We start from the raw sequence: 72089 nt of genomic DNA on the forward strand, positions 1-72089 counted from the left end.
ATAGCGAAATGCGGATTTTCAGGCCGCCAAATGCGCCAGTTTTGCTTATTGGCGAACCCATCCAAATGAAAATGGGCTTCGTCACTAAACCAAACCATACACCGCATACTAATTTTCATCATGTCCCGCGGCCGACCGTGCAGTTTGAACGTCCTAACGCAAGGCGTTCAGATGTTATGACGATTTAGTTTCGTATAGTTCAATAATTGTCGCCCTGTAGATTTTCAGTACCTACTGTATGCAACCGCCGGCCGGTGTGGCCGAGCGTTTCTAGGCGCTTTAGTCTGGAACCGCGCGACCGCTACGGTCGCAGGTTCGAATCCTGCCTCGGGAATGGATGTGTGTGATGTCCTTAGGTTAGTTAGGTTTAAGTAGTTCTAAGTTCTAGAGAAGTGATGACCTTAGAAGTTAAGTCCTGTAGTGCTCAGAGCCATTTGAACCATTTTTTTTTCTTTTAACAAAGAAAAATATTTCAGCCTCATTAATTTGGGGTTAAACGTTTTTCACGACATACAGAGAAATCATTCACTGAGAGGAGGTAACAGCAGGTCTACAGTGGTAAAACCCGGTACACAGTGCGGGAGGTACAAGGTGACAGTTATTGAACTATGTGAAATAAAATCGAAATAAATTCTGAACAGTTTGCATTAGGACGTTCAAACTGCACGGTTGAACGCGAGGAATGATTGGAATTAGTACGCGCATGCGCATGCGCATGCGCATTAGCGAGGAAGCCGACTTCAATCTGGATGGGTTCGTCAATAAGCAAATTTGTCTCTTCACCCTCGACGGGTGACTGCGTGGTGTTCATTGTCCAGTCACGATATAATCGGTGCGATATTCCCTAATGGCACGGTGGCTACCGAACGGTACGTCAAGGTTTCGGAAGATGATTTCATCTTCATTGTCTGAAGTGAGCCGTGGTGGACCTTTTCTGGCACACCAGTTCTTTGGCACCACTATCGATTACCCGGCTGTACTACGATCTTTGCCCCTGTTGTGATCTGGCGGCGGGTATTTGCGATCGGGGAGTTGGTCGTGGGACTCGCTACGAGGCGCTAGGACGTGCTTGAGGGGACGAAGGAGCAAAACGCGCGGGCTCGGCCAGCAGCGGCGCGGCCGGTCTGCCTTGCAGGACAGCCGCGAGTTTGTGATACACCTGCCTAATGTCAACTCCGGGCGATGCTCGTCGTCTTGCTTTGGTACCTGTTTTCTCGGACAAGACCATTTCCTCGAGACCATCTCCAACAACGCTCTCCATCAGACGTGAAGGTGGTTTTGGTGCCTTCGTTTCGTGGAACCATTTGCGTTATACCTACTGTCACTTGTTGATTGGTTGCCCTAATGTATGTGGTGTTGAAGTAAGAGCAGCCGGCAAGGTGTGTGATCGCAAGACCAGCAGTCACTACTTCCTTTAAGGAAATCAGCGTCCCTAAAAGATGTAGTAACTGTAAGCTATTGAAGATATTAGGTCATAGGTTAGTTCTAATTTTCTGCATACCAAGTTTACACTATTGGCAGTTACATTGCAGACCTACGCAAGGACATTAAAGTGCACAAAACCTGGTTTGTGCTGAAGTTGTGCATTTGAAAAACATAATATTATCTTGAAAATATTTCCATTTCATCTTTGTACACATTGTCGGCCTTAATGATATGTGCAAATATTCTTTGCCTAACTATGAGAGTGAAAAAGTATGATATTTTAGTCGTTTTATTGAAAGTACTTGTTTTTTTTAAAATAATATTGTTATTTATTGGTTCTTAACTTATATTAATTGATGCTTGGTTGGTATCTGCCGTGTTTTCTGCGGTCTGTTTGTGCTGCAGTTTTCCTGTGAGTTGGGGTGTGTGGGAGCGGCGCCACCTCCTGCTTCGCTGCACAGAAGCTGTGACGTGTCGTCTAAAGGGAAGTGACTCTCGGTTGGGCCCCGGCGTTTAGGTGTTGTTTTGGACGGCTGGTCTGCTGGTTCCGGCAGTTTAAGTTTAGTCACATTTTGCCCAGGGCATACTGGCGTCACTGCTCATTTGGTAGTTATTGAACCTATTTTATACATATGTAAAAAAAGGTGTTTTTAATTTGTTGGCAATAAATTGCATTAATTAACTTGATGTGCTCCTTGTGTTATTTGGGTTCGTAACGAACTGGTCTGCTTTGTAAATCATTTTCATATTATTGATTATTGACTTAAAAAAAGGGGGGGGGGGGGGGTAGGGAACATATGTGCTACCTTGTAAGATCACCTTCAGATTGTAATTTGTTTCGTAAGTATCGAAATCTCCTGTAATTTGTTGTAACTGTACATTCGATATAGTCTTAAGAACGGCCACGTGTTGATTGGCTCTAATTTGATTTGTAAAAGCTTGTTTGAATAAATTGTTATTAATTGATGCGTTAGTTGTTGTTTAAGGAGTGACTTTGTAGGGGCCTTGACCTTCCATGCTAAGTGTTCCCCTTATCCCGACTTCCTAAGTTACACAAAGTGACCCCGATTTCGACAAGATGTGGTTCATGCAAGACGGAGCACGACCCCACTGAAACAGGAGGGCATTTGATGTCCTGGAAGAGCACTTTGGGGACCGCATTCTGACTCTGGGGTACCCAGAGGCTATTGGCATGGACCTCGATTGGTCATATTCTCCAGATCTGAACACATGCGACTCCTGTTTGTGGAGCTATATTAAAGGATAGGTGTACAGCAATAACCCCAAAACCATTGCTGAGCTGAAAACAGCCATTCAGGAGGTCATCGACAGCATCGATGTTCCGACACTTCAGCGAGTCATGCAGAATTTCGCTATTCGTCTGCGCCACATCATCGCCAATGATGTCAGGCATATCGAACATGTCATAAACTAAATCCGAATATCTGTAGTGACGTTTACATGATCAATAAAGTATGTGCACGCCGTAATTTGTAACTAATTTAAGTTTCTTTCATATAGTTCAATAATTGTCACCCTCTATATTTGATAGGCGGCCCATCCCACCGCATGCATTGGGCTGAGGCGGGCTGAGCAGTCCAGTGCTGCCGGCCAGCTGCCCGTCAGCTGAGGAGCTCGGGCCGCAGACTGGACCAACAGGGCAAGCCACTTTGCGGGCAATGCTGCGTGACGCGCCGCAGTGTATCATTCTACGCTCTGTTACCCGCTGCTGTCGGCATGGTCCACAGGGCCCTTGCAGAACGGGACCAACCAGTTGTCGAATGGCGCTCGTTGCGAGCGAGTCAGCTACTGTCTAGTGAACATGAATAGCAGCTCTGTTGACGATGAACTGTAGCCTCCAATTGTACTCACGTCGAGGAAACGAAGAAAGAGGAAATACGAAATTAACACTAAACGACCCGATGACGGGGACTTCCACCGTCTTTGCAGGGAACTGTCGTCTTGTGAAGACCGTTTCCTTAGTTACACTAATGGCCATTAAAATTGCTACACCACGAAGATGACGTGCTACAGACGCGAAATTTAACCGACTGGAAGAAGATGCTGTGATATGCAAATGATTAGCTTTTCAGAGCGTTCACACAAGGTTGGCGCTAGTGGAGACACCCACAACGTGCTGACATGAGGAAAGTTTCCAACCGATTTCTCATACGCAAACAGCAGTTCACCGGCGTTGCCTGGTGAAACGTTGTTGTGATGCCTCGTGTAAGGAGGAGAAATGCGTACCATCACGTTTCCGACTTTGATAAAGGTCGGATTGTAACCCATCGCAATTGCGGTTTATCGTATCGTGACATTGCTGCAGGCGTGGGTGAGATCCAATGACTGTCAGCAGAATATGGAATCGGTGGGCTCAGGAGGGTAATACGGAACGCCGTGCTGGATCCCAACGGCCTCGTATCACTAGCAGTCGAGATGGCAGGCATCTTATCCGCATGGCTGTAACGGATCGTGCAGCCACGTCTCGATCCCTGAGTCAACAGATGGGGACGTTTGCAAGACAACAACCATCTGCACGAACAGTTCGACGACGTTTGCAGCAGCATGGACTATCAGCTCCGAGACCATGGCTGCGGTTACCCTTGACGCTGCATCACAGACAGGAGCGCCTGCGATGGTGTACTCGACGACGAACCTGGGTGCACGAATGGCAAAACGTCATTTTTTCGGATGAATCTAGGTTCTGTTTACAGCATCATGATGGTCGCATCCGTGTTTGGCGACATCGCGGTGAACGTACATTGGAAACGTGTATTCGTCAATCAGCGACATACTGGCGTATCACCCAGCGTGATGGTATGGGGTGCCATTGGTTACGCGTCTCGGTCACCTCTTGTTCGCATTGACGGCACTTTGAACAGTGGACGTTACATTTCAGATGTGTTACGACCCGTCGCTCTACCCTTCATTCGATCCCTGCGAAACCCTACATTTCAGCAGGATAATGCACGACCGCATGCTGCAGGTCCTGTACGGGCCTTTCTGGACACAGTAAATGTTCGACTGCTGCCCTGGCCAGCACATTCTCCAGATCTCTCACCAACTGAAAACGTCTGGTCAATGGTGGCCGAGCAACTGGCTCGTCACAATACGCCAGTCACTACTCTTGATGAACTGTGGTATCGTGTTGAAGCTGCATGAGCAGCTGTACCTGTACACGCCATATAAGCTCTGTTTGACTCAATGCCCAGGCGTATCACGGCCGTTATTACGGCCAGGGGTGGTTGTTCTGGGTGCTGATTTCTCCGGATCTATGCACCCAAATTGCGTGAAAATGTAATCACATGTCAGTTCTAGTGTAATATTTTTGTCCAATGAATACCTGTTTATCATCTTCATTTCTTCTTGGTGTAGCAATTTTAATGGCCAGTAGTGTATTTTCGAATGACTTACGAACAACTAAGAAACTTAAACCAATTCATTTAAGCGATGATCTCAAAAACTGAAGCGAACTAGAGGAAACCCACAGAGTCAGAGGACAGACTTGTCAATTTGTTTGAGGGAAGCACATTAATTATGTTCAAAAACGTTCAGATGTGTGTGAATTCCTAAGGGACCATACTGCTGAGGTGATCGGTCCCTAGACTTACACACAACATAGTCTAACCTAAACTAACTCATGTTAAGAACATCACACACACCCTTGCCCGAGGGAAGACTTGAACCTCCGGCGAGAGGGGCCGCGCAATCCATGGCATGGCTCCTCAAACCGGCCGTTATTTATGATGTTAATTTGATTCTTCTGCCACTGCTTGCTTGGCCATTATTTATGATAGAACACTATTTGTAGTAGAAAACATTTATTTTATTATTTGGTGTAACTATATACGAGGGCGGTTCAGAAAGTAACCTCCGATTGGTCACAGTGCGGGTTGTGGGGGGAGTAGCGACGCCATCTGTGCGTTCACGCACTCAACAGATCAGTCGGCATCAAGCCGTGGTCGAGTGAACGTCGTACCTGCGCTAGTTTAGTTTTTGTGGCAGTTTGAAATGTGTGCTGCAATAGAAAACCCCGCCAAATGTGAAGTGCGCGCTGTCATAAGGTTTTTTACAGCCAAAGGATATTCTGCAGCAGCTATTCTTCGTGAGCTTTGTGCCGTGTACGGACCAAGAGTTATGAGTGAAGGAGTTGTCCGTGAATGGGTACGTTTATTTAAAAGTGGACGAGAAAACGTTCATGATGAAGAGAGGAGTGGTAGACCATCATTGGTGACTGACGAACTCGTTCAGACAGTTGATGCAAAAGTTCGTGAAAATCGACGTTTCTCAATGTCGGAGTTGTCTACTGGTTTTCCACAGATTTCTAAGACTCTCTTGTACGAGATAGTGACAGCAAGATTGGGTTACCGTAAGTTCTGTGCACGATGGGTGCCCAAAATTCTTACCGACCACCACAAAACTCAAAGAAAGGCCTCTGCATTAGACTTTCTGTCACGTTATGAGGACGAAGGAGAACCATCGTTAAACAGAATCGTGACCGGTGACGAAACCTGGATTAAGTACGTGAACCCTGAGACAAAAGAACAATCAAAGATGTGGGCACATTCAAATTCGCCTACCAAACCAAGAAAAGCCTCGCAAGATTTTTCTGCCAGAAAACTGATGGCAACGGTGTTTTGGGATGCCAAAGGGGTGTTGTTGGTTGAATTCATGGAACGTGGTACGACCATTAATAAAGACGTGTACTGTGAAACAACAAAAAAGTTACGACGGGCTATACAGAACAAACGCCGTGGTATGCTGACTTCCGGTATCGTTTATTTGCACGATAACGCCCGTCCTCACTCTGCTCGCAGAACAACGGCCCTTCTTGAGTCCTTCAAGTGGGACGTTATCAACCATCCAACTTACAGCCCAGACCTGGCGCCAAGTGATTATCACCTCTTCATGCATTTGAAGAAATGGCTCGGGTCACAGCGGTTTGATGACGACGAAGAGCTCAAAGATGCGGTCACAGGCTGGCTCCAGGCACAAGCGGGTGATTTTTATGCAGAAGGAATTTCAAAGCTTGTGAAGAGATACGATAAGTGCCTCAATCGCTATAGAGACTATGTAGAAAAATAGTGCAAAGATGTAGTTGTAAGATGTATATATTAAAATATTTTTATTTAACTTGGTGTATTTTTTTAAATCAACCGGAGGTTACTTTCTGAACGGGACTATACACGGGACTATATAAATAAAATACAAACTGAAAAATATTGTCAACACTGTGTACAAACAAGTCTATCGTCAATCGTCTACACTGAAATAAACTCTTGCCTTCTCATGCATTTCTCTAGTGCTAAAAAAGTCATTGGAAGATTCCCCTGGTTCGAAAATTGCTATGGTGACTTCATTTTATAAAATGTATATTGGACACCACTGAGCTGGGCGATGCACGGAGTGTGGGTAATGGATGTGGTGGTGATTCGTCGTTAAATATTGCAAGTTCAGTCTCTCCAAATACTGTGCCAGCTGCATTTTGAAATGAGTTTTTGTTCGGGCTGGGAATGTCTTGAACGAGTGTGTATAACTTAAAAATGTGTTGCCAGGTGGTTGAGCTCACGTGTCTCTCTCCTGCTGCTGTCGTCGGTGTGTTGATAATTAGTGACTGCAGCTACACCTTTATTTATTTCCTTTCGTTTTGGCGTTTTCGCCGGATGACCAGACATTACGGACTCCACTATGCTTCTTCCTCTTGATCCTCAACGTCAAGAAATATTTCCTCTAACTATTCAACATTTGATGATGTATGATGTGGCGACAGTGTCCAGGAAGAAATTCCAAATGACCAGCTCATGGCCAGTTCTAATACTTCTTGGCTGAAGCTGTGCCTCCCTTTATGAATTTTAGGTATTTGCTGTAGGAGTTTAGTAAAGTCTTCCATTTTGCTCGAACAGCCTCACCTGTCAGTCAAACCATATGTAAATTATTTTATTCCATATGATGCATTTATTACTAATAAATAGTAAATGTTGTTCCACATATTTCGCCACTGGTGATTTACACCACGACATCGCTTTTGAATTCCGCATGGGAAGGCCAATTGTCTTCAACTTAGTGAAATATGTATGTCAAGAACTGTACAACGTTTCACAATCACTGTATTTACCTCAACCATCAGAGGAAATCTGGAAAAAAATTGAGACGGGATTGATGGAACTGTGGCAATTCCCTAGCTGCACTGGCAGCGTAGATGGGAAGCATATTAGAATGAATTGTCCTAAAAACAGTGGCTGGAATTATTTTCGTTACAAAAACTTGTTTTAAATTGACCTGCTTGCAGGTATTGGATCTCGATTACATCGCCGTGGTTATCGACGTGTACAGCTATGGCAAACTCTATGGCAGCGCAAGTTTTGAAAACTCTTCATTTTTCCGCAAATTCATACGAGGAATAAACCATTGCCAGGCACAAATATGCCGGTCCCTCGTGAGCTGACAGGGCTTAAATTTCCTAATCTATCTGATGACCCCTTACCTCAAATCAGCGGCCTTGGAAGATTCTTCAAAAGCAATTTTCAATAAAGAAATACGTGTATGCAGAGGCCGTCGTGGAGGAAAATGACTTCGGTATACTCGCTCGAGAGTGATGAGTATTTTTAAGGTTTATAGACTTATAATCGGCACTGTAGAAGCTACTGTCAAAGCGGCATATTTGAAGCTTAAATTGTACTACAATGGCACCACTAGTTTATGCAAGCACATTAATATTTCAAATGAACTGTATTGTACACTACAATATTCATCTACTAGTGTATCATACAACTGCATATTTATTTAAAAACAAAGAAAGCACGTGTTTGATATATACTTGCGTAAATTTTCTTTCTTGTTACCACCTTTTTCATCACATTGTTATAATCACAGTGTCATATATCGTACTAAAATACATTTGCACGCACCAACTCAATCAATATTTCTGTTTCTGCCGCCACCTTGTGCACACATATAACAACGCCAAATACGCGTAATTGAAGATCTCTTTGAGTCGTTTCAGACACTTTGGTAACTCGAGGTTGCTGTCGGGATTGTCCGCCACTTGATACTGTCGTCATCTCAGTCGTGGTGCGATACAATCCACAACTTGCATGCTACAGTTTCGTCAAAAAGCTCAGCAATGATATTGTTTTAGGATGAGAGAATAAAAAAGTACACAGATCACAGGAAACGTCTGTTTCCACGGAATCAGTACTGTTTAATCGTACTTTTACAAGCCTTGTTACATCATAGAAGTCCTGATGGATTCAAGACATGGTGATTAATTTCGATAATGTATTAGTTCCACAAGAGCGACATTTGGAGCCTGTAGGGATTGTCCAAGCTACGTTTCTGTTCTGGAAATACTGCAACAACTCCATCTTCCCTGCACAGGCATGGAGTTACATCAGCAGCTTTCCTGCAACTGTGGCCTGTGGCGGTAAATTCCTGTGGGACCAAACTGCCGAAGTCATAGGTCCCTAGGCTTACACACTACTTAATCTAACTTAAACTAACTTACGCTAACGACAACACATACTACTTAATCTAACTTAAACTAACTTACACTAACGACAACACACACACCCATGCCCTAGGGAGGACTCGAACCTCCGACAGGGGTAGCCAGCGAACCATGGCAAGACGCCTAGACCGCGCGGCTACCGCGTGAGCCTTTCCTGCAACTGTGTCTCACAAGTATGCGGCTATGGACACGTATCTTGTCTTAGGTTCCAACGCTCAATAGTTCCCGAAAAAATGACACTAAAAATTTGATGCTATTGCGTCCGTTTCCACACATGGTCTTATACCAACCGAGTTGGTAGCGTAGTGGCTAATAGCACAGGTAAAAATTTCTGGACTCCGTGTTCACATCGAATCTTATGTTGTTTCTTTCTCCTTTGTTGTCACGGATGTTCGTGACATCAATGACATGAATATTTTGTGACATCAAGAAATAAAAAGGAATTATTTACAAAGCAAATAAGCATTTCGAATATTATTAAAACTAGATTTCATCGTCACACATCTTGTACAGTACAACTTTATTATATAACTAACAGTAATTGATAGTGAAAAACACATAAATTGTTGCATATCAACTTTTGATTTGAATTTTTTACTTTTATACTTCAAGAGGACAAGTGTCTTCCAGAGAGTGATGTTCCACATATGCCACCACAGTCATATTCTTCAATGTGAATATCACCAGGAAAAGCAAATTCATTAACCTTCTAAATACCTATCAATCTAACTATAATTACGCTGCAAACAAAGCATATCAAAACATTTTCTAGAAAGCTGGAGCCTGTAATTGATTATGGGTCCAAGATATATTTTATTAATTTCATCGCTTCTGCTTGTGATTTCTGTTTGCCGTGCAGTGAGAACAGGGCACTACTATAAAGGGTCAATGTAATTCTTCACCTGTCAATAAATGTGTAAGAGTTAAGGATGACAAAATGGCATGCACTTTGGCATAATTACTTTTAATAGACAGATCGGTATTCCGATGTCATCGGCAACCAGACCGTTGTATAGGGAGGGAGAAGCTTTACTCATCCCATGAGTCAATAACGTACAGAAACGGCTCAATTTTTATGTAAGGTCACAAATTTTTGTCCAAAAACTAATGGTAATCATTCTTTGTGTCATTTCCAGATTTTGTGGCTGTTGCGTACACATTATGATGCAATTCCACTGAATAGTTTACGTCTTCTTCGACTCGAGGACCAAATCTGCCACCGAATTCTTGGAGACAAACGAAAAGTCTTCAGGAAGTTTTAGTCCATACTAGGCTGTGTGCGAATGCGCAAGCTTACAATTACAAAACAGCTATTGTGATGGAGGACCCAAGCGACAAGTGGATGATCAACTTGAGATAAATATAAAATGATTGACTCGTGGGTGTTTCATCATCTTACAAAGACTAGAAACAACGGACATGTGGTTACTACACGAGCAGCATGGCATTGGGCCATGGCTGCAGACTCATCATTACTGTCATATTTTTTTGAATTAAAAGCCTCATGCTCTTGCTGCTAGTCATTCTAGGGGAAAAACAGAACTTGGGAGCGTCATGCTGCCAAATACATCAGCACCACTGACAAGTTTACATTTGATGAATTGTTAGAAATAGCAACATTCTTTCAACTTCAAACCTCCACTATAATTTATGAATTTAACTTTGATTTAGTTATAGGTACAAATCAAACTGATTGAATCACATCTCTATTAAGATAATGTTATCGTTTTGAGGTGAGAAAGTTACAGAAATAGCTATCCACCAACTGAAACAAAAAGATCTGTTATCAGCTTTTGCCGGCCGAAGTGGCCGTGCGGTTCTCGGCGCTGCAGTCTGGAACCGCGAGACCGCTACGGTCGCAGGCTAGAATGCTGCCTCGGGCATGGATGTGTGTGATGTCCTTAGATTAGTTAGGTTTAACTAGTTCTAAGTTCTAGGGGACTGATGACCTCAGAAGTTGAGTCCCATAGTGCTCAGAGCCATTTGATTTATCAGCTTTTGGGCAATGTTCGCAAGCTTACATAAATAACCGGACAAATGCGGGTAGAGCTTATGCTCTGAGGGGGCCGTACAAACTTAATTGTGAATATAGATAATAATAATAATAAGAGGAAGAATTTCGTGTGGCACAGTGACCTGGCGCTATCCCTTCTATTGGATGCCACTTCGGCAAACTGCGTGTCCCCAACCAACACCAGTTATCCAACTGAGGAAAGAGAACGAACTGTTTGGCAGAAGCCGGGTGTGCTGTGATCACGACCTCTTGCTCATCAGATGCTCTACAGGTATGCAGATTAGACTGATGTTGAATCTGTCACCCCAGATCATATGAAATTATAGATTACCCCCAAGAAGCTAATAGGCTACCTGAAAAATTAACTGCCACGCATATCGGAAAACGTTATTTCTTAAGTTCCCTAATTCGTCAGGGGCCTTGCCTATTACTTATGGTTGAAGGTCCTGGGCATTTCAGTTGGATAATTTACTTTGATGGTTGCTGAATGATAGAGTTTGATCGGGCAGAATAATGTTTATTCAAACAATGTGTAAAATTGCTCAGGACACATAAACGATGGGATTATGAAACAATTTGAGAATGAATTTACGTAATTAAAATAGAACACTGATAAGAAAATGACTGGTTGTTAGGGTCGCCACCAGCATGATACTCGACAATTGCGACTGAGATGGTGCCCAAACACATGAAGGACACAAATTACGAGGGTTGACTGAAAATTAATGCCCTCCTTCTTCGTAACTCTTCAACAGTTGGCAGCATTGGTATACGGCAGGTACTGGCTTGTTCTGTAGCCTCTCCTCTACGGCTCCAGTTGGCGGGAAACCTTAGCACTGAACGGTTGTGTTGTTATAGTACAGAATATGGAACCCCGCACAGATGGTCGGTCAATGCGATTTAAACAACGTGCAGTCATTGAATTCTTGACAGCAGAAGGTGTCACCCCAAAGGAGATTCATCAGAGAATGAAAGCAGTTTGTGGTGATTGTGTTGATGTGAGTACTGTGCGTCGTTGAAAGAGTAAGTCTGAAGATACTGAGGCGGGAACATTTGACCTGCGTGACTAACAAAGAGTTGGACGTCCTGTGACAGCAACCACCGAGTTTCACAAGCAGAATTTTGACAGATTGACTCAGGACGATCGTCGCATCACTCAGAGAGGAATTGCAAGCACAATTGGCGTTTCACAAGAACGTGTGGGTCACATTAGTGCTTTGCTTGGCTATCGGAAGATCTGTGCGCGATGGGTACCGCGGATACTGATTCCTGAAATGAAAGCGCACAGACTTGAAATTTGCCAGGAACTCCTCTCGCGTTACGTGAATGAAGGTGACAAGAGATGAAACGTGGGTACACCATTACGACCCGGAGACGAGACGCCAGACTATGGAATATCGACACAAAGACCCGCCCCAGAAAAAGAAATTCAAGACGCAGCCCTCAGCTGGGAAAACCATGGCCACAGTGTTCTCGGTCGCAGATGGTGTTATCCATGTTCATTTCCTTGATCGTGCGTTACATCACAACGCTGCGAACTCTGAAACGACGGCTAACAAGGGTCCGAAAGGAAAAGGGAAATGTTTCCCTGTAGCATGACAATGCCAAACCACACACTTCATGTGCCACCACAGCAGAACTTCAGAGACTTAATCTCACCACCGTACGGCATCCTCCATACGGTCCAGATTTACCACCGTCTGACTTCCATCTGTTCCCGATAGTGAAAGAAGATCTGCGGGGACATCATCATGCTTGTGATGAAGACGTTGAGAGAACTGTGAGACTGTGGTTGTGGAAACAAAGTGTCGACTTCTTCAGTGACTTGTTCATCGTTGGCAGAAATGTATCCAATTGGCTGATGATTATGTGAAAAAGTGAATATTGGCAATTAAAGATCACATTTTAAGGATTATTTCTGCGTTTGATTTATTAATATATTCCCATCCAAACTCAATTAACGAAAGTGGAGGCATTACTTTTCATTCAACCCTAGTACATTTTGAACCGCGATTGTAAAACTATATAATTACACAAAAAAGGAGTACGAACCTGAATGGAACACACAACAGATCAATGAATAAAGGAAGAATCGGAAAGAAACATCACCAGGCAGGTGAGTTCCAATGAGCTAACTCGATAGCGAAACAAATGTGTTTACGAGAAAAATTCCCTTTGAAGTAAGAATTAGAGAGCAGAAAAACTTCCATATCAGTGCATGAAGTGCGTTGTTCAAGTTCAGAAGACCAACACCAGGAACCAGGAATGAATTTTTCTTTCCTCAACATATCGCGATTTGTGAAGTCGGGAGTGGACACTACAAATGCCGTCTGTGACTGCCGTCGGGGAGATTGCGGACAAGCCGCGGTGAGCTAAACTGCGACCGCTGCTAACTGTTGCTGCGCTAAGCCAAAGTGATGTCACTGCGAATCACAGATGTCATCGTCCTTCTAAATCCTCATCGCGGGAATTCAGAGTGAAGCTTCGAAGGCTTGGCAGAAGGCCGAAGTCAATGAAAAGAAGGTAAGAGCGCGTTGTTCAGAGCAGAATTACCAAGTAAAATTTCGAACCGAATTGGAATGCCTCTCCAAATTTTGATAACCTACCTTCAGACCTCAAAAAATCACCTGGCACAATATCTCTATCCAGTCCCAGAAAGGGCGTAAGTGCTCTTCCAATGAAGAATCTGGAAGTCCATTCATTAGCTCCCACCATAGAAGTTAAGGATGTATCTGCCGATGAGATATGTGCATATGGATACAGGAAAGAAGTGTCACTCCGTTCCCACGCCCAGACTTGTTTGTGGGAAATTCTGGAAATTTTGATGGGCTTCACACAGCATTCCCTCAGAAAGGGCAAAGTTTGGAAATTTGCAGACGCACAAGTGGTTATATATTTTGCTTGAGGACATGTGGAGATCAAACACAGTAGCCTAACGGCAAGTGGATAGCTGAGGACTCCACCCGAAGTTTACTAACAAGGCAGAGTTCTCACACCTTCCACCAGTGGTTTGCCATTCTACTGTAGCGGACACCAGTCTTCCGTCCCGCCGCTCATTGTATACAAAGCTTAACTGGGAGATTAATAAGCTGCCACTCTAATTCAAAAATCTTAGCAGTAATCCACGCGCTTTCAAATCTAAACTGAAGAGTTTCCTCATGGGTCACTCCTTCTATTCTGTCGAGGAGTTCCTTGAAAAATTAAGCTGATTCTTATTGTATTGCTGATAGCGTTTACTTAAACTTATGGACAGACTTTTTTTTAGATTCATGAACATTTATTTTTATGTGTTATTACTTTTATGTTGTAAGTTCATGTACTGACACGTTCCGTGACCTTGGAGATTTGCTCCTCAATTTGGTCCTTGACGTGTAAATAAAATAAATAAAATAATAAAAATGGTCCGGCCATCCAGATTTAGGTTTTCCGTGATTTCCCTAAATCGCTTCAGGCAAATGCCGTGGTGGTTCCTTTGCAGTGGTATGGCCGACTTCCTTCCACGTCCTTCCTTAATCCAATGGGACCGATGACCTCGCTGTTCGGTCCCCTAACCCAAATCAACCAACCAATAAATGGTCTCTAGCATGGAAACCATGCATTTCCAGACATAATCTCATTAGACCTGTTTTTCGTATCCTCTCATCGATCAATCCGGAGAGTTTGTACACCATGTATACAGGGTGATTCCGTGACGATGTTAAAGACTTTCTAGGGTGATGGAGAAGGGTAAATCTATCAATTTGAAGTAAGGGTCCCTGTATCGGAAACGAACGACTCGAAAGTTATAATCGAAAACGTTCTGATACCACAGAGAATGGAATACATATACTCATACTATTGTTGCTAAGATGGAAGGATAGGCACCTCTTAGGGGTGGTAGTATGGCCCAAAACAAAGAAAAATGTCCTGTAAACATGGTTTCTAAAATGCATACCTGACGAGCTACGAGCATTTGTTCATCTTCGCTACTGTCAAACACATCTCATCTAATGAACAAGTGCTCATATCTCTTAAGCTATGCATTTTAGAGCCAATGTTTACATGATTTTTTTCTTGTTTTGGTCCATACCACGACCTCTGAAACTTGCCCACCCTACCATCTTAGCAACAACAGTACATGTATTCCAATGCCAGAGGTATGAGAACGTTTTCGCTTATAACTTTCGACTGGTTCATTTGCGGCACAGGGACCGTTACCTCAAATTGAGACGTTTATCCTTCTCCATTATCCTAGGTCTGTAACATCATCACGGTAACATATACATTTACAGGCTCCAGCGACTATAACATTGACGCTCTGTAATGTCACTACATGACGTTTCCGGACGTGGTTTCCTATATAAAACTTGATCTACTAAGTCCCCTCTACAACCTCTGAAGTGCGTAATATGAATTCTGAAACAATCTTCATGATGGTATGGTGTCAATGATATCGGAATATCGATGTGTTCATTAAAGCCGCGTGGGATTAGCCGAGCGGTCTAAGGCGCTGCAGTCATGGACTGTGCGGTTGATCGCGGCGGAGGTTCGAGCCCTCCCTCGGGCATGGGTGTGTGTGTTTGTCCTTAGGATAATTTAGGTTAAGCAGTGTGTAAGCTTAGGGACTGATGACCTTAGCAGTTAAGTCCCATAAGATTTCACACACTCTTTTTTTCCATTAAAAGTGATTCTGTCAGGACGCATGTTGTTCTGTGAACATTACAGCGTATACTTTTATTGACAAGTTAAGAATTCGCTCGTTACAAAAGTGCCCTATTCTCATCGCACTCCAAGCAGAAATTGGAAGTCGAGGCGATGAAGTTATTAAATTATATATCTAGATCCGTAATCAGTTGCAGGGTCCAGCTTTCGAGAAAATGCTTTGATATGCTTGGCTTGCCATGAAATTATGGCCAGGTCGTGAGGTATTCCGAACGTAGACGAAGCTGCTTTTCCTAATGATAATCACATGAAAGAATATGAATGTGGCATATGTGCCTTCCCACGTTGCTGGTAGTGCTTCTACTATTTATGCTTTGAACGTTGTATGGTTGATATCACCCTGGCGAATACACTGGTCCTGTTGTACTATAATAGTGAAAATCAAATCAAAAATTGATATACTAGAATTTATATGTTTTTCATTTGCAGTTACTGTTAGTTACAAATGATTCAAATGGCTCTGAGCACTATGGGACTCAACATCTTAGGTCATAAGTCCCCTAGAACTTAGAACTACTTAAACCTAACTAACCTAAGGACATCACACACACCCATGCTCGAGGCAGGATTCGAACCTGCAACCGTAGCAGTCCCGCGGTTCCAGACTGCAGCGCCAGAACCGCACGGCCACCGCGGCCGGATGTTAGTTACACAATAGGGTTATATTGCATAAGATTTTTTATGATAAAATCTAATTTTATTAATATTTGAAATGTTTATTAACTTCGTAAATAACTCTATTGTATATCTCGATGTCACAAAAATATAGATGTCACCGATGTCACATACTTACGTGACAACATAAAGAAAAAAATAACAATATAAGATTGGATTTGAAAATGAAGCACAAAAATTCGAATCTCTTCTGTTATCCGTTCCCTCCAACTGGCTTGGTATAACTCCACTGCAAACTGATGCAGTATTTTCAAAACTTTTAGTGTCATTTTCTCGGTAACTATTGCGTGTTGGCACCTTAAACAAAATAGGTGTTCGTTTCTTTCCGTCCTTCTTTCGCCAAGCGAAGTTTTCACTGTGTCAGAGAGCGATGTATTGCCGCTGCTCCTTGTAAGATATAGTTTCAGTAAACTGCTGATGTAACTGCACGCACACACATTGAAGATGGAGTTCGTCCAGGATTTCCTATAACAGAAACCCAGATCAGCCAATCCCTACGGGCCCCAAACGTTGGTATTGAGGAACTAATATACTATCGAAATTAATCACCACGTCCTGCAGCCTATAATGTACCTACGCCCATTAAAATAAGATCAAACCGTATTGATTCCGTGGAAATTGACATATTTCATTTTCTGTGATTTCAGGACTTTTTATTCTCTCATTTTGTCATTCTTCCTGAAACTGTATCATTGCTGAGCTTTTCGGCGAATCTGTAGGATGCTAGCTGGCGACTGCATCGCACCAGGACTAGGATGACGACAGTATCGGGTGGCAAACACTCCCCACTGCAGCCTCGAGTTACCACAGAGTTTAAAAAGACTCGAAAAGATCTTAAATTACTCGTATTCGGCGTTTGGTAGCTGTGCAGGGGCGATTTCAAAACGAAAACACTCACAGAGGAAATGATTTAGTTTTCATCTCATAATGGTTAATTTATTTCACGAACTTCATTTCATATAAATCTTTGTCTTACCAGTGCTTATCTTTTTCAGTTCATTCCGTAGTAATGTAAGGAGTGAAGTGTCTAGGCTCCATGCATATTTTTACTGTTGATTTTACGCTATGTTTGTGACCTTCGACATTTTAGTGAAGCAAGAGCCGAAGAGCAAGTGTGTCAGGAGACAAGTTAGGTCCAATGACTATCTTGAAAGCATTATTAAGCATTTCCAGTAGTCCTCAAGATTAACTGAAATCACAGTTAGCAGTATTCCTTTCGTCAGTTCCAGCCACAAATGCTATTACATTTAGAATAGCAGTCTCTTCCAACAAACACAAGTCGATAATTCACACATAAATGGTTTAGTAGCCTAGAGAGGTCGTCAGTGTGAAACAGCCAAGAAATACGAGCAAAGTGTGGCGACAGCGAGATACTGCATAGAAATTCTGTACCATGTTCTTCTAGGGTAACCTCTTCTTTTTACTTTGGTTCCTCTCTGTCTAAAGCTGTCTGAAAATTAAGAAGCTCATTTATCAGGCATTTTTGGGTGCTATTGACAAGGCATTACTAGTAGCTGCATTGCAATCATTATGATTACATAATATTTTTCGTCTCTTTGGTTTTTATAAATTGAACGACAATTTTACTTAAGAATGACATATTCGACACATTAATATTGGCGCTTTTTGTACATTGTTTCATATTCTCGTCACAACTGCTTCTCCTTACATGTTATCAAAATCTGTAATCGAACTTGCACTGCAATGGTACACTTGTTTAATTATCTTCACAGCTTTTGGTTTTTTTTTATTTTTGTCTTTGCAAGAAATTCGCTAGTGCAGTTTGCTTTTCTGATTTAACGTTATATGTTACTCGCGGCATATGAAATTTCATTACCTAATGCGAACATCCACAAATAGTGTTACGCTGTCTTTTCACTTGTGTTATTATGAATTTGAGGTGGTGACAATTCAGGAGGAAAACTATTTTCAAGTATATAATATTAAAATGAATTTTCTTCACTCAATACGTTAAAAGTGGCTAGAGACGCTAAAAAAGAATTATTTCTTGTGAATAAGTTTCTAGTTCGTTTAAGGCAGAAAAACAAAATATAGCCAATACAGCTACAGAATATTTTTCCCTGCTCTTTATTTATGATGTTCGAGTTGCAGTCGATGCATCTGGAAATTATTCCTAACTACGCTTTAGGCCAAACTCATAGTTATAGATATGCGAATAAAACTCTTTGAACTATAATACGTTTCTGCTTTGCGTCAATGCAGTGACAGCAAGCAGCACCGCATTTTCGAATGGCGATCTTCGGCGGTGCCAACCAGCTAAAAAGTCACATCGGCTCAGCAAACTTAATCTACCTGTGGCTATGGTAACAGAGAATTGGCAACATTGTGGAAGAAGTTTAACAGCTATTTGACAGTCAGTTTACTTCCTGGCTTGATTCGGACTGGTAATTTCACTTGATATTTTCTTGTCTTTTAGATTAAATATTCTCAATTATTCTCGCTTAAGGGATGATGAAGAGGCAGCAAATTTATGGTTTTGATACCAGGAAGTTCGTTTCAATAGACACTGCAGCTTACTTCACCATTTACGTCACGAAATCTCTCACTGGGACAACAAGGGAACGCTGTTTGGCGTATTTGTATGCTAGTTTATCGGTAAAGTGTTGATGCATTAAGCGGAAAAGTGCGTTAGTTTTCAGTTCAAATCTCGGTAGAGACAAGCTCGAAAATCAGTAAAGAAACCGTAACATAAGTTTTCCCCCATACGTTTTGTCGCTTCCGTAATTCTGTCAACTGTATTGACTTAACTGTGGCACTAAGAGATTTGTTAACTGGATTTTCTTATGTCTCCATTCTTTCTGCTATATTTGCATGCTCTCATGTTAGCCCTTTAACGGTGCTTCACTATGACTGTGGACTGAACGAAGACACAGACGATTTCAAGCAGGAAGTGCATATTATCCCGTTAATTCGTGACAATTGAGGATACTTTGTTTTATTAAAAACGACATTTTTCGTAACATTATCGTGGGAAGTTGTGGTTCATTCGTATTAATACAGTGAATACGATATAGTGTTGTTTCGTTAGTTTATTGAACACGGCAGCAGATAAATATAAGAGATACATAAATCTGCAGCAATACAGTCTGCCGCATCATCTATAGTATTTCAACTTCGTACTTGTATACAATACACTATGTGATCAAAAGTATCCGGACACCTGGCTGAAAATTATTCACAAGTTCGTGGCGCCTTCCATCGGTAATGCTAAAATTCAAAATGTGTTGGCCCACCCTTGTCCTTGATGACAGCTTCCACTCTCGCAGCCGGCCGGAGTAGCCGAGCGATTCTAGGCTACATCTACATCTACATCTACATCCATACTCCGCAAGCCACCTGACGGTGTGTGGCGGAGGGTACCTTGAGTACCTCTATCGGTTCTCCCTTCTATTCCAGTCTCGTAGGAGGGAGCAATATACTGCTTTAATCTTCGGTGAAGGTATGTTCTCGAAACTTCAACAAAAGCCCGTACCGAGCTACTGAGAGTCTCTCCTGCAGAGTCTTCCACTGGATTTTATCTATCATCTCCGTAACGCTTTCGCGATTACTAAATGATCCTGTAACGAAGCACGCTGCTCTCCGTTGGATCTTCTCTATCTCTTCTATCAACCCTATCTGGTACGGATGTCACACTGCTGAGCAGTATTCAAGCAGTGGGCGAACAAGCGTACTGTAACCTACTTCCTCTGTTTTCGGATTGCATTTCCTTAGGATTCTTCCAATGAATCTCAGTCTGGCCTCTGATTTACCAACGATCACCTTTATATGATCATTCCATTTTAAATCACTCCTGATGCGTACTCCCAGATAATTTGTGGTATTAACTGCTTCCAGTTGCTGACCTGCTATTTTGTAGCTAAATGATAAGGGATCTATCTTTCTATGTATTCGCAGCACATTACACTCGTCTACATTGAGATTCAATTGCCATTCTCTGCACCATGCGTCAATTCGCTGCAGATCCTCCTGCATTTCAGTACAATTTTCCGTTGTTACAACCTCTCGATATACCACAGCACCATCCGCAAAAAGCCTCAATGAACTTCCGATGTCATCCACAAGGTCATTTATGTATATCGTGAATAGCAACGGTCCTACGACACTCCCCTACGGCACACCTGAAATCACTTTTACTTCGGAAAACTTCTCTCCATTGAGTATGAGATGCTGCGTTCTGTTATCTAGGAACTCTTCAGTCCAATCACACAATTGGTCGGATAGTCCATATGCTCTTACTTTGTTCATTAAACGACTGTGGGGAACTGTATCGAACGCCTTGCGGAAGTCAAGAAACACGGCATCTACCTGTGAACCTGTGTCTATGGCCCTCTGAGTCTCGTGGACGAATAGCGCGAGCTGGGTTTCACACGACCGTCTTTTTCGAAACCCATGCTGATTCCTACCGAGTAGATTTCTAGTCTCCAGAAAAGTCATTATACTCGAACATAATACGTGTTCCAAAATTCTACAACTGATCGACGTTAGAGATATAGGTCTATAGTTCTGCACATCTATTCGACGTCCCTTCTTGAAAACGGGGATGACCTGTGCCCTTTCCAAACCTTTGGAACGCTACGCTCTTCTAGAGACCTACGGTACACCACTGCAAGAAGGGGGGCAAGTTCCTTCACGTACTCTGTGTAAAATCGAACTGGTATCCCATCAGGTCCAGCAGCCTTTCCTCTGTCGTCTATTTCGATATCTACAATTCTGTCATCTGTGCGACAATCTAGAGAAGGAACTACAGTGCAGTCTTCCTCTGTGAAACAGCTTTGGAAAAATACATTTAGAATTTCGGCCTTTAGTTTGTCATCCTCTGTTTCAGTACCATTTTGGGCACAGAGTGTCTGGACATTTTGTTTTGATCCACCTACCGCTTTGACATAAGACCAAAATTTCTTAGGATTTTCTGCCAAGTCAGTACATAGGTTCGAATCCTGCCTCGGGCATGAGTGTGTGTGATGTCCCTAGGTTAGTTAGGTTTAAGTAGTTTTAAGTTCTAGGAGACTGATGGCCTGAGAAGTTAAGTCCCATAGTGCTCAGAGACATTTTTTTCCACTCTCGCAGGCATACGTTCAATCAGGTGCTGGAAGGTTTCTTGAGGCATGGCAGTCCATTCTTCACAGAGTGCTGCTTTGAGGAGAGGTATCGATGTCGGTCGGTGAGGCCTGGCACGAAGTCGGAGTTCAGAAACATCCCTAAGGTGTGCTATAGGATTCACAACAGGACTCTGTGCAGGCCAGTCCATTACAAGGATGTTATTGTCGTCTAACCGCCACAAGCCGTGCATTATGAGCAGGTGCTCGATCGTGTTGAAAGATGCAATCGCCATTCCAGGACTGCTCTTCAACAATGGGAAGCAAGAAGGTGCTTAAAACATCAGTGTAGGCCTGTGCTGTGATAGTGCCACGCAAAACAAGAAGCGGTGCAAGCCTCCTCCATGAAAAACACGACCACGCTATAACACCACTGCCTCCGAATTTTACTGTCGGCAGTACACGGGCTGACAGATGACGTTCACCGGACATTCGCCATACCCACACCCTGCCATCGGATCGCCAAATTGTGTACCGTGATTCTTCACTTCACATAATGATTTTCCACTGTTCAATCGTCCAATGTTTACGAAGCGTGGCGTCGTTTGGCATTTACCGGTGTGATGTTTGGCTTATGAGCAGCCGCTCGACCATAAAATCCAAGTTTTCACACCTCCTGCCGACCTGTCATAGTCCTTGCAAGTGGATCCTGATGCAGTTTGAGATTCCTGTGTGATGGTCTGGATAGATGTCTGCCTATTACACATTACGACCCTCTTCAACTGTCGGCGGTCTCCGTCAGTCAACAGACGAGGTCGGCCTGTACGCTTTTGTGCTGTATGCGTCTCTTCACGTTTCCACTTCACTATCACATCGGAAACAGTGGACGTAGTGATGTTTAGGAGTATGGAAATCTCGCGTGCGGACGTATGACACAAGTGACACCCAATCACCTGAACACATTCGAAGTCCGTGAGTTCCGCGGATAGCCCCATTCTGCTCTCTCACGATGGCTAATGACTACTGAGGCCGCTGATATGGAGTACCTGGTAGTAGGTAGCAGCACAAGGCACCTAATATGAAAAATGTATGTTTTGGGGGGTGTCCGAATAATTTTGATCTCACAGTGTATGTTGGTAGCAGTGTGTCTCCTTGCAGGTTATGCTGTGTTAACAGACAGTAAAGCTGTGCAGTTCAGTATAACAATGAAGTGATGGGTGTTGCGAATTCTGTCACCGGTTCTATGTCGTACACATAATTACGCTACAATTCACATCCAAATGCTTGTCAGAGGGTTCACAGAACCATTTTCAGACGGTATACACTCGAACAGCACGTGGGGAAAATGGCCGCCTAAATCTTTCAAAAATGGCTCTGAGCACTATGGGACTTAACTTCTGAGGTCATCAGTCGCCTAGAACTTAGAACTAATTAAACCTAACTAACCTACGGGCATCACACACATCCATGCCCGAGGCAGGATTCGAACCTGCGACCGTAGCGGCGCTCGGCTCTAGACTGTAGCGCCTAGAACCGCACGGCCACTCCGGCCGGCGCCTAAATCTTTCCTTGCAGGCTCTGATTTCTCTTATTTTATTACGATGGTCTTTTCTCCTGATGTAGGTGGGAGTCAAAAAGTATTTTCGCTTTCGGAGGAAATGTCGGCGATCGAAATTTGTGAACAGATTTCGCTGCAACGATGAAGTCTTTGCTTTAATGATTGCCACCCCAGCTTAAGTATTCTGTCCGTGATACTGTCTTCTTTATTTCGCGATAATACAGAACCTGCTACCCTTACTGAGCAGCAGCTGGACATAGGTTTTTTGTATCTATTAAGTGTTCCGCAAATAAAGCGGAGTCTTTGGTTCACCTTCCCCACAGCCTTTTGCTATATGACCGCTCCAGTTTAAGTTGGTCGTAATTGTTATTCCTAGCTATTTAGTTGAATCGACAACCTTGAAATATGTATTATCTATAAATTCAACGAATTGTTTTTAGTACTTATGTGCAGAACCTCACGTGTTTTATTGTTCAGAGCTAAAGGCAGTTTTCGCACCATACTGGTATCTTGTCTAAGTCATTTTTCCGATTTGTATTACTCTTCTGATGGCTTTCCTAGACGATAAACCACAGCATCATCTGCAAACAGTCTGAGAAGGCTACCTAGATCGTCTCATGAATCGTTTATGCATATTAGAGGCAGCAAACTGCCTATAACACTTTCTTGGTGAACGCCGGACACCACTTCTGTTTCACTCGATGACTTCCAGTCAGTTACAAAGCACTCTGTCCTGTATCCTTTTTAATCTGCGCTGACTATGTGTTAATAGATCGTTTTCTTTGAAGTATATCATAATGTTCCAACAAAGTATATGTTCCATTATCTTACTTCAAATTGAGGTCTATAATTCGGTGGATTACATTTATTTCCTTTCCTCTGTTGTGGTGTGACCTGTGCAGCTTTTCAGTCCTCAAGGACAGATCTTTCGCTGAACAAGAGTTTGCATGTGATTGTCAAATACGGAGCTGTCACATCAGCATACTCCGAAAGAAACCTATTTCGTATACACTCTGGACCAGAAGACTTACCTTTATTAATGGACTGAGTTGCTTCGCTACACCAAGGTTCTCTACTTCTAAGTTAGTTAAGTTGGTAGCTGTCCTTGATTTGAATTCTGGAATATTTAGTGCATCTTTTTTGGTGAAGGAATTTCGGAAAATCATGTTAAGTAACCCCGCTTTAATGGCGCTGTCATCGGTAACAGTAGAGTTGCTATCGCGCAGTGAAGGTGTTGATTGTGTCTTGCCACTTGTATACTTTACATACGATCAGATTCTCTTTGGATTTTCCGCCAAATTTCGAGACAGAGTATTATTGTAATAACTATGAAAAGCATCTCGCATTGAAGTCCGAGCTAAATTTCGAGCTTCTGTAAAACATCGCCAATCTTGGAGATATTGTGTTCTTTTAAATCTACCATGCTTTTTTTTCTTTTTTGTTGCTCTGCAACAGTTTCCTGGCCAGTTTTGTGTACCATGTATGGATTTTTTCCCTCGCTTATCAACTTACTTGGTATGAATTTCTCAACTGCCGTCAATACTATTTCTTTGAATTTAAGCCACATCTGGTCCACGCTTACTTATTCTGGACGGAGTGGAGACTTTCTCTTAGGAAACCGTAAAATGAATTTTATCTATTTTTTTAATATGTGTATTTTGCGTTTATTTTTGGTTTATATGGATGTTACGGTATTGTTTCGCTACAACGACCTTGTGATCTATAGTCCCTGTATCCTTCAAGACGCTCTCTATTTGCTCAGGATTGTTTATTGCTAAGAGGTCTATGATGTTATCCCGAACATTTACACTTCGTGTGGGCTCCTGAAATGGTTACACAAAATAATTTTCTGAGAACGCATTTAGTACAATTTCGGACAATGTTTTATACCTACAACCAACTTTAAACATATATTTTCGCCAACATGTCGAGGATAGATTGAAGTCACCTGCAGTTATAACTGGATGAGTCTGTTTCCTATTCTAAGTGAGAGACATATTTTCCTTGAACCCTTCAGCAACTATATTATCTGAATTTTGGGTACGGTAAAAGTATCAGTTATTAACAGATCGGGTACCGACCCCGAATCACCGTAGGTTACGTACAAGACCTAGGCCTCTTTCAGGTGTGTATACTTGTTAGATACATAGCCTGTGAAGTTAATTTCTTCTATATTATTCCTGCCAGGCCAAGTGTATGGGAACTATACACAGCATTTAATAACAATCAAGCCCAGCATTTCAGGCAAATGACATTTATTTTTTGGAAGAAGGGAGCAAAAATAATATAACTGCTGAATGTTTAATACCTCTACAGGTTGGTTTACAAATTCATAGCAGACGTCACAACATATTTGAAATAATTAATAGGTTGTATGCTTCACTGTGCAAGTGTGAATAACGGAAAAACATTCCAAGTACGAGAACATTTCATTCGACAACTCTTACAGTTTGTAACGATTTGCTTTAATTTCCTTTGTAGTAGTACATGATATTTAATATAGCAACGTGTGTCGCTGTGGAGAAACATGATTTCAAACAGCAGTATAAAAAGGTCCGCCGCTCGTTGTCTCGCGGCAGCGTTCTCGCTTCCCCAGCAGGGGGTTCTATTCCTGACGGGGTCAGAGATTTTCACCTACCTCGAGATGACTGGGTGTTGTTGTGTCGTCTTCATCATCATCATTCATCCCCATTACGGTCGAGGGAGGCAACGGCAGACCACCTCCATTAGGACCTTGCCTAGTATGGTGGTGCGCGTCTCCCGTATCGTTCCCCTACGCTCTGTCAAGAAGCATGAGATTTCATTTCCATAGAGTAAAGAGGATTGCCCACTGTGGGCTCACTGTTTTGTTTTATGTGCAGATATGAAGGGAGAAATGTAAGCACAGTACATCAACAAGACGCGACGCTTAGCGAGTGTCTTTATTTGCGATGGAGTGGTCGTGTACAATTTGGAGCTGCGCTTTGGGGATGCTGTGGACTCCAGAAGACAAGGGGTCTATATTACGTACTTTCTTTCGATGAGTTATCATGTCCAGAGCGGCTACGAGCATGTTGTACATGAGCGATCAGTTCACTCGATGTTATAATAGTTAATGAGAAATATTTGATGCAGATAAGTGCTTTACAGTGGTTACTCGATTTCGTAGCAAGCTGCTAGAGGATACGAGCTCTCTTACGCACTGCAGGCCCCTGCAGACAGAGACGAAGTTCCATGTTACAATCAGTGTCATTCCGTAGCAGTACCACTGCCTCAAGAATCGACGAAAAGGAGACAGTAAGAAGATATTCAAGGTAACCAGTATTACGAACAGCATCAAGGTGACAGATCACTTCGCGACTTCACTTAGCAACGCAAACGAAAACCTGAGCCACCGAACCATTGCACTTTATGGCTTCAGCTCGACAAATGTTTGAGAGGATCTTTGGTAACATGATAGGCACCTTCCCCTTGTACCGGTTTGTGCCAAAAGATAGTTTCGTGAATTTGATGTTCCTGGTATCCCTGGTGATCCAGGTACATCTTTCGCGTTGCCAACGTTTATCAACGCAAGTGCAACTTACTCTCGACAGTTACGTGCACATTTATTTATCGGTTAGGGTAACGTGCCCAATTTTCGAATAGCAAAGAAAGTCTAAGGATATGGTAGGTCAAAAACCAGTTGAAAACTGCCGAAAATGACTGATACATCTAAAACATAACAGATTTTGGTTATATATAATCTTTTATAGCGAAAGTCAAGAGATTACATTTCATAATTTATGTTAAAGAAACTTGTGCCTTTTGGAGAGTGTACTAAAAGGGTGCGCAATTTCAGATAGTTTGGTTCTTAATTTCGTGTAGGGTTTTTTCATAAGGAAAATTCAAGGCTGCATACCTATAGGAATATTGTTTTATTACAAAAAATACAAAATTAATATTGATATATTCCAGTTCGATTACGGTAACGGTACACTTACAGGGTGTTTCAAAAATGACCGGTATATTTGAAACGGCAATAAAAACTAAACGAGCAGCGATAGAAATACACCGTTTGTTGCAATATGCTTGGGACAACAGTACATTTTCAGGCAGACAAACTTTCGAAATTACAGTAGTTACAGTTTTCAACAACAGATGGCGCTGCGGTCTGGGAAACTCTATAGTACGATATTTTCCACATATCCACCATGCGTAGCAATAATATGGCGTAGTCTCTGAATGAAATTACCCGAAACCTTTGACAACGTGTCTGGCGGAATGGCTTCACATACAGATGAGATGTACTGCTTCAGCTGTTCAATTGTTTCTGGATTCTGGCGGTACACCTGGTCTTTCAAGTGTCCCCACAGAAAGAAGTCACAGGGGTTCATGTCTGGCGAATAGGGAGGCCAATCCACGCCGCCTCCTGTATGTTTCGGATAGCCCAAAGCAATCACACGATCATCGAAATATTCATTCAGGAAATTAAAGACGTCGGCCGTGCGATGTGGCCGGGCACCATCTTGCATAAACCACGAGGTGTTCGCAGTGTCGTCTAAGGCAGTTTGTACCGCCACAAATTCACGAATAATGTCCAGATAGCGTGATGCAGTAATCGTTTCGGATCTGAAAAATGGGCCAATGATTCCTTTGGAAGAAATGGCGGCCCAGACCAGTACTTTTTGAGGATGCAGGGACGATGGGACTGCAACATGGGGCTTTTCGGTTCCCCATATGCGCCAGTTCTGTTTATTGACGAAGCCGTACAGGTAAAAATAAGCTTCGTCAGTAAACCAAATGCTGCCCACATGCATATCGCCGTCATCAATCCTGTGCACTATATCGTTAGCGAATGTCTCTCGTGCAGCAATGGTAGCGGCGCTGAGGGGTTGCCGCGTTTGAATTTTGTATGGATAGAGGTGTAAACTCTGGCGCATGAGACGATACGTGGACGTTGGCGTCATTTGGACCGCAGCTGCAACACGGCGAACGGAAACCCGAGGCCGCTGTTGGATCACCTGCTGCACTAGCTGCGCGTTGCCCTCTGTGGTTGCCGTACGCGGTCGCCCTACCTTTCCAGCACGTTCATCCGTCACGTTCCCAGTCCGTTGAAATTTTTCAAACAGATCCTTTATTGTATCACTTTTCGGTCCTTTGGTTACATTAACCCTCCGTTGAAAACTTCGTCTTGTTGCAACAACACTGTGTTCTAGGCGGTGGAATTCCAACACCAGAAAAATCCTCTGTTCTAAGGAATAAACCATGTTGTCTACAGCACACTTGCACGTTGTGAACAGCATACGCTTACAGCAGAAAGACGACGTACAGAATGGCGCACCCACAGACTGCGTTGTCTTCTATATCTTTCACATCACTTGCAGCGCCATCTTTTAATGAAAATTGTAACTACTGTAATTTCGAAAGTTTGTCCGCCTGAAAATGTACTGTTGTTCCAAGCATATTGCAACAAACGGTGTATTTCTATCGCTGCTCGTTTAGTTTTTATTGCCGTTTCAAATATACCGGTCATTTTTGAAACACCCTGTATAATTACATTGAGACTATCGTTTGCGGTTTTCACGTTGTACGTTTTCCAGTCGTGTTCCTCAGTACAAGCACACAGGTCCTGTATCCAACGAAAACATTCTAAACACCTAATATAGTCTTCTCCAGATTTGTCTTCCCAGTATGGGACAGAATAATAGAGGCATTCCTCATCTGCGCTGTCTTCATAACCTGTCGAGACAAAGGACTTTCGGAATCCTCAGCAGATTCTCACACGTCGATTTTCTTTGTCGCCTACTTATTTTAGCCACATTTGCGTTCTTCCGATTGACCTTTTGGTCACTTTGATGTTTTCCCCTTTTTGAATTCTAAAATTGCTCTGTTATATTTTGACATGTCTTGAGCTGAAGGCTCTTCGTGAAGCACATTTTTTGCCAATCCAAGAACCCAGTTAACTCCCAAGTTTCCTGCCTTTGCATAATCTAAAAGTGGCAGTTGAAACATTTAGGATGCTTTTAAAAATTAATGGCCAGCCGGTGTGGCCGTGCGGTTAAAGGCGCTTCAGTCTGGAACCGCGTGACCGCTACGGTCGCAGGTTCGAATCCTGCCTCGGGCATGGATGTGTGTGATGTCCTTAGGTTAGTTAGGTTTAATTAGTTCTAAGTTCTAGGCGACTGATGACCTCAGAAGTTAAGTCGCATAGTGCTCAGAGCCATTTGAACCATTTAAAAATTAATGGATTCCATTGCTTTGCTTATACTGTATTTTTCTCTGCCCAACACTTTCTTTTTTTCCCAGTCTTCTCCTGAAAAGAAATAAAATACGAAATCTAGAACGAGGATTATTTTTCAGATGGCCAAAATTAGGCAGCCAATGGCTATCTGAAATTAGACACTTGTACCACTTAACGAACATGGCTGAACTACCGAAACATGTAATGAATTATCGCGTTTAAAAACTACTCACAACTTTCATTAAATTTGATACATCACTAACGAATAAAACTAAAATATCAAACTACTTACCATGCATCTGTGATGCTTAGGTTGTGTCTACAAAATATTACAGTCAAATCTAATACACGCATCAAAAAATGTTTTGCATCACCGCTGTTCTCAGAACTCCTGAAGATAGACGTTAACTGTGGATATTGTATCACATACACAGTCCCTTTGACTGTTCAGAGATGTCACTAAAGCCGCCCATAGATGTAAACAACCATGCATGAGCAGCGCCTATTAGACGGAGGGGGTCCGACAGCCGATCAGATCCAGTCATTCCACCAGGAAGGAGGTACACGGCTCGTGTTGTCTGTACTTCAGCCATGCCTAGACAGTCAATACTGCGGTTCGTTTGCGTCTGCCTTGTTACTTTGTACCAGGATGGGCTCTCAACAAGGCAAGTGTCCAGGCGTCTCGGAGTGAACCAAAGCGGTGTTGTTCGGACATGGAGGAGATACAAAGAGAGAGGAACTGTCGAAGACATGCGTCGCTCACACCGCCCAAGGGCTACTACTGCAGTGGATAACCGCTACCGGCCGGCCGAAGTGGCCGCGCGGTTCTGGCGCTGCAGTCTGGAACCGCGAGACCGCTACGGTCGCAGGTTCGAATCCTGCCTCGGGCATGGATGTGTGTGATGTCCTTAAGTTAGTTAGGTTTAACTAGTTCTAAGTTCTAGGGGACTAATGACCTCAGCAGTTGAGCAGTGCTCAGAGCCATTTGATAACCGCTACCTAGGGATTATGGCTCGGAGGAACCCTGACAGCAACGCCACCATGTTGAATAATGCTTTTCATGCAGCCACAGGACGCCGCGTTACGGCTCAAACTGTGCTCAATAGGCTGCATGATGCGCAAGTTCACTCCCGACGTCCATGGCAAGGTCCATCTTTGCAACCACGACACCATGCAGCGCGGTGCAGATGGCCCAACAAAATACCGAATGGAACGCTCAGGATTGGCATCACGTTCTCTTCGCCGATGAGTGTCACACATGCCTTCAACCAGGCAACCGTCGGAGGCGTGTTCGGAGACAACGCGGTCAGGCTGAACGCCTTAGACACACTGTCCAGAGAGTGCATGCAGCAAGGTGGAGGTTCCCTGTTGTTTTGGGGTGACATTACGTGGGGCAGACGCACGCCGCTGGTGGTCATGGAATGCGCCATGACGGGCGTACGATACGTGAATGCCATCCTCCGTCTGATAGTGCAACCATATCGGCAGCATATTGGCGAGGTTTTCGTCTTCATGGACGACAATTCGCACCCCCATCGTGCACATCTTATGAATGACTTCCCTCAGGATAACTACATCACTCAATAGAGTGGTCAGCATGTTCTCCAGACATGAACCCTATCTAACATGTCTGGGATTGATTGAAAAGGGCTGTTTACGGACTACGTGACCCACCAACCACTCTGAGGGATCTACGCCGAATCGTCATTGCAGAGTGGGACAATCTGGACCAACAGTGGATAGTATGCCACGATGAATCAGGCATGCATCAATGCAAGAGGACGTGCTACTGAGTATTAGAGGTACCGGTGTGTACAGAAATCTGGGCCACCACCTCTGAAGGTCTCGCTGTATGGTGGTACAACATGTAATGTGTGGTTTTCATGAGCAATAAAAAGGGCGGAAATGATGTTGATCTCTATTCCATTTTATTGTGCAGTTCCGGAACTCTCGAAACCGAGATGATGCAATTTTTTTTTATATGTGTATGTTAAGAAAAATCATCTGCGAGCACAGAACGCGACTGATGCGCTTGGCAGTTTGCAGGACACTAAAATGGCGGAAGCACCGGCGTTTCAGCTAGTTTCCGCATCGGCAGCACTGTCCAGGGAGCAAATATCCGTCTATCCGGTAGTAGGCTACCATCAGAAAACAGGGCACCTTACCGTACTTCCTTGTAGACAGCATGAGCATTGACAACTGCCGCATTTGTGAAGAGCTCTAACGCAATCCTGCTTTACCCCTTCACACCTTTCGGTAAAGTTGAGGTATAAGCTGTCATTTGACGTGACACTTCTATGAATGATTTTGCGGCACTATACTCCAAAATTGTAGATGGCTTTTGGTTACTCCTTTTCTTCAGGTGGTTGCTACCATTTCAAGAACATCTTTAGTGGTCAGAATCAAGGCAACTCTCTTGTCCTTTCATTTTACTACAATAACGTTTGTGTTGCTCTGCATGCATCACATTTCACCTTTCTTGATTTTTCCTATGATTATGGTCGTTGGATTGCACTTTCCGTAATTCCTCAATGTACACTGATGTCCAGAAAAACAGAGCACCTATAGCGACTAGAGATAGGACGTTCATTTTCGCAGGACACGTAGATTAGTATGTTCTGCAGAAATAATTTGCATGTGAACCACGTCGGCCCGCGGGTCAAGATCAACATCGATATCGCGGCGCACCACCACCCACTGGTAAAAGGTACCTGCGGCAGTCGTTGTCGCTATAAACCGAAGGTAATAAATAAATCCCTGTGACTTGAGCAGACGTGCAGGATGCCTCGCAGACGTATGCGCAAACCCCATCGTCACATCTGTGACTTTTCAAGAAGGTGCATTATTCGCCTAAGATAATGTGATCCATCCATTCAGGAGATTGCTGATCGTGTAGGACCAAGTATTTCCACAGTGCCACGGGTGTGTGCAGAATGGTTCACGGAAGGCCGCTCAACACGACAAGATGGGTCAGTTCGCATCACCCACACCGCCCCCGCAGAAGCATGCTAGACGGCAATGGTGTATGGAGTGACGTCACTGGGGACAGGAAAGGCATCAGATAGTGTTTTCGGGCGAATCAAGATTTCTGTTTATTTGAGAATGATGGCAGCATTTTGGTTCGCCGTAGACAAGGGGAGTGGCATCACAGTGACAGCATTCGCCCAAGACATACGGCGCCAACTCAAGGCCTTATGGTGTGAAGTGCTGTTGAGTACAGCCACAAATCACAGTTGGTGCTTGTCCAGGGCACTGTGATCATTATGATCCGTAGTCATACCCTTTCTGCACAACACCCCAGACGCCATTTTTCAGCAAACCAATGCACGACCACATGTTGCTGCACGAACACGTGTCTTCTGGCCTTTTGCCCTGGCCCGGTTGATCACCAGACTTGTCTCCAATCGAAAATGTGTGGAATATGGTGATACGATGGGTGGAGCGCTGTGACCCATTGCCGACCACCACAGATGAACTTAGGAACCAGGTGAATGCAGCATATATGGCTATACCAAAGGATGTCATTCGCTCCTAATAGACGTCGATGCCATCACACAAGTTATCAGGACCCATGGCGGACCCTGTGCCTACTAGGCAACAGACAAATGCTGAACCAAGGTGACTAAAATGCTAATCATTTTTGCAGAACATACTAATGTACATGTTCTGTGAGTATGAATGTGCTATCTCTAGTCGTTCAAGTGTTCTGTTTCTTTCTGAACATGAGTGTACCAACGAAGTGGGTTGAACGCTCATTCACCTTATGGGCTAAGGCAACGTTTTTTTTTTTTTTTTTTTTTTTTTTGTCGAGGAACAAAGTGCGTCCGTCATTCAACAATGAACACACAGCTTGAATAGTTTGAGACCATATTTATGACGTTTCCCCGGAATATGCTGGCAAAACTGCAGACTTCCTCTATATGGCACCATAGCTTCATCAATGCACATTTTCTCACCAAGACAATACATTTCATGAAAAGTATCGTGTATTAGGTCAACTAATGGTGAAATTTTGTACAGTTTACCTTTGTTCATGTCAGAATTTTCCAAAAACTGTGGCATACTCAAAACAGCCCAAGACCTGTTGCGCGGCAAATCCTGACTTCATTATTGTACAGAACATTCTGTGACCAGTAGTTTTGGAATGTAGGTGCTCGATTCAAACCAAGTCACAAAACGAGTCCAAAAACACGCAGCGTTTCTTTATTATTTGTGTCCGCCCTGTGTTGTAGACTGTTGGGTTCTGTACATATTTCATTGACAATGCCCTCAAAAATTCGGTGCTCAGCATAACGATCCGTCTCTGTGACATTAATTTCCAAAACTGGGTCCTCAAAAAAAATCGTTGATAATTCCGTTCATCATATTTTCCCATCGTTTTTGTCGTCACATGATCAACAATTCCTTCATAACAGATTGTGGTAAAATCCTTTATATTTGCAGTCACATCATGATAAGTAACTTCGGAGATGGCTCTGGGAGACCTCTCGATCCGCCAGCATCAGAATCGTCGGAATCACGTTCAGAGCTGTCAGAAGAATATTCAGGAACATCACCGTCACAAAGTTCGGCAAGCAAACTGGCCTCACTGTCATCGAATTCGTTTTCCTCGTCCGACCAACTCACAATTGGCTCCATGTTGAACATTGTTACAAACTTACGAGAAAATAAGTTCAGATCTTCACGGAAACGCGACTTCAAATACACATGATATCCAGCGACAACGTTGCCGTCCGAGTTACTGCGAGTGTAACAAGAGGTCGTAAACGAAAGGAAACAGTTGACTGCAGGACCATCTACAAGAGTCAACGAATTTCGAAAGCAAAAGTGCAAGCCCTCCCTAGCAGGTCAGTGAAACTGTATATCCATTTGAATTCATTGTAGCTATGTATACGAATTATGCAGACGGCCTGGAATATGTGTATTCATTTGATGCACATGGCCTGCAAGGGAAGTCACCTTGATACACATGGCAACGAATGTGTTAATTCACTCCGGTTGACGAGTATTACCTTTACCCATACCAACTTGCAGTAGCTATCTACCAAAATTTCACTACGAGATAAACTGCTTCTAACAGCACCAACTGAACTTAATATGTCCTTTCTGACCACCGTTAGACCCTTGGTAAAAACTTTGGCCTGAACATACCTCTGGCTTTAGCCAGCTCTCAGTGCCTGTAAGGATTCCTGCTGCAGTGCTTTCAATGAGCCCTTGGAGCTCTGGTAACGTTGTAATACTGTCAGAGATGGCAAAAGACTTTGATAGTCACTTGAACAGAGTGTGAGTGTGTATGTGTGTGTCTGTGTGTGTGCGAGTGTGTTTTTGTGTATTTTTGGGCGCTCGATGACGAAGTTATCAGTGCCCTTACTAAAATTAGTGGACTGAATGTGATTAAAAAGTCCAAAATACAGGCTGTATCAAAAAAAATCATCCGATTTTAAAAACTCAAAACTATTATGTTATTTGAGATACGTGCGCGAAAAACGTACTGCTGGAAAGAGCAAACACTTGAGTTTTACATGGATGGGGCACCGCCTCACTGGAATCTTGAAGTGCGGGAATTTTTTAATCAAAGGGTTTCTGGATGAAGGATTGGTCGCACTGGACCAAATGATTCAGCCTTACGTTACTGACCTCCAAGGTCACCGGACCTGACTATATGCGATTATTTCTTGTGTGTGGGGGGGGGGGGGGGGTCTATAAAAGACTCGGTTTATGTGCTTCTGTTACCAACAACAATGAATGAATTGAGACATCGCATAACAGCGACTGTGGAAGCTGTAACTCAAGACATGCTCGCTGCAGTGTGGCAACAATTTGAACACCGCATTGAGATATGGTGTACATCTCAAGGGGGGCGTATTGAACACCCATGAAAAGGTACGAAAAAAGCTTTTTGGGTTTCCCATTCATCAAAAAACAAAATTTATTGTTTATATTTATTAGTTTCAGAAATATAGACGTGCCAAATCGGATGATTCTTTTTGGAACACCCTGTATTATAGAACATAAATCAATGTTACATGAAATTTCACTGACACTCTCTCAGTCTCACTCACGATAACCTGCACAATTACGCTATCTCACATCCTTCAAGACACTACAAATTTGATAAAATGTTTTAAAACTTTCAATTAAACCATAAATAATACAAGACGGAAAGTACAATAATTACATCGGGATATGTGGTTAGCTGGTCGCTTACAAACAACATGGATGAGCTAGCCACCTTGGTAACACATTAAAAAATTCTCCCTACATTTTAGGGAACAAATCGGACATTTCCCAGAACCTTAAAAGTCGTAACATATTCGTCTCGCTGTCAGTAAAAATAGAGGGCAAAGCTGTCGTTAGATTGGATGCTGCTCTCTTGTTTGAACATAAAACACAGTCAACTAAAATGTGGCTCACGTGATCTGTATGCCACAAGCATCACATACTGGATGGTCCTCTCCCGGAACAAGAAGTCACGCTTCAAAGTCTGTGTCCTTTACGAAGACGAACTGAATGATTATGAGTAGGTGACCACGAAAGCCCCATTGTTGGAGCTATCACACAATATTGTGCCTCCAAGTAGCATTCCAGCCTTATTGATGCCAAAAAAAGTATCACTATACAGTGCTGTCTATGTAGGAAAGCCTGTTGAATAGCTAGATCTAGCAAGGCCAGTTTGTCGACAGTGGAGTGACTTCTCCTCGGTCCACACCGAGAGAAGCTGCCTGGTTGACCATTAACGCCGAAACTCTTCTTCCACACCGAGCGAGGTGGCGCAGTGATAGCACACTGGATTCGCATTCAGGAAGACGACGGTTCAATCCCGCGTCCGGCCATCCTGACTTAGGTTTTCCGTGATTTCCCTAAATCGCTGCAGGCAAATGCTGGAATGGTTCCTTTGAAAGGGCAAGGCAGACTTCATTCCCCATCCTTCCCTAATCCGATGAGACCGATGACCTCGCTGTTTGATCTCTTCCCCCAAACAACCCAACCCTACTCTTCTTCCACAGTTCGTTAAGGCGACGTTTCTGTGACCACTGGGAGACTTCAGGTCCTTTCCAAGCTTGAGGAGAGGTATCAAAGTCGGTTCCCTACACCAGTTGGAAAATTGTCTTGTCTGCCATATCAAATTTAAACATTCCAGAAAAATCTCTTTTGATGCCGTTTGCAAGTTTCGCAGCATGCTGTATTGGATTTGGTCGTGACTGGGCGCAGTATTACGAGACTTTGACTGTGCCGAATCTAGCTTCCACACGGAGAAAGGGCAGTTGTATGACCCAGAATTTTTAGACCCGAAGTAACCAACTGCATTTACCGGAAATCCTCCTAATGACATCTCATACTTATTTAGAATGCGTGCGGCGGACGATAGAGTCAGGAACGATTGCAATTACCTTTTCTTGCTTTCCATGATTATGCATCGAGCTTTGGCTCTTGGAACTCGAAAGCCTGCGAGGTTTTCTGCTGCCGGTCGGCACTTGCACCGTCACAGAGCCGCAGGCCTTATCCAGCTTGCAGAGCGTCACTCATCAGTCCACCAAGGTATGGGCTGCCACCTAAGATGGCCCGAGAATGTTGGGATGGATAAGTCAACGGCGTGGTGGATCACACTTGTGATGAACTCCACCTATTCCTGTATGTTTCCGCGGTGTTCGAACACAGGCAGCTGGCTAAACAGTATACCTTTTCCTCTGTTGCCCATCGAACTTGGTGTCTTTCTTTCGAAGACTGCTCTGTCTGACCGATAGATCCAGCGTGGGAAAAGGTCACTGGAATGAAGATCATCAGTAACTTCCCACTGAGCAGAATCTACAAACACTTGAGGACAGAAAGAGAAGCTGTAGATGACGATGACCCAGTAGCAGTGTTGAAATGAGTGGAATTTCCCATGATGAGGATACACAGCTTATGAGACATCATGCGGCTCTCTAAAACTTGACCCCTGAGACATATTAGCTCCATAATACATTATCGGCAGTCTCCCAAAATTAGAAATGGCCGGGGGTAGTATATCTATGGTTACTTTGACCCACTGTTCCAAGTTTCCGCCAGTAGTCGGAGCTGCAGTCATGTGACATTATCGAAATAGTGCTCACAGAAATGTAATATGGCACTAGCGGGAAAATTTTCATTAAAATATCATTGCCAATCACAGCGCAGTACATTTTTTACCGAAGTCTCCATGTTCAGAAGTATCCATTTATACCACAGCATTTCCCATAGCGCTATTTATCAAATACTTTCGTTAGCACTCTCTCTCTCTCTCTCTCTCTCTCTCTCTCTCTCACACACACACACACGCACACACACACACACACACACGCACGCACGCACACACACACAACACACACACGACGCACACATGTGCACATGACGGACGAAAGCTAACTGCAGCAGATGGAGACAGGAAAACAGTGTCAGCATCACTGTCAAGTCTGGCTGCCTTTTCTGAAACCAGACACACACTGTGTATTGGACATAAGGAGAGCGGTGTGATTTTGTCAGTATCTTTGTCACGCTGGACTTGTGTGGCTACGCAGAAATCAGACAAACACTGTGTAATATTTGCACCTGTGTGTCTCATCCCTTACTCATACACTCTCTTACAAAGTAATTCAGATTACACTTGTGACGTCGTCAACGTCGGGGCAATCTGTAGTATTGGGAACACTGAATAATTTCTCAACCGCCAAGATCGCTAAAATCATTTATTCATGCAGATGAACAGTTTCGGCAATTCTCTGTTGCCATCTTCGCATCTGCAAAAGATTTACAATACATGGCGTAGCAACATATCTGAGTTTACATCATTACATAATCTCCTCCGTCAGTACAGTAAGTAGTGCTATAGGGTAAATCAGGGTGATATGGTGAACAAAAAATTTGGGCTTCGTATAAGACAAGAAATTGTTTATCTAAACAAAACAAAAACACTGTCCTTTCACAAAATACATAAGTAACACATTTACAGTACCATATCCTCTTTAAGGCACTACAAAAGTTAAAAAAAAACAATACCTATCTTTATCAATTTCACCATTTCACCCATGTATATGGGTGAAATGACGAATGCCCTTTGGGTGAAATGGTGAACTTATTTCCCCTGCTTTTTGCCACATACGTCACACATAGATTCATACACTACTGGTCATTAAAATTGCTACACCACGAAGATGACGTGCTACAGACGCGAAATTTAACCGACAGGATGAAGATACTGTGATATCCAAATGATTAGCTTTTCAGAGCATTCGCACGAGTTTGGCGCCGGTGGCGACACCTACAACGTGCTGACATGAGGAAAGTTTCCAACCGATTTCTCATACACAAACAGCAGTTGACCGGCGTTGCCCGGTGAAACGTTGTTGTAATGCCTCATGAAAGGAGGAAAAATGCGTACCATCACGATTCCGACTTTGATAAAGGTCGGATTGTAGCCTATCGCGATTTCGGTTTATCGTATCGCGACATTGCTGCTCGCGTTAGTCGAGATCCAATGACTGTTAGCAAAATATGGAATCAGTGGGTTCAGGAGGGTAATACGGAACGCCGTGCTGGATCCCAACGGCCTCGTGTCACTAGCAGTCGAGATGACAGCCATCATATCCGTATGGCTGTAACGGATCGTGCAGCCACGTCTCGATCCCTGCGTCAACAGATGGGGACGTTTGCAAGACAACAACCATCTCCACGAACAGTTCGACAACGTTTGCAGCAGCATGGACAATCAGCTCGGAGACAATGGTTGCGGTTACCCTTGACGCTGCATCACAGACAGGAGCGCCTGCGATGGTGTACTTAACGATGAACCTAGGTGCACGAATGGCAAAACGTCATTTTTTTGGATGAATCCAGATTCTGTTTGCAGCATCATGATGGTCGCATCCGTGTTTGGCAACATCGCAGTGAACGCACATTGGAAGCGTGTAGTCGTCATCGTCATACTGGCTTATCACCCAGCGTGATGGTATGGGGTGCCATTGGTTACACATCTCGGTCACCTCTTGTTCGCATTGACGGCACTTTGAACAGTGGACGTTACATTTCAGATGTGTTACGACCCATGGCTCTACCCTTCATTCGATCCCTGCGAAACCCTACATTTTAGCAGGGTAACGCACGACCGCATGTTGCAGGTCCTGTACGGGCCTTACTGGATACAGAAAATGTTCCACTGCTGCCCTGGTCAGCACATTCTCCAGATCTCTCACCAACTGAAAACGTCTGGTCAATGGTGGCCGAGCAACTGGCTCTTCACAATATGCCAGTCACTACTCTTGATGAACTGTGGTATCGTGTTGAAGCTGCAAGGCAGCTGTACCTGTACACGCCATCCACGCTATGTGTGACTCAATGCCCAGGCGTATCAAGGCCGTTATTAGGGCGAGAGGTGGTTGTTCTGGGTACTGATTTCTCAGGTTCTATGCACCCAAATTGCGTGAAAATGTAATCACACTTCAGTTCTAGTATAATATATTTCTCCAATGAATACCCGTTCATCATCTGCATTTATTCGTGGTGTAGCAATTTTAATGGCCAGTAGTGTATTTTGAACAGTCTTCATGCAGCCAACGTTGGCAGCTAATACATTTGATCCAATCCACATCCTTTTTAGTGCAACTTTAGAGTTCACCGCACCCTACACATCAACACTCTTCATCATCCACTTCGTAATCATCGTCTTGCAAGTGGATATCCAGCGACGAGTCGGATTCGGTGTCTGTGGTAGACGCTTTTCGTTTCTTAGGCTGCTTCTTTTTGATAATTCCTTTGGCAGTCTCTTTGGTTACGGTTTTTCCTTTGGTTACGGTTTTTCCTTTGATTACGATTTCTCCTTTGGTCCTCATTTTAGCATTTGCTCTACTCTTCACTGACTCATTTTGTCGTTTTCTGTTTCGCAGGTTGTCGATGTTTTCTGGAGAAGTCAAAACCTGAGCTAAAGCTCTGGACTTCTTCCTCGCAGATGCAACTTTATCAAGGATAGGTATCGGCGGAATATGGTCCAAGAGTTTGCCAGGGGTTATTTGATATTCTTCTTTTGCCACTGTCGAGGTCATATCTGTTGATTCTGATGAAGGCTGCATGTTTTCCTGTGGATTTTCCGCCGTTACGAACTGCCCAGTTGTGGTAAAGCTTGTATGCGTTCAAGTCCTTGATCGTTATCTACGTTGCAGTTTCTTCTTCCGAGGGATTAGGTATCTCCTGCCAGTGCGAACAACTTGGTCGAGGTGAAGTAGGTTTGTTTTCATGTCGTTCGTTGTTTCCCTGATGTTGATCTGAAGCTGATGTTAAAAACGCGTATTCGGGGATGACATCAGGATTAAACGGGATGATTCCTGTGCTTCTGAACCCCGATAATGCATTCTCTGTCGTAGCTGCTTGTACCCATGCCTTTGTAAGCAGCCCTCCGAACACTAGTTTGGAAATTTTTCTATTTGGATTAATTTTAATGTACGAATTGCAAGCATTGTAATAATATGATTTCAGAGATTTTAAAAAATGCTCTGTCTAGCAGCTGCGTATAGTGTGTGGTGTGGCTGGGTAGAGAGAGCAATATATTTTTTTTCTTCTGCAAACTCTAATGTATCCACGCTGCTGCAATGAGAGCTATGTCCATCCAAAATAAGCACGACTGTACCCTCAGGCTTCCTCGGTGCAAAATGGTTCCTTAGCCACAGAAGAAAAAAAAATCAGTTGTTACGTACGCTGACTTTTGTGACATGAAAATCGCGTAAGCCGGCGGCATACCGTCCTTGTACTCGGCCTTTTCATTTTTTCCCTTCAAAACACAAGCTGGGGGTAAAAACAAGCCCTCTCCATTCCAGCAAGCGATTACAGATATGGTTTCACCCTTTTCACCGGATGTTATCGTTGGAACCTTCTTTGACCCCTTTGCTGCACAACACGTAACCTGGTCTATTATTCCGCTGAAGTCGGACACATCTACGTTGAATATATTTCCCGGCTTATCAAGGAGGTTATGCTCTACCAAGATGTTCTGCAGCAATGAAAAATAGTCTGAGACGTTTTTCGTACTGAAACACCTTGACCGTGATTGTGAAACTCCTTCCCATTTGCGGATTGAGAGTTCTGGATTTCTTTTTAAGAATAAATGTAGCCAGTCCATTCCAGCAATTTCCTTTTCTCGGATAAATTTGTGATGTTGGTTATATTTCTCAGCTAGTTTATATGCCATGGTACGTACTTCTGTCCTTGTCGGTGCAAATCCGAAGTTTTGTAACTTTATGATACGTTTTACCAACTTTTTCTCACATTCTTGTGTTAGTACAGGCGGCCCATCCAAAGGTTTTTTCGTATAGCACCCGTTTGCTAATCGTCTCTTCAGCGTTGACCATGGAACGTGAAACACCTTTGAGGTTTTAATCAGGCTCATCCCATTTTGCACCGCTTTTATGTAATGTGCGATGGTATCGATTTGTACTACAAGTACTACTACAAGCGCTATCTGATGTACTTTCACTAAGAATGTTGAGTCTGAAATCTGTTATTTGTAAAGTGGTGATGAATATGTAAGTGGCACAATGATATGTGTGTACATAGCTGTTACTTTAAAACTGACATGCCGACTTCTAGTATAGCTGCCGGCCGGAGTGGCCGAGTGCTTCTACGCGCTACAGTCTGGAACCGCGCGACAGCTACGGTCGCAGGTTCGAATCGTGCCTCGGGCATGGGTGTGTATGATGTCCTTAGGTTGGTAAGGTTAAGTAGTTCTAAGTTCTAGGGGACTGATGACCTCAGAAGTTAAGTCCCATAGTGCTCAGAGCCATTTGAACCATTTCTAGTATAGCTCAAGATAGCAACACCGACGTACATTACATAGCACCACTTACTATACTGACGGAGGAGATTATGTAATGATGTAAATATAGGAATGTTGCTATACCACGTATAGCAACTCTCTGGATGTAAGTATGTGTGCTGTTATGTTAGTTGCTGTATCCTAGCATTTTCGGCCCCAGCTCTTGCAGAAAGGAAGGCAGCATCAGAGAATTGCCGAAACCGGTCAGCTATATGAACGAATGATTTTAGCGATCTTGGAAGTTGGAAATTTGTTCGGTGTTCATAATCTAGGTTTTGCGTCTTTTATCAAAACCCAGCCATTTTATGAAAGCTTCTTTTCCTTTTCTTTGTATGGTTTTTTCAACCATATCTGTGGGTGGATGTCTCTTGTTTTGTATTTCTGTGTTGTAGAAACCTCCTGTTGCAGGTTTCAGCGTGTAATCTTCCTGAAGATACGGTCTTGGGTTGGTCTCCCGAATTGCTTAAATTTTAACTATCTTGGTAGGCCAGTTCTGGGTGAAGCATTTCTTGAAATTCGTCTTACGTTTACTAATTCTAATAAAATCTCCGATTCTGAGCTTACCTTTTTGTGAATCTGTTATCTTGATCATATATACACATTAGATAAATGTCTGTTATCTTTCATATTTAAAAAGTATTTTATTGATTGTTTTTTGTGGTGACTATATTGACTAACTATATCTTACACCATATCAATGTATTTGAAAGAACACTCAGCAGTAAAACGTTTAAGTGTCTTTTCATTCAGATTTCCGTTGAATCATTCCACAACTGAAGCTATAAAGTTGACAAACGGTGAGTAGAAACTGATTTCATGTTTTCCCATTAGGTTCTTGTAATGAGGGTTGAAAATTCCTTTCCTGAGTCTGTTTGTAAATGTTTAATAATCCTATAACTTTTTCTGTATATTTTTCAAAACTCACCTGCAACTGTAGGACGCGTTTTAATCTTTAGACGAGCGACCCATGTGTATTTGGAGTACACATCAAATTAGTATTAATAAATATTTATATCTTCAATTCTATTTGGAATATGCTATAAGGTGAACCAAATCCGCTTGATGAAGGTAATCAATTCCTCTCAAGATAAACTATCTCTTTGGACATATTTTTCGTACTGGTTAATGCATTTCTTCAGTTGTTTCACCTTTCATGCTGATTGGAATGAAGTCAGCAACAAGAACAAGTTCTTGTTGGAATGATACATCAACAATAAAATGTTTCTTGATATATATTGCAGAGGGAGAGCAAAGAAACAGACAAACTAAAACACTCTATACATAAATTTTATTACAGAAGCACTACATTTCTTTGTTCGACAACGAGGTCCATTTTGCTTATTGGTATCAAGATACAAATCTTATTTAAAACCATTTCGTATATTTAACTGTTCAACTATAAAGCCCATTCCAATCACTGACGTCATGAGGAAAATCATGCAGGTGACAATCATCCAACCACTGTTGCTACGATTTCACATTTAAATCAGCAGGCACTAGTTCGTATTTTTCCACACACATCTACTGTGAAAAGACAGGAAGTGAGGAAAAGGCATTGTCCTCATATAGGTACAGAACTAGAGTTACTGTACTTAAAGTTACATAGTTTCAACTACTTTTCGATGTCACCAGACTATCAACTTTCGACTTCTTTGCAACGTCACCATCCAAGAGAAACATGCAAATCGTTGTAAATAGAGGACTTTTAGGATTTTTGGTAGAGGAGCGAATTCTTGCGCAAAAACTTTATCTATTTTTCATATACCAAACATTTACATGTGGAAAACAACTCCCTTTATTTTTGTTCAGTGTAGTTTTAATAACGTCCAGCTTAATTTTAAATTACAATTGCAGTCTACATCAGACTTATCTACCCCTTCTTCCAACCAGTAACTTGACAAATATACAAAAGGCATATTCTCATATTGTAATATGTATCTAATTTATTCCTATAAATTGTATCTTTGATGTTTTTAACAATTAGCTGTGTTCCTTCTTGCAATTTTTTTAGCCGAGAGCATTCAGGGGTTTTAATTTTGCCTTTATTTCCTGAATTATGCTATTGTTGGATCATTCCACGTATTCTTCCGTGTACGTTGTCAACTCTTTTGTTTTACATTATTGCGTAATATCCATATAGAAATTTAACTTTACAGTTATTACATACGAATCACCATTAACTATAACTTTTGTGTCGGTTTTTAACTCTGCAAATGGCTTCTTTGTTTCTAGATGCACGAATTCCAGCCCACCACATTTAGATACGGAATAACTATCCTTTTTAAGAATATAGAAATGAGAATGGATGTTTATAAACAGACTTTTCGTGTATCTGTTACTATAGTAAATGTCCTTGGATAGATTGATTTCTGTGAGTACTCCAACACGTGGCCATTTTCGATTGTTATTTACAATAAATGTACATAACTTGTACTCCCCAGCCACAAAGAGATTTCCTTACACAGCGTTTAAAATAATTGTAGATCTCCAGTCGTTTCTTCTCGTTCCGACAGAAGTTTTTAATCTTCTGTTATGACAGTTGTTTTCGTCATATACTCCAGTTTTAGTTTTCTGAATCCAAACCCCTACTTTTCCAGCTTCTTTTATTTGCACATAGCACATTAACTTTGCTTAAGGGAGTAATTTCTTTCATAGGGAATGATTTATGTCTGTACAATACATTTATCCTTTTTCTTAAGGCCTGTGGAATAACACGGTCTGTGGGAACCAATCCTAATTCAGTACTATATATATATGTTGGTATTGTGGAGAACAGTTTCCTGGTATGAGAGAAGTAGTTTTCTCCATCTTTCATACATAAATTATAAATAATGCTAACGTCATTTTTATGGAGCCCATGTTAAGAATTTCCGTATAATTTACAGGAAAATAATTAAAATTCTAGACACACATAAAATAGTTTATAATCTTTTCTGGGTCTTCTTTGTGGGAAAGTTTAATTGTACATCAATCAAATTTCATGTGTTCATATTGACCCAGTAGACAAATTACAGGACACTGTTAAACACAACACAGTAACTTTTCTGTAAGCCATCTGATATTTACACCACCACATTTTTGCTGACAAGGCAGCATTTTTGCTGATGGGACAGAAATTTTGTTGCCAAAGCGGAATTTTTGCAGCTACTAGGGGATGTCAGCTACTAGAAGATGTTAGCTGCTGAGGATGTCAACTACTGGGGGCTGTCAGCTACGAGGGGATGTCAGCTGCTACCAGTGAGAAATCTATACTTACTGGGCGACGTAATAGCTACTGGGGCTGTTACCTAACACCTAGTGTATCTTAAAACTTTATTGTATCACCAGTAGCTGACACCCCCAATAGATGACACCCCCAATAAATTCATTCCCCATTAGCGAACATATCCCAACAGCAGACATTCCCTATAGCTGGCAAAAATTCTGCCTCTTCAAAAAAAAAAAAAAAAATCCTGCCTCTTCAACAAAAATTCTCTCTCCTCAGCAAATATTTTGCTCATCACCTAAAATTGACTACATTTTTGAAGATATGCTCCTTAGCAAAAAGAATGTGAATGTGCTTACACGCTTTACAGAACGTTTTTGTGACAACATTATGGTGGCTAAAATCTGTGATCAAGTGAACGGTGAAGAACAATTAAAAATGAAACTGTATATAATGTTAAAGAAGGAAATGAGTGGTGCATTTCACAATTGTGAATGTTAAATTTTCAGTTTCTTATCTGTGAGACACAGCATCACCATAAAACAATCATTTATTCTACATGGGAATGACAATGCTACAACAATAACAACAATAAGTTTGTCGATAAAAATCAGCAAAGAGGCACTGGAAATCTTTTCGAGAAAATATAAAAATTGTAGCGTAAGGTGCCCTATTTTCGAATAGCTAAGGAAATCTAAGGGTATGGTTAACTAAAAATCAGCTGGAAGCTTCAAACTTATGTAATAGATACTAGATTTTGGTTATATGTAACCTTTTATAGCAAAATGTCAAAGAAACTTACGTATTTTGGAGAGTATACTAAAACGGTGTGCTTCCTAATTTCGGATAGGGTTATTTCATAAGGAAAGTTCAAAATTACATACGTGTAGGAACAGTGCTTTATTACAAAACGTGCGAAAAGTAATGTTGTGACATACCAATTTCATTACGATAGTCTGAGGCTGTCTGTATTTTTCTCATTTTTATGCTTTCCTGTCATCTTCGTCAGTCTCAGCACACAGTCCATTCACCCAACGCTAACAGCCTAAACACCTCACCCAATCTTCTCCGGATTAATCTTCTCAGTTTGGGGCAGAACAAGAGATGCATTCGTCGTCTGCGCTGTCTTCATCGTCTGTAGAGGGCAAGGTAAACACAACTTTTGGAATCATCAGCAGATAAAAACTCACATGTCGATTTTCTTTGTCGACTGCTTATTTTAGCCACCTTTGTGCTCTTCTGACAGGTCTTTTGGATGTTTTGACGTTTTCCTCTTTTTGAAGGTTCTCCTAATTCTTATAAGATCGATCTCTTGCATTTTAGCATGTCTTGAACTGTATGCTGAGGACTTTTCACACCAAGCTCTTTCTGGTGTGGTGAGGATGTCAACACAACTAGCTGTCCAACTGGTCTTTCACTTGTAGAAGACTGAGTTAGGACTGGCGGTTGACGCATTTGAAATGTTGAAACAGTGGCTACAGAATAATTTTCTACATAATCGCAGCAGTCACCTTCATCTGTTTTTTCTCCTGCACAGGTTTCCTGTGGGAGAAAGTTTGTATCAACAAAAACGTTTGGACTGATTGGAATTATTCCACATTTCCTGAAACCATTTATAGCTGTTCGCATATTTGTTATTCGCACATAGGCTTTCCCAAATATTTCCTCAACTTCAGCTATAGTCACCGACTGAAAAGGATGGTCGTCAAGCCAGAGATCATTTTCGTGTGAGTAAAACCCTTTTGAATAGCCCCATGAAGCTGACGTCTAGTGGCTGAGGCTTATGGGTACTATGGGGTGGTAGGCATACGAGTATTACTGTGTGCTGTTTTTCTAATTGAATAACATCCAGATTTCTTGTATGTGAGCGGTGGCCATCTAAAATGAGCCCAACTTCATCATGAAAGGATATTTTCACAGTTCCGGTAAAATGCTGCAACTATTGTGTGAAAATGTGGGTTTATATCCATTCAGACGGGTGGCAGGCTGTTACTATCGCTGGCGACGTGCATTTCAAAAGTTCTGGCTTCATTCACACTCGTGGAAATACAATAAGTGGTGTAACAAACGTCCCAAGAGAATTCATACAGGTAACAACTAAAGTCAAGGATGCTCTCTCTGCTGAAGATAGTCTAACAACTTCCATTTTACCTTTCACGCTCGGTACTCGAGACCGAAATCCCTGAACTACACATATGCCGGTTTCATCCACACTGTAAACCTTTGAAGGGCCAAAGTTCACTCTTTGTAGTTCATATCGCAAAATATCGAAAAATTGCAGAAACTTTTTCTTTGGTGAAACCCTTTGCTCAGGCCATTGAGATGAGCTCAGGTTTTCTAAAACAATGCATTGCATGCATTCTTAAAAAGCCTCACAACCTTTTTTTATCAACTATGTCCTTGTCTGAAGCAAAAGGATGTTTAAAATTATTTAGGACAGCAAACTGACATGCTAAAATATCTCTCCTGTGTTGACCACAAAATCTCTCACCCATCACTTAACAAAATTTGGAACGTTCTTTTTCAAAATCACTTCATAAAAATTTTCTGCCTGTCCTGGAGTTCAGTTTCGCTTCCATGTTTCCTGTCTTCACATAATCTGAAAGCGTAAATTTTTGCACTTGAAACACATTTTAGAATTCCAATACTTTATTTATAATGGCTTCCACTGCCTTCTTCAAATTTTCTCTGCCCAACACTTTGTTTTCTTTCCTACCATTCCCTTAAAAGAAATAAAAACGGAAATCCGAAAATGGGGCACCTTATCCTATAAAGCTGTATTGGCTGACATTGAAATGCGTGTACTAATCGGTGAGCTGCCTGGGATATTGCAGCCGCTCTGTGTAAACATCTTCTGGGCCTGGTCATAATGAAAGATTCTGCTAGGATTTTTAACACAGTGGAGATGTGTTATTATCTAACATCAGATCACGACTTCTGTGTGCAGGAAGGCTACTAAGGAAACAGCAATGTGATTATGAACGACTATAAGACATTTGAAATAGACTGTTTAATGTGGATGAGTTGTGAATCTAGAGTAAACATATATAACACATTTATATGTCAAATAACAAACCTAAACATCAACAAAAATATCTTATCAGTTTTATAAAGTGCCTATTCATGTGACTACAGCAAACTTTTATGTCTTCTTTAGATACAGAGCACGGTATTACCAGACTGGAAGCTACAATATACAGCTACACAATGGGTGGTGAGGTTTACCCTATTGAAGACTTTTTATGTGTACTGAATGCCAACGAACAGTATTTATAATGTGCTCTGCTGTACTTGTGCCAGTCAATTTTATGTAGTGTAAATTATCAGATAGCTTACAGAACAGCTGTTGTGTTTAACAATGTCCTGCCATTTGTGTACTGGCGCTTATATAGACATGAAAGTTGGCTGGTGTATGTAAAACATTGTAGACAAGCTAGGCCGAGAAGAGATTAAAAAGTATGATCTGTGTGCCTAAGGTTTAATTACTTGCCTGTAAACTATGCAGAAATTGTTAACCCAGGCTCCAACAAAGACGGCATAGATGTTGTTTATAAATTTTATATTGAATTTGGAGAAACATGTTTTTCTCTTTTCAGGATATAATGTACTTGAGCCCATCAAATATAGACATTGCTAAATTGGGATCGGTTCCCACAAGTAATGTTATTCCACAGGTCTTAATGTAAACAGTACATTTATTGTATAGACTAAAATAATTTCCTGTTGAAGAAATTACTTCCTTAAGTACAGTTAATGTGATATGTGTACGCTAAATAACACATGAAAACGGAGAATTGAAAAACAAAAAAACGAAAACTGGAGTATATGGCTAAAACGGTTGCCGTAATGGAAGAAAATAAACTGATATTTGAAAAGGAAGTTCTGTGTACGGGCTGTATAGCCTACTGACCGGCAAACCTTGGTGTGCCAGCAGCCTGACCTCAAAGGCAGACGACAGAGCTTCAATGATGCACGTCGAATAGGCCAGCATGCGGCAGAGCTAGCGTCGACGGATGTCGCTGACCCCACGAACCTGTTCGCCTTGGTTGGCCACGTGATAACTAATAATTCCTCTAGTGTACCTTTAAGGCCTGGGTATTTAGGGCACCGCAAAGCCTCTCTGAGGCATTTTCCGTCGAGCTCTGGGCGACGCAATGTATACACCCACACTTTTTCAGTCAGAGTCTCGACTGTATCCTACGCTACGTGCCACACTAGCTACTGCCGACCGCAGGAACCACCAGCTGCCTTCACCATCAGTGGGACTTGGTCTCTGCATCAGAGACGACCAGGACTTTGGTACTCACTGCCGACCTTCACTACCTCATTTTGTTCTTGTGCTAAGAGAATATTAGAAAAAAAAATGGTTCAAATGGCTCTGAGCACTATGGGACTTAACATCTATGGTCATCAGTCCCCTAGAACTTAGAACTACTTAAACCTAACTAACCTAAGGACAGCACACAACACCCAGCCATCACGAGGCAGAGAAAATCCCTTACCCCGCCGGGAATCGAACCCGGGAACCCGGGCGTGGCAAGCGAGAACGCTACCGCACGACCACGAGATGCGGACTAGAATATTAGAGTTTGAGTGTTTCATCATTACGGCCCTCAGCGTAAGTTTGGACTTGTTAGAATTTAGTGCTGATCATCAACTTTCACAAACTATTCTAATGACTAACTTTTCTCCAAAGAGGGAGTATTTTCGTTAGCCTAATTATAAATAAAACTGTTCTACTTTGTGCACCTGCGCTCTGTTGTCATTGCACCTCGACCTGTACAAGACTCAGCAAGTAGCGACGAGGAAACTCTCTGTGGACCAATATTTTCACACGTATTTTATGTCTCAGGTAGACAGTCTCAACGTGTGTGTGTGTATGTGTATGTGTATGTGTGTGTGTGTGTGTAAATCTACGTCTCGAAGACCTTGATAAATTTTTGCTCCACTTTGTCTAACCCTTTGGATATTACTACCCACGTATTGCTGCTATCCCAGAACATGCAACACGCCATGCAAATGATGGAGGAAAGATGGTGACGATCACCACATACAACGCAGAGCTGTCGAATTGTCTTACATCGACTCACTGGTGAAAGGACTCATAGGTGCACCGTCGCGACTTCAGGTATTTGAACAGAAGATCGAGCCCTGGGCGAACTATGCAGCGAGAATTGGAGCAACATTTCCTGGACCGTGGCATCCCAGGTGACACACAGCAGCACCCATTCTTTTTGGCATACACGGCCCTGTAATTTACGATTTACTGCAGCAACTCAAAAATGGTTCAAATGGCTCTGAGCACTATGGGACTCAACTGCTGTGGTCATAAGTCCCCTAGAACGTAGAACTACTTAAACCTAACTAACCTAAGGAGAGCACACAACACCCAGCCATCACGAGGCAGAGAAAATCCCTGACCCCGCCGGGAATCGAACCCGGGAACCCGGCCGTGGGAAGCGAGAACGCTACCGCACGACCACGAGATGCGGGCGCAGCAACTCAAGTAGAGCCCCATGCCCTCTCATACAGTCGCTTGAAGTCTTGTTTACTAGAATATTTCGACTCTGCAGTGCACTTTGCGGCGGCCTAACATAAACTTTTTGGCTACCACAAGCTTAGTGGACAATCTTACAGAGGGTGAATAGCCAAATTGCCGGTCTTATCTGATGACTGTCGGTTCCACTGCACTAATCCTGGGGACTGATGATCTCAGATGTTAAGTCCCATAGTGCTCAGAGCCATTTGAGCACTAATCCTCAATGTAAACAGTTCTACGAAACTCCCCTTGTCAGAGACATGATTCTCATACATTCATGAGAGGAAGGACTTTAAACGACCTTGTCAGACTCAAGGATCACATATTAGAGACTCACCTTTCCTTTGAAAAGTCTCTATGGTCATCAGCATCATTACATGACCCTTGCTGCCCACCCAACTCGCTGCTCCCAACCCCAACCACGGCCTTCACAGCATTATGATTTGCCTGCAGCTGGCAAGCCCTCGACAAATAGGCGTCACTTGCAAGGGTTACCTTCATGCAGCAACTCTTTTGTTACTCACCCACATCAACAATGTTATTATTGCTGGTCTAAATGTTCTTCATGTGGTAAGACAGGACACAAAACGGAAGTCTTCCAGTCTTCACTCACGATTTATGTTTACTATGCCCTCACAGATCCCATTCCAGTTGAGGAGGTGCCTGACACCTATGCTCCAGATGTTTTACATGTCCACACCGTGTTCCTCATATCTGATAGACTCTTAATGCACATGGTGGTCATCAACACAGTCCCACTGGAGTGCAATGTTGATTCGCTTTCTACCACGACTACAGTGATTTGGAAGACTCATCACCGTATGGGCTCACCCTCAAAACAGGAATACTCCTGACACCTGTGTACCTACAACAGCGATATTGTTGAAGTGAAAGGACAATTCACGACTCACATTCAGTGTCATTCTATTGTTTTCATGGCATGCATCTTGGTAGTAAACACTGATGGGGGCACAAACATCCTTGGTTCGGACCTTTTTATTGCTCTGGGCTGGGAAATACGTGACTCCACAAACAGCATTCAACCGTCAGGGGCTAGTTCGTACTTAAGCGACCTATACTCCACGTAGAAGTCAGTTTGTTCTCATCTACCGCTGGCGTCACTGGCTCCTTTCAATAGCCACTACCCACTTCTTCAAAGTACAGAATGTTCCATTTGCTCTCTGCTATAAGCTATAGTCGAAACTACAGCCCCTCCAAGAGGAAGGCATTCTCATTACTGTCACCAGTAGTGGGCTGTCCCTTCGTTATTGTGGATAAGCTGAATGGGTCACTTCTAATTTTCGGTGACTTCAAGGCCACAATCAATGGACAGTCTGTCATTGATGCTTACCAAATTCCAAAAGTTGATAAGACTGTGGTATGAATCGCAGGAGGTAAGATTTTTGTCAATATTGATTTGTGGGATGCTTACCTTGAGCTCCCTATGGATGAGGCATCACGGCCCATTCTAGTCATTAACACTCTGTTTGGGCTGTTCTTATATAACAGGCTTCCAGTTTGCATTGACAGTGCTCTGGGTGTTTTTCAGTGGTATTTGGAACAGTTGAAATGATATGTTCCCAGCACAGAAAACTATGTAGACGACATTTTAATCACTGGTAAAAACGTCCAGGAGTTGTTGGCCAACCTTGATGCCTTTTTTGCTCTTCTTCAACAAGAAAATCTCAATTGTGACGTAGCCAAAGCCGTTTTTTTGCCTCAGGTGGAGTCCTTGGTCATGTTGTCAATGCTTCAGAAATATGACCCACGCTCTAATTTATTCAAGCCATCCAGCATCTTCCAGTCCCAAAGGACATTATGCATGTACAATATGTGCTCAGTCAACTTAATTATTATCGCAAGTTCATCCCACGTGCTGTGGCCATAGGAGAACTGCTCTATCAGTTGTTACACAAAAATGTAAAGTGGAATTAGACTTCCACCTGCGATAAGGCGTACAGAGATCTCAAGCAAGCCCTGCTTTGTCAGACATGCCAGCAAAACCCTTTTATTGTAGCAGCTGATGCTTCTGATTGTGGCTTTGGCGGGGTGTTATCTCATGAACTAGGCGGTATGGAAGATCCAATTCTGTTCATATCCAAAACTCTGACCAACGCATCTACAGCCAAATAGAAAAGAAGGCCCTGGTCATTGTATTCACACTCAACGAATTCCACAGTTATGTGTATGGACAGCATTTCACGTCATTGGCTGACCATAAAACTCTTTTACTGTTACGGAAGGCAGATTCCTATATTCCAACCAAATCAGAGCACTGTTCTTGTCTAGCTTCTCATATGACATCACATACCCTCGACAGCTCGAAATGCCAACGCCGATATTCTCTCCAGGTTACCATTGGGACAGGATATCCAATTCGATTTGGATGCAAAGGTAATAGCCCATCGCTCCTCAGAGGACCTGGTTATCCAGGAAATGCTCTACCTGGTGCACTGAAGATGGTCAATGCATCGAAAGCAGTTGGGTCATGAGGAAGTCCAAGCATTCTGGAGCAAGCGCCAGGAGGTCCCCACCCACAATGGAGCCTTCTCATTGCAAGGAGAAAATGGCCACATGGACGCTGTGATCCGACCCACCTTGCAGCACTGCATCCTATCCCGCCTACATCAGGCCCAGTGGGGAGTTATGCTCATGAAGAGATTGGCCTGTTAACATGTGTACTGGCAAAGTATTGATTCAGATATTGCCAACGTGGTGGTGGCATATGATTACTGTGAAAGCAAGCAGGCAGCACCAGCTAGCAGAAACTTTCCTTGGCTGGATGCTTCAGTGCCCTGGTTGTGTCTCCTTTAGACTTCGCAAGCCCCATTCTTGGCTACTCATGGTTTATTGTAGTTGACATGGGAACTGTATTCCTCTACATTTCTTGGGTGTCTTCAACGTCCTCGTCACATATTATCCAGGCTCTGGCACAGATCTTCTTCATAGGAGGACTCATCATGATTACTGACAACGAGCCTCAATTTACATCTTCCGAAAGTGCTCCTTTCTGTTTTTCCAATAGCATCGCCCTAGTACACACTGCACCTTTTCATTCCACATCTAATGGATTAGTGGAATGTTTTGCTCGCATATTCGAGTCACAATTAGCAAGTTGCGTTACCATAATTATTTTAGATGAAACTCAAACTCTGTTTTTCGTACAGTATCTTACCTCTCCAACCCTCGAGATGGCGTCAGCACCACAGAAATGTTCAATGGACGGCAACTGTGGTCCCAACTCTCCATCCTACATCCTACAACAACTGCGTCTCACCATCAGCGGTCTTCATACTATCATTATTCCTTTCAATATGACGTCTGCGCATTGGTTTTCTTCAAAAATCGCCGTCACTCGAGCCTGGCAGTGATCACCCAATTATTGGGACAAATCATGGTGAAAATATGACTACATGATGGCTCCATTTTTCACAAGTATTTTAACCAGATGCAGCCGTGGAAAACAGTGACACCTACTAGCAGTGGACTGATATGATCTTTTGTTCCAGAGTCAGACATCCCCCCAGAACCTTGGACGACGCAGCACAACTGTGGCAGCCATATTGTCCACGTCCTCCATCCTCTGGCGAGCACAGCCCATTACTGGGTCGGACACTATCTTCAATTGACACCAACCTCAGCTCACCAGTTTCATGGGCATCAAACAAAGAGGCACCAGGTTCCTCAGACATTGAGATTTGCTACTGTATCATTCCTCCAGAGGAGGATGGGGTTGTAGGGATACTATGTATGGGTTGTACACTCCACAGACTGGTAATCCTTCTCACAGCAGTGGTGTACCAGAGGCCTAACCTCAAAGGGGTTACATCAGCAGATGACAGAGCTTCAATCATGCATGCTACATAAGCCAGCAGGTGGCAGAGTGAGCACCACCAGAGGTCGCTGGTCCCGAAGACCTGTTTGCCTCAGCAGGCCACATGATTGCAAATAGTTCCTCTAGTATCTCTAATTGGCCTGGGTATTGAGGACGGCGCCTAGCCACTCTAAGGAATCATCCATCGAACTCTGCGCCAGGCACTGACTACACACACAGTTCTTCAATCAGAGTCTTTAATAAAACCTTCGCTACATACAATGCCATGCCACACCATCCAGAGCCGACCAAGGGAGCCTCTAGTGTTTGCTTACAGCCTCATCAGGACTTCTCCTCTTCATTGGAGACGACTGGGAACTTCGTATTGGCTGTCGGCTTTCAGTACATTTTTTTTCTACTTTCGAGTGGATATTAAAGTTTTGACTGTTTCATCATTACAGCCTTCAGCCTAAGTTCGAACTTGTGTAAATTCAGTGCTGATCACGAACTTGCACTGACTGTTGTAATGACTACCTTTTCTCCAAAGGAAGAGTATTTTTCTTTATGTACTTTTCAATAAAACATGGGTTGTGTTCTCATGGCACCTCAACCGGCGGAAAACCTAGCAGAAGAAGCGACTACAACTATGTTAGCAAGAATTAGTTATTACTTTAATCACAGCGTATGGAAAAATCGGGATATGACTGGGGAATACAAGGTGTCGGCATTTACTGTAAATACCAGTGGAAATTGGCCACCCAATCGAGTGTTTGCAGAAATCAATGTATCCAAGGACATTTGCTATATTAATTCATTAGTGCCCAGTGTTACATTAAGGTACACATGACACGACTGTAGTTTTACTGATTTTTGGTCAACAATTGACTTTTATAATCTTGTTATGCTTCTTTAGCAATTCTAGAGCATCTATTCTTTCATTCCTGTGTTGGTAGCACTCCACTACTAGGGACAACAGACAACTGAATTTGAACATTTTTTTCCACAGCCTGAATCTCATCACACCATGGATTTAGAGTAAACATAACAAAATATTTTCTCTTTCCCATTCAAAACTCTAAATAGTTCCTTAATAAACTAACAATCACTATTTAATTATTTAAATTTATACGACATTATAAGTATTACAGTGACACATCTTACAGTTTTAGTGTTACATAAAAGTAACATTAAGCACTAATGAGAGCACTTTAAAATTTTTTTATGCATTATTCTATTTTCCCTATTGCTGTTGTAATTTTCTGTTATTATTATTATTGTTATTAACGTAACATTAGCGCACTTTTCGAAAGACTGGTTGAGATTCTGCAGTCAGGGTTTACAGCTTAGGAATCTTTTGACATGCTATCTGGTGATGAACATTCTGTGCTAGATATTTTTATTGCCCAACCTGACTCAAACGTCTTGAGTCATGAAGATTTTGTGGATGAGGAGCAAAGGAGAAATTCTGTCAAAGAGTACTTCTTGCTGATGATGAAGTTAGAACTTTGCGTTAAGAACAGATATTACTTCAGCAGCAGGATGCACTAACATCGAAATTGCAAACTGCTGCAGGCCTATTTCGTTCACCAATCGCAATGCTTACTGCATCATCACTACAACCGCCGTCACAGCTTATAACAGTTCTGAACAAGTCGTGCATTGATTGTGATAAAGTAGTAGGTGGACTGAAGTAGATTTTGAAATGCATTCCATACAATTTCATGCTTCTACTTTCCAGCAACAAGATACCGATGGTGCAGCTGAGACATTTGCGCTATTGTTTGATGATGAAGTTATCAGTATATGATGGTACTCTATACCAAAAACGTAAATACAGTTTCTCACGTACGTTTTTAAAGAGGTATTGCACAGGTACACATAAGGAGGTGTGTGACACCACCAAAAGAACCAGATCGAACACTGCACTCCAGTACTATAGCAGATAAGCCCGGTTTGATGGAATTAACAACCTGACTGAGAAAATGCAGGAACACCAAAGAAGATGAGCCGTTTGCATACAATGTAAGACATCAGTACACACCCAGAAATGTAACATGGGGCTGTGACCTGAATGTTTTATTACTCTTCATACCAGGTAATTTGTTCGTTTTGTTTTTTATTGTAATTTATAGTCATGTTTAATTTCTTTCTTTCAGTACAAAAATGTGTTACCTTTCCATATAAATGTATGTTTCGCTCCAAATAGTGCTTGGCATTACATTTATGAAATGGTATATTGTACAAAACCAGAATGGTAAAGATTGATTTTGGGCTTGAAATCCTTCTTTCTCAGTGGAACAAACATGATAAAATTAATAAATATAAAAAAAATAAGAAGAAAATAATTTGGGGACTAGTAGTTTAAAGGACATACGAAAAATCTGTTTATAAACATCCATTCCCGTTTGCACCTGATGAAAAAGAATGGTTACGTTGTATGTAAATATGGTGAACTGGATGTCATGCAACTAACAACAAAAGCTATATTATGTGATTAAAATCGACAGAATGACTACATTTAATGGTAATTCATTTGTAAAAACTATAAAATTAAATTTATATATAGATGTTCCACAAGAATGTGGAGCAAACGAGTTACCAACATAAACACAAGAAGACATGGTGTGATTTAACAATAGTTTAATGCGGGAAATAAAATGCAAAATTAAAATCCCCAAATTATCTCAGCTAGAAGAACTGCAAGAAGGAACATTGTTAAAGCCATCAAGGAAATAGCTTACAGGGAAAAATTAGATACATGTTAGAATTTGAGTACATACCTTCTTTGTACTCGTATTTGTCAACGAAGTAGTTCTGGTGTATATTTAAATTATAAGTTAAAAATCAAGCTGGATACTACCAAAACTACACCAAACAAAAATAAAGAAAGAATTGTTTTCTGTATGTAAAGGTATGGTATATGAAAAAAATGAATAAAGTTTTTGTACAATAATATTTGTTTTCTTATTCGCTACCCTGCCCAAAATTCTAAAAATCCTCTATTTAAAATTACCTACGTGCAAAGTAGCTGGAAATGGATAGTTGGGTGAGCTTTAGAAGTAGTTGAATCAAGGTAGTTGATGTGCCGGAAGCTGTTTAAGAAATTAAATTTCTTTTACGCAACTGGTTGCTGTGTATTTCGATGTAAAGTATAGTAACCCTCGTTTCATACATGCAAGATGATTTTCCGAGATGGTAAGCAACGGCATTATCTGCAAACAATGTAAGAAATCTCCTAAATCGTTTATATAGATTAGGAACAGTAGAGGGTTTATAATATCTATTTTGAGGAACGTGAGATACCACTTTAACCGAAAATATACTGTCTCGTGATTTTTTTTTCCTCCACGACAGTTGTAGATCTGACAAGGGAAGACAGTGAAAAACATGAAAGGAATGTGTAGAGATAAAACACTGAATATTTATTTTTTCCATAAGTATGATATCATACAATGTTAAATAATTTGTGCTGCTTTTAGAATATTTATATCTATAGCATTTTCGTTTGCTGTTTTACCTCTTTGTTCTCTCTGCATACAGTAACTGACAAAAACTTAAAAGTCTAAAAACGTGTAAAGCATAAAAGCAACTAAATTTACTGATGCGTGTATGGTACTTTCCATTAGATTGTGTGTTTGTGTGTGTGTGTGTGTGTGTGTGTGTCTGTGTGTGTGTGTGTGTGTGTGTGTGTGTGTGTGGTGGTGGTTAGTGTTTAACGTCCCGTCGACAACGAGGTCAGTAGAGACGGAGAAAAAAATGGCTCTGAGCACTATGGGACTTAACATCTTAGGTCATCAGTCCCCTAGAACTTAGAACTACTTAAACCTAACTAACCTAAGGACATCACACACATCCATGCCCGAGGCAGGATTCGAAACTGCGACCGTAGCAATCCCGCGGTTCCGGACAGAGACGAAGCGCAAGCTCGGGTTAGGGAAGGATTGGGAAGGAAATCGGCCGTGCCCTTTCAAAGGAACCATCCCGGCATTTGCCTGAAACTATTTAGGGAAATCACGGAAACCCTAAATCAGGATGGCTGGAGACGGGATTGAACCGTCGTCCTCCCGAATGCGAGTCCAGTGTGCTAACCACTGCGCCACCTCGCTCGGTGTGTGTGTGTGTGTGTGTGTGTGTGTGTGTGTGTGTGTGTGTGTGTGTGTGTGTGTGTTAGATAACAAAACCTTTTGATAAATAACGCTGTCGTGTGGGAAATACAGTAGCATAATTGGATACTTTTATACTTTTGAACATGGCAGTCTTTGGCAAAAAATACTTCTATACTGCACTGTGATTGGCTGTTTCATTTTAATGAAAATTTTCCCATTAGCACCATATTGCATTTTTAAACACTGTGATTGGCTGAAAATTAATTCATGTCAACAACATCTCCCTCTTCTTGGTTTCTATGGGTCACGTAGTTCCAGTGCCAATGTCACATATTGCCTCCAAATGCTTCTATTGTCATTAAAATTGCTACACCAATAAGAAATACAGATGATAAACGGGTATTCATTGGACAAATATATTATACTAGAACTGACATGTGATTACATTTCCACGCAATTTGGGCGCATAGATCCTGACAAATCAATACCCAGAACAGCCACCTCTGACCGTAATAACGGCCTTGATAAGCCTGGGCATTGAGTCAAACAGAGCTTGGATGGCGTGTACAGGTGCAGCTGCCCATGCGGCTTCAACACGATACCACAGTTCATCAACAGTAGTGACTGGCGTATTGCGACGAGCCAATTGCAGCAGTCGAACATTTTCTGTATCCTGAAAGGCTCGTACATGACCTGCAACATGCGGTCGTTCATTATCCTGCTGAAATGTAGGGTTTCGCAGGGATCGAATGAAGGGTAGAGCCACGGGTCGTAACACATCTGAAATGTAACGTCAACTGTTCAAAGTGCCGTCAATGTGAACAAGAGGTGACCGAGACGTGTAACCAATGGCACCCCATACCATCACGCCAGGTGATACGCCAGTATGGCGATGACGAATACACGCTTCCAATGTGCGTTCACCGCGATGTCGCCAAACAAGGATGCGACCATCATGATGCTGTAAACAGAACCTGGATTCGTCCGAAAAAATGACTTTTTGCCATTCGTGCACACAGGTTCGTCGTTGAGTACACCATCGCAGGCACCCCTGTCTGTGATGCAGCGTCAAGGGTAACCGCAGGCATGGTCTCCGACCTGATTGTCCATGCTGCTGCAAACGTCATCGAACTGTTCGTGCAGATGGTTGTTGTCTTGCAAACGTCCCCATCTGTTGACTCAGGGCCGGCCGGTGTGGCCGTGCGGTTAAAGGCGCTTCAGTCTGGAACCGCGTGACCGCTACGGTCGCAGGTTCGAATCCTGCCTCGGGCATGGATGTGTGTGATGTCCTTAGGTTAGTTAGGTTTAATTGGTTCTGAGTTCTAGGCGACTGATGACCTCAGAAGTTAAGTCGCATAGTGCTCAGAGCCATTTGAACCATTTTTGTTGACTCAGGGATCGAGACGTGGCTGCACGATCCGCACACCCATGCGGATAAGATGCCTGTCATCTCGACTGCTGGTGATACGAGGCCGTTGGGATCCAGCACGGCGTTCCGTACCACCCTCCTGAACCCACCGATTCCATATTCTGCTATCAGTCATTGGATATCGACCAACGCGACCAATACGATAAACCGCAATCGCGATAGGCTACAATCCGAACTTTATCAAAGTCGGAAACGTGATGGTACGCATTTCTCCTCCTTACACGAGGCATCACAGCAACGTTTCGCCAGGCAACGCCGGTTAACTGCTGTTTGTGTATGAGAAATTAGTTGGAAACTTTCCTCATGTCAGCACGTTGTAGGTGTCGCCACCGGCGCCAACCTGGTGTGAATGCTCTGGAAAGCTAATCATTTGCATATCACAGCATCTTCTTCCTGTAGGTTAAATGACACGTCTGTAGCACGTCGACTCGCATTTGGGAGGACGACGGGTCAATCCCGCGTCCGGCCATCCTGATTTAGGTTTTCCGTGATTTCCCTAAATCGCTCCGGGCAAATGCCTGGATGGTTCCTTTAAAAGGGCACGGCTGACTTCCTTCCCCGTCCTTTCCTAATCCACTGAGACCGATGACCTCGCTGTTTGGTCTCTTCCCTCAAACAACTCAACCAACAACCCAATGTAGCACGTCATCTTCATGGTGTAGCAATTTTAATGGCCAGTAGTGTATTTATGCTCACCCTGTTTTAATTTCATTTTCCCATGTGCTGCTCGGTTTCCTTTTAAGTCTCCTACCAAATGGCTTATCCATAAATATTCTTAAAACCATTTGATCCTCATTCGTTCTCATCAAATATCCTGCCCATTGAAGTCTTCTGGAATTTATTATGCTCATTATTGTTGCTTGTTGTAGTAACTTGTGCATTTCTGTGTTGTGTGTTCTCTTCCAGCTTTGCAATTCATTATCGTAGTATGAACTAAATTTTTCCCCGCAAATTTTGTTTTCAAATGGTGTTCCTCGATTTTAGTTAAGCTCCATGTTTCTACTCCACATGTTAAGGCTGTTCTGATGATTGTGTTGTATAGCTTCATTTTCGTTTTCCTTGACAGCAGTTCAGACCATAGAAGTTTACATATGGAGTCGTAGGTTGTATTAGTATTTTGCAATCTCATTCTCAATTCTGCTTTTCTCTGATTTCCTTCACCTGTCGTTGCACCCAGAAATTTAAACTGTTCAACACTTTCAAATTAATGTTTTCCAATTAATAAATCTAATTGGTTATCTTATTCACCTCTACATCTCTGAACTAGCATGTATTTTGTTTTCTGATCTTAACGTTTCGGCGAAGCTTGGATGCTCCTTCTACAAGCTCCTCAAATAAATGCCCAATCTGTATTTCACTTTTTCCAGTGAGTACCGTATCATCTGCATATGCTAAAACCTTAACTTCATTTCTTTGGAGGGCCCCAGCAGCTACTGGTAGAGTTTACTCACAACCCCCTTCCAAGGCTACATTACAGAGAAGAGGGGACGCAGCAACTCCATGTCTTAGTCCTGACTTATTTTTAAGGTGGTCAGATTTTTAAAAAAATAGCAAAACCCGGCTTATATCGCACCCCAGCACGAAAAGTGACACATGTCGGCAGTTTTAGTTTATATCATTTAAGAATATGTCTGAAGAGCCTCAATATGTGTTAGAAGTGTAGTAGAATTTACTGTCTACAATACGGACTTGATATTTAAAAGAAGGTTATGCTACAGTAATATACACAGAAGAGCCAAGAAAACCGTAAAGTTGCTCGAGAGCACGTAGAAATGCCGTAATACGACGTGGCATAGACTCGAATAATGTCTGAAGTAGTGCTGGAGGGAAAGGACACGGTGAATCCTGCAAGGCTGCCCATAAATCAGTAAGAGTACGTGGGGGTGGAGATCTCTTCTGAACAGAACGTTGCAAGACACCCCAGATATGCTCAATAATGTTCATGTCTGGGGAGTTTGGTGGCCAGCGGAAGTGTTTAAACTCAGAAGAGTGTTCCTGGCGCCACTCTGTTTCCGGCCGCAGCTATGTCGGAGATTTGATGATTTACCGGATTCCTGATATTCACGTTACAATCGCTACCTCGGAGATGATGCGACCCATCGCTCGTGCCCCGACTATAGCGCCACGTTTAAACTCACTTAAATCTTGATAACCTGTCATTGTGGCAGCAGTAAACGATCTAACAATTGCGCCAGACATTTGTTGTCTTAAATAGGTGTTGCCAACCGCAGCGCCGTCTTCTGCCTGTTTATATATCTCTGTATTTCAATACGTATGCCTATACCAGTTTCTTTGGCGCTTCAGTGTATGTTTTATAGAACTAATTCCTTAAGCTGAGTTTTCTCAAATATTTCATTTTTGAGTTATGTCACTGTTCTTGCCCAGGTCCGATGGTATCCATGCACGTTTTAGAAAGATTTATAAGTATAATTGGAAATCCGAAGTCCATCATCACAGTCCACAAGTTTTGTCTGTGAATGGATTCATAATCTTTCATAAAATCGATAAACAAGTAATATATTTTTTGTTTGTATTCTCACACTTTTTCATTTATTGTATTGATTACAGACACATATATTGTCAGTAATGATCTATTTCAATGACAAATACTCTGATTATCCCCGATTTTTTTCTGTGTGTGGTTTCAAGAGGTTTAGTAATAAATAGGATAAAATCCTATAGACAGTGTTAACTAAGGAATTCCCTTGTAGTTTCTGAAATTTTATCTGCCTCATTTTTTATGTATCAGGACTATTAATGATTCTTTCAATTCTGTTGGTATGGTCCCAGTTCTCCAGATTACTGGTGTCAGTTGCAGTGTTTCTTCTCCATGTGTTAGTATCTCAGCTGGAATTCTGTCACTCCCAGTTGCCTTGCCGTTATTTATACCTTTGATACTTCCCAGCACCTCTTGATATGTCGGTTGTGGAATTTGATCATTATTACGGCTGCTGATAGAATTTCTAATTGATGATTCTGGACTAAACGGTTCAAAATATTCCTTGCTTGTTGATAAAATTTTGCATGGTTGATTAATCATGTTGGTATTTCTATCCTTCATCGGCTTAGATTTGGAATTAAAACCTGTTTTAATTTTTTTGACTGTGCTATACATTTTCCGGCTTATTACTTTGATTATATTCGTGAATAGATTCAAACTGTTGTTTTAGGCAATGTTTTTTTATTATAGTTTATTTTATTAGCTTGCTTTTGTGCCTCCCGATAAGTGATTTCTATTCCTATTTGCTTGCAGCCATTTCCTGCGTAATTTCACAACCGTGTCTTCAGCTTCGCCACATTCTTCAGGAAAAAATTTCTTCCTGCCTTTTTTTTCTCCCTTTAGTTGATTACTTGCAGCTCTGAGGGTGTCTTCTTTTATTCTACTCTAGCACTCACTACTGATCATTTCATAATTTTCTCCGATGCTAGTTAAAACCTCAAATCGGTTGGGAACTACAACTTTGTATCTTAGTATTTCTTCTGTTCCTATTACATTTTCGAGATGAAATTTGGCCACATTTACAGATCTCATTTTCGTTTCAGGTGCTGCGTTCAACTTGATTCTAATTCACTAGTTTGTGGTTCGAGTCCATTTCCGCTCCTCAGAGGGGTCGTACATCTCTAATTGCCTTTCTATGTCTGCCCTATGTTGCATTTTTTAAGTTCATCACCATTCATATCCTGGAGTATGGAATTTTCCCTAATCCACCATCTTTAATTTTGAAATTTATCTTAATCTGCTATCTTTAAGTATTACATTTTCTATCATGTGCCATATTTAATTTTTAAATTTCCTATTATCTGCCATATTTAGTTTTAAATTTACTGCCGTATGGCGTCTGTAGTGTTTAAATTTCTGACCATTCACTATCTCCCTAATTCTTAATTTTCCACGATCCATCAACCTCTAAAATTTCCCTCGATCTGTAATCTTCAGTTTTTAAGTTTGCCGTCATCCGCCTTTTTTAATTTCTAAGTGTCCCACTATGTGCCCTCTTTTATTTTGAAATCTCTCGCCATCCGCCACCTTGGATTGTTAAATTTTCCTCCAATGCCACCTTTATGACATCAGGTGGCTGCAGTTCCAACTAGCGAGAGAAAATTGTATTGTGGATCAAATTTGGCATAGACTTATTACCGTCGGGGAAGTTGTTCAAAGCGGTCTGAGTCGCAACACCTATTGCTTCTTCTGGTGGTAAACACAGCGAGACTACGACGTTCCTTTGAGCCACATGAATTTAAGCTGCAACTTCTTGCAGGTCAGTAACCAGGTAAGGAGCAAAGGAATGGTCTGTGTTAGTTACAATCACAGCTATTCTTCAAATGCTCAAATGTGTGTGAAATCTTATGGGACTTAACTGCTAAGGTCATCAGTCCCTAAGCTTACACACTACTTAACCTAAATTGTCGTAAGGACAAACACACACACCCATGCCCGAGGGAGGACTCGAACCTCCGCCGGGACCAGCCGCACAGTCCATGACTGCAGCGCCTGAGACCGCTCGGCTAATCCTGCGCGGCAGCTATTCTTCCCTTGGCCTTTTCCCTAGTGACGTCATTCTTGTGGTTGAGGGTATAGCTCCATAGTAGGATGCTGTCAGTAAGTTCAAAATGCGTTTCTTATAAACCCGAGCTCAGAAGACTTCCCTGCACTAGGAATATCAGTTCCTCCACAAGTGCCCTGAGTACACTAATGTTCCACTGTGCTATGGGAGCCATTTTCTTTCTCGCTCAACATGTCTCCCCACTGGGGTGACAATCCTGTGACGGTTGGAGTTTTAATCGAGGGGTTAATTATTTCCTCAAACAGACTTCGTATTCCGTTGCCTCCGAAGTGGAATCATTAGAACTGTCAGATAGAATGAGATCTGCATGCTCAGACGTTTATGACCTGTCTTCTTCTGCAGTTGACACTCCCCTTTTAGTTTGTTTGCCAGAGGAGACTTTGGAGGAACGCTTATGGCACTGGCAGAGGCACTGCTGGCTTCGTTACTAGTGTCTGCTGGAAATTCTACAGTGTTTGTAAACCATTGTCTTCTCTTGTTTTCTGGAGGGAGCTATAAGTTCATAATAACAGGATCGTTTGAATTGAACTAAGAAACTCTGGTATTAGTGCTGGAACCGCAACGTAGAGACTTTTTGAGGGCATACAACGCCCGGGAAGTGGCCACAACGGCTGTACTGGCCAATTCCTACCGCAAAGGTAGCCAAATAAAATTTGGTAATTCCAAACACAGATTCTCGCTACCTACAAAATTTCAAACTCAATGATAATAATCTGAGACTGGACGGATTTTTCCTTAACAAGTAATAAAACTAAATCGATCATTTCATGCAATGAGAGAAATTTTCCGTAGCCAAAGAGTGTCACCGAAGGATTGCTTACATGGTGCACCATCAAATGGAGAGGGAATATTTTCACGTTCTCCAATTGGTTAATGTAGAAAATGCTCAAAATGGTGAATTTCTTGAATAGTTCCTGGCCGTTACTTTTCAACGTAAGGTTAAGATTTGGGTGTATGGGCACGTTACGAAAGCCAATAGAAACAAAAGGTGACGCCACGTGGTAGCGGAGACATAACAGTTTTCCCTGGCTCAGAGAATTCGCGCCGAAACAGGTGTCCCAACCAGAGGGGCAAAGAGACCGGGCCGCCCTCTGGGGCGAGGCTGCACCAACGTTTCATACCCTCCCGCTGGTATGTTGACTTCTGGGATGTGAACCGCGGACACACACTGCGCTGCGGTGCCCGAGTTTACAAATCGCTCGACGGGCATTCGGTTGCTGATCCCGAAAGGCTTCTCTTCGCGGATAGTAGTATTGCAAAAATCACTGCCATTTTGTTTTTCAAGGACCTTGGGAGCGACCGTTTGTTAGAGCCGCCTGTGTATATCAGCACGATTCGCATTCGGAAGCTTGCACAATTCAGAAATCATCGCTCGTACGGAACTCAGATTGTCTTTTTCTCACATGATGTCCTACAAACCAGGGATAGGGACAACAGTCAAATTCCATATTCCTAGATTTTCGGAAACGTTGCCCCACCACAAATTCTTGACGAAGGTCCGAGCATTCAGTTTAGGTTCCCTGGCTCAAAGACTACATCAATATCTACATTTACATCCATACTCCGCAAGCCACCTGACGGTTTATGGCGGAGGGTACCTTGAGTACCTCTATCGGTTCTCCCTTCTAGAACTAGAACCCAGTATGCTGTCCTCGACGGCGAGTGTACATCAGAGTTGAGGGTATCGCCAGGTGTATACCAGGCAAGAGTGATAGGACTGTTTTTACTCTCTCGTACATAAATGAATTGACGGACATGTTGAGCAGCACTTTACGTCTCTTTGCTGATGACGCTGTGGTGTATGGGAAGGTGTCGTCGTTGAGTGACTGTAGCGGTATACAAGATGACTTAGAAAAAATTTCTAGTTAGTGCAATGAATAGCAGCTTTCTCTAAATGTAGGAAAACGTAATTTAATGAGTAGGAAAAACAATCCTATTGTTTTCGAATTAAGTATTAGTAGGGTGCAGCTTGAAACAGTCACACCGTTTAAATATCTAATCGCACTGTTGCAAAGAGATATGAAATGGAATGAGCACATCAGGTAGATAGTATGAAAGACGAATGCTCGACTTTGTTTTATTGGGAGAATTATGGAGAAGCGTAGCTCATCAATAAGGAGACGGCGTAGAAAACACTACAGCGGCCCGTACTGTTCGAGTGTTTTGGATCCCCAACAGGTCGGATTAAAGGAAGGCATCGAAACAATTCATAGGAATACTGCTAGATTTGTTAATGGTACGTTCGATCAGCACACGGGTATTACGTAGATGATTCACGAACTCAAAAGAAAACCCATGAAGGGAAGATGATGCTCTTTTTGCGCAGCACTATAGCAGAAATTCAGAGAACCGGCATTTGAGGCCGACTGCAGAATGATCCTGCTGCCGTCAACGTATATTCTGCGTAAGGACCATGAAGATAAGCTGGGAGAAATTAGGCCGTGTGCCGAGGCTTTTAAACAGCCGTTTTTCCCTCGCTCCGTTGCGAGTGGAACAGGGAAATAAATTATTAATTATGGTACGAGGTACCACGCATCGTAAGGTGGTTTGAGGAGTATATACACTACTGGCCATTAAAATTGCTACACCAAGGAGAAATGCAGATGATAAACGGGTATTCATTGGACAACTATTTTGTACTAGACCTGACATGTGATTACATTTTCACGCAATTTGGTTGCATAGATCCTGACAAATCAGTACCCAGAACAACCACCTCTGGCCGTAATAACGGCCTTGATAAGCCTGGGCATTGAGTCAAACAGAGCTTAGACGGCGGGTACAGGTACAGCTGCCCATGCGGCTTCAACACGATACCACAGTCCATGAAGAGTAGTCACTGGCGTATTCTGACGAGCCAGTTGCTCGGCCACCATTGACGAGACGTTTTCAGTTGGTGACAGATCTGGAGAATGTGCTGGCCAGGGCAGCAGTCGAACATTGTCTGTATCCAGAAAGGCCCGTACAAGACCTGCAACACGCGGTCGTGCATTATCCTGCTGAAATGTAGGGTTTCGCAGGGATCGAATGAAGGGTAGAGCCACGGGTCGTAACACATCTGAAAGTTCACTGTTCAAAGTGCCGTCAATGCGAACAAGAGGTGACCGAGACGTGTAACCAATGGCACCCCATACCATCACGCCGGGTGATACGCCAGGATGACGATGACGAATACACGCCTCCAATGTGCGTTCACCACGATGCCGCCAAACACGGATGCGACCATCATGATGCTCTACACAGAACCTGGATTCATCCGAAAAAATGACGTTTTGCCATTCGTGCACCAAGGTTCGTCGTTGAGTACACCATCGCAGGCACCCCTGTCTGTGATGCAGCGTCAAGGGTAACCGCAGCCATGGTCTCCGAGCTGATAGTCCATGCTGCTGCAAACGTCGTCAATCTGTTCGTGCAGATGGTTGTTGTCTTGCAAACGTCCCCATCTGTTGACTCACGGATCGAGACGTGGCTGCACGATCCGTTACAGCCGTGCGGATAAGATGCCTGTCATCTCGACTGCTAGTGATACGAGGCCGTTGGGATCCAGCACGGCGTTCCGTTTTACCCTCCTGAACCCACCGATTCCATATTCTGCTAACAGTCATTGGATCTCGACCAACGCGAACAGCAATGTCGCGATACGATAAACAGCAATCGCGATAGGCTACAATCCGACCTTTGTCAAAGTCGGAAACGTGACGGTACGCATTTCCCATCCTTACACGAGGCATCACAACAACGTTTCACCAGGCAACGCCGGTCAACTGCTGTTTGTGTATGAGAAATCGGATGGAGACTTTCCTCACGTCAGCACGTTGTAGGTGTCGCCACCGGCGCCAACCTCGTGTGAATGCTCTGAAAAGCTAATCATTTGCATGTCACAGCATCTTCTTCGTGACTGTTAAATTTCGCGTCTGTAGCTCGTCATCTTCTTGGTGTAGCAATTTTAATGGCCAGTAGTGTATGTAGATGTCCACCCCTACATGCAGTTTGTTCATCCTCGGCACAATGACACCTACCAGCAGCACAATGCAACGTGACACACAGCTCACAGTGTACGTGGGTTGTTCGAAGAGCAACAGGATGAGTTTACCGTGCTCCCCTGGCTCCCCAGTTTTAAACCCAACCGAGAATCTGTCGGACCACTTAGATCGGGCTGTACGCGCCATGCATCCTCAACCGAGAAACCTATCCCAGCTGGCCACAGCACTGGAGTCGGCACGGGTCCCAATCCTTGTCGGTGCCTTCCAGAACCTCGCTAACACTCTTCCTGCACGTCTTGCAGCGGTCCGCACTGCAGAACTGGTTATTCAGGCTTTCGACAGGTGGTCAGTTTGTGACTGGACATCGTGGTTACGAATGAAAATGGTTATTGTTATTTAATTACCATGAATTTAGTGATAATTTTTTTTACAAAAAGTTGAACTTGGGATGCGTAACAGTTTTGCAGCTGTTTTAGCAGAAATCTTCATAAACGAACTAGAAAATAGGGTTTTTAACAAAATCCTGGTGTATGCAAAGAAATACTTATCAGTTACAGGCGGTATTCTGACAATATCATCGTACCGTACACAGGTGACGGAATGGAAATACGTGAGCTAGCAGAAACAATCACTGTGGTGCATGAAAAAATCAATTTTATTCGGGGATTGGAAGAAGAGGATAAGCATAAGCTTCCTAGATCTCAGGTTGACTAAAAGAGACAGAATACACAAAATTAGCTTATTTAGGAAGCTAGCAGCTACTGATACAATCATAAAAGTGAAATCCTGTCAACTATAAAAGCATAAATGGGCATATTTTACAGCCATTATTATAAGGATGTTAAAACGGTTACGCGACCAAAACGACGGGCACAACTAGCACTATGCCATACCACCAATTTGGCAACAACATCAATAAATATTTGGAAGCCTGTATCTATAAGATCAACTGCAAGGGCTGGGAAAAGTTTTATATCGGTCAGATGGAGAAGGGTTTTAAGACTCACTTCAGAGAACAGATGTATAGACAAAATAAAACCGCATTCGGTACACATTTCGAAAAAGAAGAACAGGTGGCATAATATAAACAGAACAATTTAGAAATGTGGCAGAAAGCATTGAAAGTGCAATTATTAAACCTACAAGAGGAAATGGAGATTTACTGCACAGAAAAGCGTAACCAGAGTTATTGTTTAATGAAAGGAGTGACTTTAACTTGAATGCTTATTTCGATTTATTCAGGAACTTACTAGTGTGAACAGGATTGCAGATCACAGCAGCTCGACATGGGGCTGCGTACCACCGGCTCCACGAACTGTGGGCCTCTTCCCGTAAGCACCACCACAGGAAAACAAAACATTTCACGCTGTTGCCACGAGGCGCGGCTACTGCATTGTCCTCTGAATGCACCATCGACCCTCGAGACTGTAATTAAATAATTACTGTTTAATTCCGTCACAAATCACGATCACAGAAATTCTTGTTTTATTTACCTTGTCATACTAGAAGGTCTCCTGTTCGTAGACTGCTTACCACTCTTACACTTTTATTCTGATTTTAAGTATGAATTTTGTTGCTACATATTGTATTATATTTTATATCTTACTCTTAGACACACACTTTAGCCTTGTGAAACCACTTTAATTGGTGACTATTAGTACCCCCATTCTGAAGAACTGAATCTGTGATGCTGAACACGTATGTTCATCATCCCATCAACCTCACCACCCTTGCGTCAGCTACCGCTTTAGTTAGTTAATTACATGTTCCACATATGCCACAGATAATTTTAACGGTTCTTTTATCGAAATCATGTGGAACGAGCCAGTTTACAGGATATGTACACATGGTTAGTGTTAACATCAGTGAACACATGATTATATTCCTATTTATGCAACTACACTTAAAAACAAGTTTCTTTTCTTTTTTCCCTTTATTTTACTGCTGCTAGTAATTCGTCAGTGGAATAAAAGTAGTTGTCCTGCAGAAATTATTTTAAATTAGATTTAAAACTCCCTTCGCTTCCTGTCAGTCATATTATTTTATTTGGAAATGATCAAAAAATTCTATTGCTGCATATTGAGATCCTCTCTGGTCCACTGACAGCTTTAACAATGGGTAATAAAGGCCATTTTTCCTTCTAACGTTGCAGGTATGCACATCATTGTTCCTCTCAAGTTTTGATGGATTATTTATGACTAATTTCATAGCTAGCGCTGCATAAATGCCTTCAGGGCATCGCTAGCATTGGTTCGTTTACCTGTGTGTACAAAATGGTATGTTATCGCTTTCTGTCATGTTGTGCTTTGCTATGCTAATTACGTACTCTTAGATTTTTTTCGTAGACTTTGCCTATTATTGTTACTTTAGTGTTAAGTTCCATCTTGCTTTAACTCAGATGATGACCGCAGTAAGCCGACACCGGCCATAATGTGACCTTTATAATAATGTACGAGAAAGAAGGACACTTAGGAATAAAATAACATTCCCTCTCCCTCCTCGCACTTGAATAGAATGGATAGCGTCGTCAAAAAAGTTTACAAGATGGATACTGCCTTCAAAAGACGTTACAAGATGAATATCAATCAAAGTTAAACAAGTATAATGGATTGCAACCGAATTAAACCAGATATTAGATTAGGAAATTAAATACTAAAAACACTAGATGCGCTTTGATGTTTGGGAAAATCAGTCGATGGGCTTTGATGTTTGGGAGGAAAATTAACTGACGATGGCTAAAGTAGAGTTGATATAAAATGCAGACTGCCACTAGCGAGAGAGACTTCTGAAAAAAGTAGTTTGTTAACATCAAATACAAATTTAAGTATTAGGAAGTCTTTTCTGAACGTATTTGTCTAGAGCGTACGACTTCAGAAACAGGACGGAAGACGAGAGCCGTAGATACTGAATGACTACTGCTCTCTAAAGTACCACTTTATCATAGTCCTGCGAAACGTATAACATTGAGGTGGCTAACGTCATGAGATACCTCCTAATACCGTGTCGACCCTCCTTTTGCCCAGCATAGTGCAGTAACTCGACGTGGCATGGACTCAACAAGTCGCTGGATGTCCCCTGAAGAAATATTGTGCCATGCTTCCGTTACAGTCCTCCATAACTACGAACGTATTGCCGGTGCAGGATTTTGTGCACCAACTGTGTTCCACAGATGTTCGATGGATTCAAGTCGGGCGATCTGGGTTGCCAAATCATTCGCTCGAATGGTCCAGAATATACAGTCGCGACCACTTGCGCTCCGGTGACATAGAGCATTGTTATCCATAAAAATTCCAGTTGTTCGGGAAAATGAAGTCCATGAATGGCTGCACATGGTCTTCAAGTAGCCGAACATAACAGTTTCCAGTCAATGATCAGTTCAGTTGGTTTAGAGTATCCAGTGCATCTACATCTACATCTAGGTGATTACTCTGCTATTCACAATAAAGTGCCTGGCAGAGGGTTCAAGCTGTCTCTCTACCGTCCCACTCTCGAACG

The sequence above is a fragment of the Schistocerca americana genome, chromosome X, assembly GCF_021461395.2.
Source record: "Schistocerca americana isolate TAMUIC-IGC-003095 chromosome X, iqSchAmer2.1, whole genome shotgun sequence".
NCBI classification, from domain to species: Eukaryota; Metazoa; Arthropoda; class Insecta; order Orthoptera; family Acrididae; genus Schistocerca; species Schistocerca americana.